Source organism: Meriones unguiculatus, chromosome 18 (assembly GCF_030254825.1).
Source record: "Meriones unguiculatus strain TT.TT164.6M chromosome 18, Bangor_MerUng_6.1, whole genome shotgun sequence".
Taxonomy (NCBI): Eukaryota; Metazoa; Chordata; class Mammalia; order Rodentia; family Muridae; genus Meriones; species Meriones unguiculatus.
Window position 1 is genome coordinate 12,428,075 of NC_083365.1, and position 72,089 is coordinate 12,500,163.

General features: G+C 44.2%; 1 protein-coding gene across 3 annotated transcripts; it reads right to left on the reverse strand.

The window, feature by feature from the left end:
* Nucleotides 1–19,848: 19,848 nt before the first annotated feature.
* Stk35 (serine/threonine kinase 35) lies at nucleotides 19,849–51,801 on the reverse strand. Of its 3 annotated transcripts, none has more exons than XM_021656112.2 (3): nucleotides 51,039–51,801; nucleotides 49,974–50,574; nucleotides 19,849–25,173 (listed from the first exon to the last, which is right to left on the reverse strand). In XM_021656112.2, the coding sequence occupies exons 1-3, from the start codon at nucleotides 51,534–51,536 to the stop codon at nucleotides 25,100–25,102; spliced, it is 1,173 nt and encodes a 390-aa protein (XP_021511787.1). In that variant the 5' UTR covers nucleotides 51,537–51,801; the 3' UTR covers nucleotides 19,849–25,099. The 3 variants fall into 3 exon arrangements, with proteins under 3 accessions (XP_021511787.1, XP_060227910.1, XP_021511786.1); XM_060371927.1 differs by lacking the exon at nucleotides 19,849–25,173 and adding an exon at nucleotides 25,181–26,730; XM_021656111.2 differs by lacking the exon at nucleotides 19,849–25,173 and adding an exon at nucleotides 40,872–41,621.
* Between the last annotated feature and the right edge of the window lie 20,288 nt (nucleotides 51,802–72,089).

Below are 72,089 nucleotides of genomic sequence, written 5' to 3' on the forward strand. Positions count from 1 at the left end.
TTGATACCTTGCTTGAATTAATTATTGCTTTGGTGGCTGCAAAATGAAAAATGTCCTACTTCCGCCATTTTTCTCTATCTACGTGTATGAAGCGTCTCCCATTTTTCTCCCTTCCCCTCAGTTTCTGTAAGAACACCACACTCTTGTGTTGTTTTTAAATCATTATTCAATGTGTTAAAATATATCACTACTGTCCTTTTTTATGTTCACATTATCACAGATTTTGCTGGGGGGATAGCCCTTCAAGCAAAAATAAATTTAATACTCTTTTTTTTTTTTCTGAAGCGATTTTATTGAGGCATAGTTGACATGCACTAAATTGCACATCTTTGAAGTGTGTATCTTAATATGATTTGACATGCTTGTGTTTATGAAGCCATCATGAGACGAGAAACATTCACCACCCTGTGTGGTCCACCTTCTAGCCCTTCATTCCCCTCAAGCTACCACTGATCGGCCTTCAGTTATTGTACATCCGTTTGCATTTTCTGGGGTTGTATAGAATAAGGTAGCTTCAATTATTTTGAGTTCAGTTCCTTTTGCTCAGCATATTTGCTTCAAGGCTTCAAGGTGTTATTGTACTCCCCAAATAGCTTTCTTTCCCCTCCTTTTTGTCATGAATAAACTTCCACTGTGGCTATACCACAATAAGACTATCCTGGTGTTGTTATTCTGACAACAAATTCTGACATTTGGCCCTGTTTGGGGCTAGTACAAAAGAGGGCTGCTATGAACATTTGTGTAGACTTTTGTATGGCTACAGACTACCTTTTATTTTGGACAAAAAAAAAAAAAAAAAAAAAAAACAACTGTGGAATGAACGACTGCATTGATGAGAAAGCACCAGTATCATTTCCATCCAGACCAGCAGGAATAAGGTTTCCAGCCCTTCCACACAGTTCCCAGCATTCTTATGGTCGACTCTAATGGTAGCCAGTCTGTTAGATGTATAGTACTATCTTCTTGAGGCTTGTGTTTGCTGTGGGCTTTCTTTGGGCACAAACCAAGGCCACAATCTGTCACAGGGGAAAGCAAGGTGTCAGGAACTTGAAGCAATGGGTCACATTGCAATGACTTTCTTCTTCATATGCAGTCTAGGACCCAACCCCAGGGAATGGTGCTGCCCTTCTTTTGGGTGATTCTTCCCATCTAGATCAACTTAATCAAGATAAACCCAGACAGGGGCCTGGACTTCTTTCTCCTAGATGATTCCCGTTTCTGTGAAGCTGACAATCAACTCGATCCACTACAGTTGTGCACTACAGCTGTGTAACAATTCTCCTGAGACTGAAACAGTCCATCTTGCAGGGAAGCTCCTGAAGCACGAAGGTAAACAATTCAAAAGAGCTTCAGGAAGTCCCTGAAACTGACCAGGTCCACTAGGCTCCTTCCTACCAAAGAAAGCAATAATCGTTTACAGTCATTTTCAGAAGAGCAGAGCCAAACTGAAAATAAGACTCGGAGACCACACCAGCTTTGCCAAGAGGAAGCAGAAGCCTACCAAGCTGCCTGAAGAAGGTTAGACCAACAGAGGTTCCTGGAAAGGTACCACCACCTTGGAGTTGAGCTATCAGCCACCTGTTGAGTTGCCTGCAGGTTGTGCGGTGTGCTTCAGGTTCCTAGCTTTGTGGGCTGTCACCCATGCTGGGGTGGCCTTTGGAGATGCAGCTGTCAATGAGTCATTTCTGCGCCTTTAATCCCTCACCTACATTCCTGTAAGTAACCCTAAAAAAACCCTCATTGGTTCACCAGTCTGGACTTCAGCTGTGTCTGTACTTTGGTCAGTGTGAGTGTCCTGTCGTCCCAGGGGAAGTTCTGTCACAACACAGGGCGCCAGAGAACCTCTGTGGTCACAAGAGAGAACTGAGCTAGATAAACTAAAGTTTAATAAGTTTTTAGGAAACCTTATACTTCAGCACAAAGTCTATATTCTGCTTTTCCGCCCTTTCCCTCCCAATTTCATAATCTCTTCTTTAGTTATAGTCTTCATTACATACACATATATATTTGTAATACACACCTATATATTCTCTACTGAGTCAGTTTAGCTTTGCTCGTGTGTAAATGTGTCAAGGGCTGACCACTCAGGATTGCACAGTGTATGTGGGGGCCTCTCCCTGGAGTAGACAGATTACCCCTTTCTCATCAGGCAATAAGCCACCTGTCCTGAAGGTGAGACCGCACGGAAATTTCACTATCCATGTTGACATGTCAGCTGGTGTCAGGATCACCATAATGATGGTCACACAAACACTTTGTTGAGGGTTCATGGATGCAACTACCCTATCAGAGTAGAAGATACTATTTCACAAATGGTGTTTGTCCCTCCGGCTCTTACAGTCTTTCCAACCTCTCTTCCATTAATTTCCTCGAGCTGTAGGCATAGGTATTGCATTAAAGATGTTTCAGTTTGGCCAGGGCATCACACAGTCATCTATCAGCTGTACTTGATCAGTTGTGGGTTTTTGTAATAGTCCCCTTCTGTTGTCTGTTTGTGTTGTGTGTTGGGGGGGAGGGATTCTTCTTTGATAAGGAGAGAGGGTAAGTGTTTAGAATGCAGTCAGAAGTTATCCCAGTTTAGAAAAATGATTGGTTCTCCTCTCAGGTCTCTGACCTCTGCTACCATAAGAAGCTGGTTACTGTTGTGGTTTGAATGAGAATGGCCCCCATTGGCTCATATGTTTGAATACTTGGTTCCTGATCATTAGATCCCTCCAAGCCCTTTGACTTCAGACAAGTATTACAGACATAGTTGGTAAAACCTTTTGGGAAGGATTATGAGGTGTGGCCATACTGGAGAAGATGCAGCACAGGCGTGGACTCTGAGGGTGCCAGGGTTCATCCCAAGTTGGGAGCCAAACTTGGCAGGGACACCCACGTGGTTCCGGCTTTTCTGAAGGCTACTCAAGTGCAAGGGTTGTGGGATCTTCCTCAATGGTTAAGCAGCACTGCCGAGGTCAGGAATCTAGCAAGGGAGTCCCTGCATGGAGGCCCTAAGCGGCATTGCATGGAACTGTAAAAATGATGTCTGGATTATGCTTGATTCCCCCAAGATGCTAGAAGTGCCAGAGCCATGGGATATCAGCATAGCAGAGCCAGCCCAAGAGAGAGAAGTATATCAGAGGCTACAAAATTGAAAGGCCCTTTAACATCAGACATGAAGGTGCAGTGTAGGAGTTTGTCATGCTGGGTTTTAGTCTTATTTTGGTTCAGTATGTCCTTACAATGCCACTATGCATCCACTTTAAAACAGTAATGTATATTCTGTGTCCTTTTATATTGTAAGTATATAATTTGCTTTTTGATTTTACAATTAAGAGAATGCCTTGAGCCTCAGTATTCTTTGGATTTTTAAACTGTGACATGACTGAAGGACCACGAGGACTTTTACAAGTCCCCACATGTGCACAGTCCTGTGGGGAGGAGGTAATAGAATGTGGTGATTTGAGTGAGAATGGCTCCCAGAGGCTGATAATGTTGGAATAATTAGTCCCCAGTTAGTGATCTGTGAAGAATTAGGTATAGCATTGTTGAAAGATGTGTCATTGAGGCTGGGCTTTGAGGTTTCAAAAGCCTTGTGTGTTTATCAATGCTCTCTCTGTCTGATGGTTGTGGTCAAGATGTGAGCTCCCATCTGTCACTTCCTTTGCCATAGTGGACTCTAGGTAAACATTCTTTTTTAATAAATAGGTGCTTTGGTTATAGTATTTTATCACAGCAATAGAAAGCTTACTAAGGCAGCTAGGTTTACAATACCAGGCATGAGTTCCATTCCTATTGGGAGGACTTTAATTCTAAAGAAACAGCTATTGGTTACTCGAAAGATAAGACTGCCACTGTTGCACAACTGTGCTGTCTTGCCAATCCAGCCTGTTGTGGTCCACAGGCTTTGCAGCCAGAGAGGAGAAACTACATGTTTCTCCTCTTCCTCGCCAGCTTGCATCACATCTTCTGAAACTGAGAGCCAGTCTTCAGGGAGGAGGTGCCCAGGTCAGTTGATGCCTTGAAGTCTTGTATCGCAAGTGTGGTGTTCCAGGAGGCAAGCAAGGGCAGTGGCAACGGTCTATACGGTCTATGTTTTGAGAGTCTCATGGACTCTCCTGACAAACAAGGGAGGCTTCCACTGCCCAACAATGGGATTTTTTTTTTTTACATCTATGCTTTTTGGAGGGAGAATTACTGTCCCAGGAGGCATAAGTTGATTTAAATTATTTATAGATGTGTACACATTACATACATATGTAAGTAGTTTAAGTAAATAGAAAATAGTAGATTTCCCTGCGACCTCTTTAATCATTCTTGGGGTTCTTTATTCTTCCTCTACCCCTCACCTTCAGGTTTTCCCTTACTCTCCTCTTCCCAGATAACCCCCCCTTCTTCCCATCTACCCCCTTACAGCACCTTGCATCCTCCTATCCCCTGTCTACAGTTTCTTCTCCACTCCACCCAATCCCTTTTTATTTTCCTGGTTTCTGCCGTTCCTCCGTGTTATATATAAATTATATATATTTACATCTAAAGATGTAGGATCCAAAAGGAAGACAGAACATGTAGCATTTGTCTCTCTAGAGCTGGGTCACTTCCCTCAGTACAGTACATTCTAGTTCTATCCATTTACTTGTAAATTTCATGATTTCAATTTTTTTGTACAGATGAATAGTACTGTGTGTGTTTACATACCACATTTTCATTATACATGTATCAGCTGAAGGATATTTAGGTTCTTTTCATTTCCTAGGATTGTGACTAGAACAGCCGTGGACATGCCTGAGCAAGTATCTAGGAGGATGTCAAGTCCTTTGGGCTTGTAGCAAGAAATGGCATAGCTGGGTCACATGCTAGATTTATTTTTAGCTTTTTGAGAATTCCCCACACTTCTTCCTTCCAGAGTGGCTGCACCAGTCTGCAATCCCACCGTCAGGGAACGAGCTTTTCCCTTTCGCAGTATCCTTGCCAACTTTGGTTCTTGGTTGTTTTTAAATTTTTATTTATCTTAAAGTGATTCCGAGTTGCATTTCTCTAATAGCTAAGAATGATGGAAATTTTTGGAAGTACCTCTTAGCTGCTTCAGCGATTAATCCTGAGTTACTACCAACACAGTTGTCACATTAAAGAAAGAAATCAAAGCACTTCCCCTGGGAGCCATTTAACCAAGAGTGAGTCTAGAATTGGACACACACACACACACACACACACACACACACACACATTTTATACTCCCTATATCTTCCATCCTTTGTCTGCTGCAGGAGTCTGAGTCTGCTACTGCCTGAAAACTGTCTTGTGAATCTGTGTCTGTCCCTGTGTGTCTCTGTGTGTCCATCTGTCCCTAACAAAGGGCTTTGGTCTGTATTTATTAAACATCCTACAAAGCATCACACGAGGAGGGGATGGTATATTTTACAGAAATCTTTACCAGAGTTGCACTGGCTCCTTCTGATTCTTTGTGACCCAGATAACAAACACCACTGTTTATCAACTGACATCCATAAATGGTTGCTTTCGGCCTTTACGGTAGATTTTAGAAGTTGCTCTCAACTTCAGCAAATGATTCCCATGCATTGTCTGGGTCAAGGGCATGAAAGAGTACATAATTTAAGATTACAGCTAGGCGTTAGCTTAGTTTGTAAAGTTGATGGGAAATCCCAGGCAAGCAAGGTTGTTGTTCCATTGTTCTCTTAGAGGAAGGAGAAACAAACAGTTTGAGAACACAGTAGGATTGCAGTCTTAAGGAACCTTAAGAACTCAAGAATGTTACTAACTTTGGCTGTGAGAGGCAGTAAAAGTTCTTAAAATGTAAGAGCGATTTTCATAATATTACATCACCACACATAGTCATTTTTATTTCTTCTTTTAAAAGCTCTCTGTTCAAATACATGGCTCATTTCTTCATTGGGCCATTTATTCTCTTGACTCATTGTTTCTTGAGTTCTTCATATGTTCTGGATATTAATCTTCTGTCAGAAATACAACTGGCAAACTTCCCCACTCTGTGGTCCTCCTTTTCACTCAGTTAACTGTTTCCTTAGATGTACAGAAGCTTTCTAATCTTATGAGGTGCCATTTGTCAACTGTTAGCCTTAATTCCTGGGCAAACAGAGCTTTATTCATGTATTCTTTCCAATACACATATATTACGCAGGGTACTGCCTGTGTTTTCTGTGTCATGCTGAGGTCTTGATCCACTTGGAGTTGATTTTGTGCAAGGTGATAGATATGGGTCTAATTTCATTCAAGTATAGGTAGACTGATCTTCTCCCCAGCACTATTTGTGGGAGATGCTGCCTGTTCTCCAGTATGTGTTTTTGCCATCCTTGTTAAGGATCAGATGGCTGTACTCACGTTGGGTCTTCTGTTTTGTCCCACTGGTCTACAGATCTCTGTTTCTGCCAGCATCATGCTGTTTTTATTACCATAGCTCTATAATATGTCTAGAATGGCACAAGCCAGCCCCCTCACCCCCCCCCCCCAGTATTTGGTCTGGTGAATTCAGCAAACTGGGGCCAAGTCTGGAGTTTGGGAATGGTACAGGCAGGACTCACTAGATGGGCTGATGTAGACGAGATGTGAGAACTGCTGGGTCTGGGGAGTCGCAGGATGCAGATGGACTAGGGGCAGACAGATTCACCAGGCTGGACGAGAGCTCAAGATGTGTGATGTGGGCTAGGCTTGGATATGGGATATGGTGCTTAGGATAAATCTTGAGTGGATTCAGTGGACTGAGGAAGGCACAGGAGTTCAGGTAGATTCACCAGGCTAGACCAGAACATAGACTGCGCAAACAGGAATAAGCCTAGAAATTGAATATGGTCTAACTATTTCTTTTTTCTTCTTCATTCCTATCCTTAATATTTTTGTGGCTCGTTAATTCTTGTTTTGCTTTGTTTTTGAAGCTAAATCTGCATTCTTGTGGTAGGATTTTTCTATGTAGACTAGGATGGTTTTGAACCCACTATGTAGCCCACGCTGACCTTGAACTTAGAGCAGTCCTTACCTTTTACCTTTCCCGGTGCTGGAATTAGTGGCATGTACCATGACAGCTATTATTAGTAGCCTTTATTCTAGTAAACCAGTGGAATATCTGATATCATAGATCAGCTAGCTGCCCCTCCCCCAACATCCCATTCCTTCAACCTTAACCACAAGGTTATTATGAACTCTGCTTCCCAGTATCTTGACAACAGATGTGACATGACTAATTTTTAGCCAAGCCATGTAGACAGAATCTGTCTTCTTTCACACACAAAACAAGGTGCAGCCATTGAGATGAGGATGAGATGTGTGATGCTCCAACATCCATTCTGCACTGGGAGGCGACCGTAGAGACCGGAAGCCATGGACTGAAGACAGGAAGATAAAACTTGGCTGACTTGATACATTCAAAGTAAGCCTTGTGCGGTACCTTGTTTTGTGTGTGAAAGAAGCCATACTCTGTTTCAGCAAGCACTGTTGGGGAAGCTCCCGTTTGTGCAGCAGTGACCAGCCCTCACGGCATACGTAGCTGTTATCCTCATTTATATATGAGGAAACTGGGTTCTTGAAGAGTAGAGCAACTTGATTGGAACCCGGGCTCTTTTATAGTAGAGTCAGTGTGCAAAACCACGAAGCTACAGGTGCCTCCTAGCAAAAGCTGATGGGATGTGCTGGTATCAGGTTAAATACTGGGTGACAGGGCCAGGCCCTGCCAATATGGGGGAGACTAGGAATGTGTGGATTTGGTGCTGCTCTGGGTGTGTTCACCTTGTGTTCTCACCACATTCAAATTGTCTGGCCAGTGCTCCCAAAGCATCTGGGGAAGAGACCTAGATTGTGGTTATTAAATTCCCAATATTTTTTATCTGCCCTCAGGGAATCAGAAGAACAAGCAGAGGAAATTACTGAGGGTTTTGCAAGAGGGATGTGATAAACAGCCTCATGGGAAACAGGATGGGACAGTTAAAGTCCCCTGGAAGGAAATTAGGACCTTAGGGGTGCAAAATGATACTGTTCAGTATCTCCCAACATGGACTTTAAAGCATTTCTCTCACAAAGTTAGTGCAAGGAGATGTTAGCAGGTGGTGTTCAATGTGCGATCCGTGACCCGAGAAGCCTGGGGAACAGCGCACACTTCTCAGAGCCTCAAAGCTGCACAGGAGAAGCTCTGAGAGGGAAATAAGGCAAGCAGCCTTCTTTTAGCATTATTTGAACTTAGAACCCCTTTATTTGAAGAGCATCTTACAGGATGCCTCTTGGCCTAAAAAACAAACTAGGACACAGAAGAGGTCCCCAGACCATGAGCACTTAGCCCAAACATCGACTTTCTCCCAAGCTCCAGGAGCTGACAAGTGGGGAATCTCCAAACCTAGAGAAACTGACCTAAATGTCAGCCTTCCACCCTGCTCCCAACACCGACAGGTAAGGTGTTCCCAGGTCCTGAGACTGCCAACTTCTACTCAAACCCAGTACCAACAGGTAAGTAGCCACAGACTCAGGCTCCGAGCCCACCTTCCACTCAACCAAGTTGCAGTGCAGAAACAAAACAACACAAAAATCCAAGACATCTCTTCTGAAAAATCCTAATCCATAACAGGAGAGCCCAATGAGAATGACTTGGAAGAACATCCAGACAAAGAATTCAAACTAGTGATTTCAACTCTATCCAGACAGCTCAAAGAAGACATGAATATACTCTGAGGGAGGAAAAAAAAGAGAGAGAGATAAATGAAATAAGGAAGCTAATACAAGAAACAAAGAGAACAACCAGAGAAAAGCCAAACTGAAATGATGCTGGGAGTGAAAATTCGATAAGCCAAATGAAAAGCTCCGTGGAAAGCCTCACCGACAGAGTGGATCATGCAAAAAACAGACTCAGAGCTGGAAGACAAGGTAAATGAAACTATGAAACAAAGAGGTATGGCTATTTCAGTATCTGACAAAATCACCCTCAAACCAAAACTAGTCAGAAGAGAAAAGACGACACACCCCATCCTCATGTAAGGAGCAAGACACTACACATGAACACAGCAAACACATGTGCCCCCAGCGCCATATATGAAAGACTGCAAGGTGGAAAAGGTTAATCCGCTGTGTTAGCATTAACCCAACACAGCGGGAGTCAGAGAATTTAATACCACATTATCACCAATAGACAGGTCATCTGAGGAAAACTAAACAGAGAATCATTGGCAGAAACAAAACCACAAGTCAAGGGACCCAGTGGACATCTACAGAACATTCCTCCCCCAACCCTAAAGAAGACGTATTCTTCTCAGCAGCATATGCACTTTCTTCAAAATTGATCACATATTATGACACAAATTAAGCCTGAACAAAAAAAACTGAAATAATGTTCTGCATTCCCACAGTGGAATAAAGCTAGGTGTCAACAGCAATAAAAACTACAGAAAGTAAATAAGCGCTTGGAAATTAAACAACACACTAGTGAATGGTAATTTTGTCACTAAAGAAACCAGGAAAGAAATAACAATATTCCTATAATTGAATGAAAATGAAAACACAAATACTAAAATATATGGGACATGAAGGTCATGGTAAAAAGAAAGCATATAGCACCTACATAGAAACATTTGAGAGACTTCAAATTAATAATCTAATGATGCACCTAAAGATCCCAGAAAAACAAGAACAAATCAAATCCCGAAAGAGTAAACAGGAAGAGTTAGTCAAATTAAGGCTGAAATTGATGAAATGAGATCAAACAAACAATAAAGAAACATTACAAAGAATCAAATTTAGAGCTGGTTCCTTCAGAAGACAAATTAATCAAAACGAAGAGGAGAACTAAATCAACACCATTAGAAACTAAAAGGGAGATATTCAGAAAACCGCAAGGACATACTTTAAAAACTTCTTGTATTTGTTACTTCTCTGCTTCAGCATTTGTGAATATGCTGTCTCCCCCTCACTGTGTCTTTCTACACCTTTATTAAAGATCAGGTGGGCATAGTTAATGTGTAGTCACGTTGTTAGGCTCCTCTACTCTATTGCTTTGACTTATGTGTGTCTGCCAGTATATGCTGCTTTGATTTCTATAGCTCTGTATATATGAAATCAGGTATTGCACTTCTACAACGGTGCTCTTTTTGCTTAGGTTTGCTTTCACTATCCTTAGTCTTTTAGGCCTCCATGTAAATTTTGGGAATATTTTCTCCATGTCTGTGAAGAAAGGTCTTGGTAATTTAACTGGGATTGCATTGAACATGTATTTGCCTTCGATGTGGTGATTATTTTTACAATATTGACTTTCTTTCCAATCCAGAAGCATCGAAGATATTTCCATCTTGTGTTAACTTCCTCAGCTTCTTCCTTCAGTATCTTAAACTGGAAAAGTCCTTCATTTTCTTAGGTTTATTCCCGGGTTTATTTGATTTTTGTGGCTATTATCCTGCTACTTACGTGTTTATTAACTCTTAAAGTGTTTTGGTGGAGTCTCTAGGATCTCGTGTACAGAATCATATCATCTACAAATAGCAGCATTTTGAATTCTTATTTTCTATTTGTATCCTTTCCATTTCCTTCTAAGACTTCAAGCCATATACTGAAAAGGAATAGAGAGAATGGGAGCCCTGATCTTAGTGAGAAAGCTTGGGTTTTTCTGTGTCTGGCATGATGCCTTTTCATGTTTAGTTAATAATCCCTCCAGCCCCAGCCTCTTGTCTTTATCATGATGGAAAACTGGATTTTGTCAAAGACCAATGTCAAAGACTTTTTCTGTATCTCGTGAGATGATCATTTTTTCTGTCTTTTAATCCAGTAATGTGATGGCTAGCATTTACAGCTTTATGTATGTTGACCCTTTCCTGAATCTCTGTGAAGCTGGATCATGATAGATAAACTTTTTTTGTATGAGCTATACTCCTATTTTACTGAGTTTTTGCTATGCTAATCAAGAGATTTGTCTGTTAATTTTTCTTTCTTTTTTTCCTTTGTCAGGTTTTGGTATCAGAGTATATACTGGCTTCATAAAAAGAGTCTGGAAGCCTGCCTTCTTTTTTTTATTTCATGCAATAATTAGAATAGTGTTGGTGTTATTTATTTGAAGTCCTAGTAGAATTCTGCAGCGACTCCATCTGGGCCTACTGTTTTGTTTGTTTGGCTTCAGTCTCATTGCTGGATGTGGATCTGTTTATCTCATCTTAGTTTAATTGTGGTATGTTGTATCCTTCTAGTAATTCGTCCATTTATTTTAGATTTTCCAATTTCATAAAATAAAGGTGTGGTTTGAGTGAGAAGTGCCACTGACAGGTCCATGTCTTTGAACACTTGACCCTCGGCTGGCGGTGCTGTCTGGGAAGGTTACGGAAGGAAGTGCAGCCTTTGAGAGTTGATAACACTGCCCCGCCCAGCTCACAAGTCTATGCTATTGAGATGCGGGCTCTTAGCTTCTTCCTCAGCTACCTGCCACCATGCCTTCAGGACCACTATGGACTCTAACCCTCAACATGAGGGAGAATGAACCTAAATACTTACCTCTCACCCTACACAAAACTCAACTCCAAATGAGTGAGGGACCTCAACATAAGACCTAATACCCTGAACCTGCTAAAGATAAAGTAGCAGCAACTTCAAAGTCTAGGCGCAGGTAAGGAGTTCCTAAATAGAACTCTGATATCTGAGGAAATAAAATCAGCAACTGACAAATGAAGTTTCATGCAGCTAAGAGCTCTGTACAGCAAAGGAGATAGCCAATCAAGTGAAGAGGCAGCCCATAGGAAAGGAGAAAAGCTTGTCAGATAGGCATGTAACAGAGGATTATCATCCAGAATATACAAAGCACTCACAAAACTAAACACTAAAAAACAAACTACTTAATTTTAAAACTGGGCTACGAAACTTAACAGAACATTATCAAAAGAAGAATTGCAATGGCTAGTCAATTCCTTAATAAATGCTCAACATTTGTGGCCATCATGAAAACACAGATTGCCACTATGTTAAGACTGTCTCATTTACCTCAGTCAGATGGCCATCATCAGGAATACAAATGCCAACACAACCATGGATGTGAAAGAAAGGAAACCTTTCTACACTCTGTAGGAGTTTAAACTAGTAAAGGCACTCTGGAAATCAGTCTGGAGGTTTCTTAAACCTAGAAAACCATTATATGACCCAGCTATACAACTCCTGGGTATATACCCCCAAACATTACATTTTACTGTAGAAATACTTGCACAATCATGTTCATTGCCATTCTATTCATAACAGTAAACTGAATCAACTTAGATGTTCATCAATGACAAATGGAAAATGACAGTGTGATACATATACCACATTTGATGAAAATGATGAAATACTGAAATTTGCAGATAAATGGATGGAACAGGGGGAAATGTTTACTTGGTAATGTCATCTGGGTAAGTGTTGGGTGTTCTCTTTCGTGTACTGGTGGTAGCTTCAAATCTAGTTAGTTTTGTGTTTTAGTGTGGAGTAAATGTAGAAGTCAGAAAACCAGCAATGGCGGGAGGGGTGTATTTTAAAAGGTGGGCAGAGTGGTAAGATGAAGGTAGAATGAGGCAGAAACGTTCAAGGAGGTAATGAAGTGATGGCGATATGAGGGGACAGAGGAAGGATTAACTAAATGGAAGTGAGCATGAAGAACCGAACAAATAACCTTACAAGCCACTTTAAAAAAATAAAGTAAGAGATAGCAGAGCACACGTGATCTGGAAGAACAGTGGGTAGGAGGACACAAGCAATACAGGTTTAAGTAGAGACATGGGAGGGAAAACTGAGGGGTAAGGGCTGATTTAACCCAAACTTAAGAATGTATGAAGAAACTTTATGAAACTCCACTAGTTTGTAAGCTAATTTTTCATAATTTTTTTTTTAAAGAGTTTGAAAAATTCTGCTCCCAGAAGACATAGGTTATTAGGTGACACTCTCAACATCAGGCACAGGTTGCCTCTATATGAATTGTCAGGGAGGACTCCGAGTCATCCAAAACAAGACTGGTTATTTCCATTACTCTTGGTTGCCCCGCATAACTAGATGCTAAAATCCTGTTGCTGAAGACATACTCGCTTCTGATGCCAGACATAGAGAAATCATGAACTGAGCAGCACGCTCTTTCCCTAGCTTTCACAGTCAAGGAAAATGTTATGCAGGCTGCTAGGGTAGAAATACATCAATGCTAGGGTAGAAATACATCAATGGTTTGACTCAGTGCTGGATCCTGATGCAACAGTAATGACCTGCTAGGCAAAATGTGTCCGCTGGTACTAACACTGGCAAGACCAAATACTCTCTACATCCCTTCTCCAGCCCAATCCCTTCCGACACCAGGTAGGAGAGAAAGAAGCTTAGTGGAGAAGGGGTGTGGGTCTCTTTAGCTACTTCCTGCTGGTTAAGGGTCATCATGTTTCTTGGGGCAAGTCCAATTTTTGCTTCAGGATATCTCCATCTTCTCATCCAACAGCAACCAGGAGCAGTAGAGGGAAGCAGCCGTCTTCTTTTGAGTATCCTTCTCCTCACCTGTCCCTCTCTGGGCTCTGGCATTTATTCCCTATCTGAGTCCCCAGAACTAAACTATCTGCAGCTGGCAAGGATCACACCCCAATCCGAGCCCTCAGGAGGCAAACAGTCTACTGCTGTGGACAATCTGAAGATGCCTCATATCCCACATCTGGGATTAAAACAAAAAATGCTTATATAACATAACTGAGTTTTTAAAGGCACCAAAATTTCCACTACATTTCCAGGAGGAAATTCATGGTTGGTACCATAAACATGGCCAAAATACATGGCTTGGGAAGCCGTGTGCCCTAAAGAACTTACTGAGGTCCTGCTAAATGGTAATGTTGTCAAACTCTCCTCTAAATATGTTTCTATCCATTGAGTTCTGTGGCTCTCAACCTTAGTCAGAAATGTATTGCAGAGAATCGTGGTTAATTTAGAGATTCACAACTGTTAAATAAGCTCGGACTAAGTGTGAGTGCTCAGCCATGAATGGACTGCCTATACCATACCACACCTCCCAAGGCTCAGGGAATATTTCAGAAGTGGGGATGGAAAGAATGTGAGAGCCAGTGGACAGGGGAAGAGAACTGTGAACAAATCATATTTATCAAGACCAAAAATACTTTAAAATTCCATCATGGAGAAGAGAGAGACTCCTGATGCCCCTTGCCTAGCCAAGGTAATGGGGCAGGGGTTGGTGGCCGCAGCTGATGGTATGGAGGACAGGAGAGTCATTTTTCTGTTAAGGTGTATGAAGTGGCCATTGGTTGGTTGCCCATGGCCTAGTTGGATGACCCCACATCCGCACACACAGGGACAGCACTAACTGGACACAGTGGGTTCTAAAAATAAAAAGACATGAAATTGGGAGGGAGATGAGAGATAGGCTGAGGAAGCTGGGACAGGTGAAGGGAGAGCATGGATATGGATATATATGTATGTATGTGTCTGTGTATGAAATTTAAAAACTATAACTGGATACATTGTATAAATATATATGTGAAATTTAAAAACCTATAACTAGATGCCCTATATGGGTAACTAATTACCACATGCCCAGTCCTATAACACGAATTATATGTTTACTGCTTCATTAATCCTCAGAAAAAAAGTCAACAAAGTGGAGTTGCTGCTATTTTCTGGAAGAATCATGCCACAGAGTAAAATATCCAAGAGAGCAACAACATGAAGCAAAGAGTGGTAACCTAAACCTGTCTCCCGTGGCTTCTGAATCTACCACACTGTCAGACCCAAAGAAGTCTGTTACACCCTGCACAGTTGCCAGGAGGGCTTGATGGATTTAGGTCCAGGAATCTTGACTTCTCCTCCATTTTTTTTTAAACTTTACTGTTTCTAGACATGTCTGGGTGAGATGGCAAATACACTCTCTTTGTCAACTTGACATAGAGTCATCTGAGAGGAGATGAAGGGATTGCCCAAATCAGATTATCCTCTGGGCATGTCTTGATTATTGTTATTGAATAATAATACTGAGGAATGATAATTATTGAATCTCTCAGGTGGGGACTGTCTTGATAGTCAACTGATGTAAGAGAGCCTAGCCCACCGTAGGCAATGCCATTCCCTTGGCAGATGTTCCCGGGCTGTAAAAAGAAGCTAGCTAAACAAGAGACAGTGAGCAAGCCAGCAGTCAGGGTTCCCCCAAGGGCTCTGTTTTCACTTTTTGCCCTGACTTCTCTCGATGATGAACCTAGAAGTGTAATAAGACAAACCCTTTCCTCCCTGACGTCGTCGTTGTTTCTTTGTCACGTAGTTGCCACGGCAACAGAATGAAAACAGTACAGTGGGTGGCATCTGCTTCCCTTATCCCCACTCAGAGTTGTAGCCAAGGAACCAGGTAGGCATGAAGCAGATCTCAGGGCTTGGCTCGTCCTCCCCACTTCTGACGGGCGCAGGCACCGTCATCACTCCTGTGAACCTGACACAAGGATGAGCCACCGAGCTGACCCCATTTGCTGACAAGCCACTATGTAGTTCACGGTCTCTGCTCACAAAAGCAATGCCTGGGCCACTCTGGTGTGTTGTTTTATGTATGTATGTATCATATTTATTTATGTAGACCAGTTCTCACTTATGTAGTGCTGGCTGTGGCCTCAGAGACTTGCACAGATCCACCTGGCTCAGCCTCCTGAGTGTTGCGATTAAGGGTATGAACCATCATGATTGGCAGGTGTGTGGTTCCAAGCAGTTGAGGCAGAAGTACTGACACTCTGGAGAACATTTGAAATTCAAAGTTCAGAATCCATGAAAAGTTATACTGGAACTCAGGCACACTCATTCGTCTACATATTCTCAATGGCAGTAGAGCTGAAAAACTTCAGTGGACGCTATGACCAACGAAGCCTAAAATATTTACTGTTTGGCCTCTGACAAGTCGGCCAATCCTTGATCCAGATGGATGAAATTAAACTTCAGTCTCACTGTCCACATCTGGCAATATCCTGAAGAAGTTCCATTCCTGAGTCTCTGGGAATGGCTGGGATGAAGCCAGGTAGAGTGGGCCAAAGCTCACAGGCTCTGGGTTCTTGTCCCACTGCCACAATCTACCCTGCTGGCTCCCAAGCAATTTCTTTGCTTGAGATTGTGGAATAAAGAAATTGACTATGACTACACAGTTACTCTCTCATTCATCTACTTAACACTTACAGGCTGCTGTGTACTATTTATTTGCCTTATCGGGCACTCTTTAAGAACACACACATATTAAAAAATATTTTAGAGAGTATAATCACATAATTTCTTCCTTTCATTTCCTCCCTCCAAACCTTCCAGTAAACCTCTTTGATTTCTTTCAAATTCATGGCCTCTTTTTTCATAGTTATTATTACTACATTGTTTTTCATACATGTATGTGTACAGGTAAATTCTTAAACCCATAAACACTACATGTTCAGTCTGTATGTTACTCATATGTATATTTTCAGGGCTGACCATTAGATGATCAACTGGTATGTTCTTCCCCGAGGAAGATTATTCTGTTCTTGTGTAGGGCTGAGGTCTCATGAACCTTCTTGCATGTCTATTGTTGTCCTTGTTCAGCTCATGTTTAGGCAGTTGTGTTAGTGAGGCTTTATGGGTGACATTCCTTCAAGACACAACACTATAGCAAACTCCCTGTTCTCTGGCTGTGACAATCTCTCTGGGCCTGTACAGAAATGTTCCCTGAGTCTTGGGCTCAAAAAGCTGTTGTAGCTGTGTGAGGTGGAACCTGGCCCCACATATACAGATTAATAGCTATATCTGATTACTTATATACATGTGCAAATTGTAGATATGTAGATTATATAGTAAACTGTGATAGTGATGTGATTTAAGAAGGAAGCATGTTAAGGAGTCAGTGATGGTGGGGTCTTGTTTCTTTAAATAAGTCAGGAAGGGCCTTAGGTGTCAAGAGGGAACAGAGGTGCAAAGGTTCAGGGTAGAAACGACCTGTGTGCTTAGAAACAGCGGGAAAGCCAAGATGACTTGGCAGAAACAAGGATGTTGGGTGGCAAGGCTCCAGAAGCAAGCAGGAGAAATTTAAGTGTGGTGAAGTCCATAGTGTTCCCGGCCACTGGCCTGCTCTTAGAAGGAAATTGTGTGGACACTGACCAAGTTGGGCCCCAGTGCCACAGGAACTCCTTTGGAACCTCAGGCCTGGCTATAGAGTTAGAAGACATCAGGAAAGGCTCCACACTGGATGACCGGAGGCTGAGGGGAAACCCTGGGCTGTTGAGACTGCAGGCTGAGCAGGGTTTGGAGTGGGATTTTGGCTAGGCAGCCAGGTGGACAGAACAGTCACCAGGCCTCCTCCAAACCCTCCAGATTGTTTTCCAGGGCCTCATTTCTGTCTCCCTCTCGCCCACCCTGGCAGACCATTCACCCAATTTCTTCCTCCGGAACAAAAGCTCTGGACAGCAGTGAGTAGGTGGGAAGCAAATGTTTATTAAGCCACCTAATGGGGCTGAAGCTGAACAACAAACAAGCTGGGGGAGGGGCAGGATTCGTGATATTCTGGATGACTCCTTCCACCGACATGAGCACTGACATAGTGGTTAGTGGTGTCAGCTTGAATCTAGTCACCTGGAAGATGAGCCTCTGGGAATACCTGTTATCTTCTGTTGGTAGATGTAGGGAGAGCCATATTGGATGGGGCCTCTTCAAAGGAGATCCTAGACTGTGTAGAGAACCAGAGCTGGGTACAAGCATGCATGCATTCCCTGTCCTCTGCTGCGATGTGTAGTTAGTCATGCTTCAAGCTCCTGCCGTCCTGGCTGTCTAGCTAGGACTGTGAACTTCCTCCTTCAACTTGCTTTTCTCAAGGTATTTTACCACAGCAACAAGAGACTACAACAGAGCCTGGCACCAGGTGGGGACGATGCTGTGGCAAACTCGGCCTGGTGGTTCTTAGGCCTTTGAAACTGGTTTTTGGGACACACATGGAAGAATTTGGGCCTTTGGACTAGAAAGCCCTCCTTCACGTACTAAAAGCAGAATGGGCCATTGTGATGGGAGCTTGGAACACAAAAATGCTGAGAAACACAGAGTGGGAGGCCACTTCATGAGGTTCTGAGGGGAGCAAAGAATTCTACCTGGAACTGGGTTAGGGGTCTTTCATGTGATATTTGGCCAAGTCTGGCTTCACTTTGTCCATGTCCTGAGAAGTTGAAGCCCAGTGTAAAGACTTATGTGCTCATTTGTCTGGCAGAGGAAAGGCATGAGTTTCAACTTTTGAGCAGAGAAGGTGCTGACAGCAATAATGCTGTAGTTGTTAGAAAGAAGAGACATTTATTGGAGTAAAGGTGTCCCCGGCAGAGCTGTTGGAAGTATTTTCCAAGAGGTACTGGTTTTGAAAGCATGAAAAACACAGGACTGAAGGAGTCATTGAGAGCGGCTGAGGCCAAGTAATCTGCGACGGGGTCAGGATCCCTGTGAAGAGGTCCCAAGAGGCCATTTGTATGCAAACATGAAGCTGAAGCAATGGAGATACCCGGGACATTGGCGATGTCAGGACTGTGGATGTCAGCCAAAGCAAGTTACTAGAACAACTGAAGAGGCCATAGAGCTGAAGGCTGTTTTGTTTTGAAGATCAGTCAATTTCACCACAGTCTCAAACACCAGTAGAGAGCGGTAGAATTTTGTATTTGCTGTGCTGGCTTTAAGTCTTGCTTTGGCATGACCATTCTTTGTTATGGCTGGATTCCGAGGAAAGTTTATTCTATGCTATTCTAAGTTGAAAGTCAGGTAAGACTGTAGACTTTTAAAGCACTGAAATTGTTAAAAGACTATGGAAAGGAGGCTTCTGAGGTGGCTTAGCAGATCTTCATCTGCTCCGTGTGTCCTGACATGTATATCCATCTGTGCGACCCACATGTATGCAATCACACACACACACACACACACACACACACACACACACACACCCCTTTCAAGACTATGTAGACGTTTCAAGTTGGACTGAGTGCCTTCTACAGTGAGATGTGTCATTGACAAGGGGTAGAGTGGGGGTCAGTGTAGACTTGCCAGACTCTACGACGGGGTTCTGGGCATCCCTGTGAGAGATTGTCTTTTTTTACTTACATGAAGAGGTGTGGGGAGATCCCGCACAGTGATCCTGTACTTTAAATGGAGAAAGCAAACTTTTGCATTAGTCCATCCACTGTTTTGTTCCTTTGGTAGATGTCATCAGCTGTTTGAAGCACTTGCACCTTACTTTCAACCTTTAGATGAAAATCAGAATAGCCCTTTCCTGCTTCAGCTGAGCACACACAAACCCCACCCATCAAACTTCTCCCTATGCAGCCCTGGCTAACCTGGAACTTGTTATGCAGATCAGGCTGGCCTCAAACCCAGAGATTTGCCTGCCTGTCTTCCTGGTACTGTGATGAAAGGTAGTACCGACACACCCAGCTGTTGTTTCTGTTTGGCTGTTGTTTCTGTTTGGGTATTTAATCAAAGTGCCAAGTCCAACTAAGACAGTATTTTAGATCTTTCCCCGAAAGGTCTAAATAACACACTTCTAACCTTGGAGCATAGTGTTTTACTTTGTTACAAAGGTGTCTCAAGCTTCATGTCAGCCCTGCTGAAACACGTCACAACCTAACCCCAGTGTTGAAGATACAAGATTGGGAGAGAATGCTCATGGAAGGGTATGCTTTTCCTGTAAAAAGGCTTTTGTAGTCCTTTTAATCATTCCATCATACTTAAGTGCCCAAGATTAAAGGGCCAGTAAAGAGCAGAGCTGCTCTGTGTTCCTTTAATCCTGCCAGGTGTGGGCTGTGCACCTACTTACTGGATCAGTGATCAGAATCTAAAGAATCTGTTGGCTATTCTCCCTCCCTTTCACTGCACTGAAGTAGTCATTTCACACCCACTCAACTAACTCCAAGGGGATATGGCAAAAAAGCGTTTATTGGGAATGTACAAATGATACAGCCTCTTTCAAACTTTGACAAAAGCAAGGTCTGGGGGTGTATGCCTTGAAAAAAATCTTAGGACACACAGTAACAGACACGAAAACCCACTACACTTGTGGTTACAGTGGTTACCAGGGTCAAGGACAGAGAATCCTCTGAAGAAGGCTTTCGACCCTAAATCCAGGGTCTAGAACAGAGTTTACACAGTCCAAGTTTGTGTCAGAAGTCTTTTCCTCTAACACATACACCAGTGTCCTGATTCTTTCCTTTTCTGTTGTGTTTCTGTTGTTCATTCCAGGACTCACGGATGTCCATGGGTAAGACCCACAATGGTGGGCTCTATGTCAAACCTTAATCTTGACTACACAGGTGAGCTTCAGCAAGTGCTGCTGTGCCAAGCGTCAGAGCTCAGCTTTCCAGGCTCTACTAGATCCCAAAGGTGACCTTCAGGAAAAGAACTACGAAGTATTCAGAGGGCCCCCCCCACCCCCCACAGTGTTTGATTCTTGTTTTGGCTTTGCTTGCTCTGAAGGCAGCCGTCAGTATTTCCACAGCACATGGAAAGACAAGAGATGCATCAAGGCTGTTATTTGTCCCAGCTGGCAAGCTCTGCACTATTACTTTAATTGGCCTGTTTAGGGCAGGTCAGCAAGTCTAGCACGTCACAGATGCCAGGGCCCCGGCTCTAACCCTGACCCTGGTAACAATGCTATGGCCTTTCTAATCGTCCAAACCAAATAGCAATAAAAACAATCACAAAACACTCATTTTCAAATAGCATATGGCTTTTTTTTAACCCCATCAAATAACTTTATTCACACAAACGTCCCTTAATTTACAAAGCTTCAGTCATTCATACACATTAGGGGGAATCCACAGTGTTCAAAGAACTTAAATATAATGTATCATACCAACCCAAGTACAAAAAAATATTCATATAAAGTTGTTCACACATAGGTCCTAAATTACCAGCTTCTGTGCAAAAAAAAAAAAAAAAAAAAGATTAACTAGTATTTGAAACTAACCTTGTGCCTGGCTTTAAATCTCCCTTCAAAACCAAGTCTGAGCCACATGAGCATTAAGAATAACTGAAATATCCTCCAGTTTTGAAGTCAAGCAGCCCCTGGGGTGTTAAGTGTTTTGAAGAAGAAAAAAAAAAAAAAAGAAAATGTCCCCTAAGTAGGTTTCCTTCTTCCTATGGTCTCATGTGAATTTAAAAAAAAAAAAGGCCCACTCCTACTGGTACTCTCCTCCTTCCGAGGGGCCACTGTTGACTTGTCCACCGCAATGGCTGTGGATGCTGACAGCCAACGCTGTGGAGTACCTACTGGGTTCCCCTTCCAGAGCGCGCACCCCGACAAGGCTCCTTTCCCTCCACCTCCAGCTGGCCGTGCTGACCTGAAGGCTGTGACTAGCTCAGAATCGGGGAAGGCGGAGGCATCAACCTCCTGAGACCACTGACCTGGAGAGCTCAAGGACCACACTTAGCCAATTCTGAGGTAGATGCCCAGCAGCTGTCAGACACGGAGAGAGAACCCGGGGAGGGGTAGCCCAAAGACCCACCTAGAGTTGGGTGGCTAGTGCCCCCAGATGTGGAAGGAGATGCAGACGAGCAAGAGTGGTGCGAAGAGCTCACAGTGGGCAGGGCTGAAGGGGCAGGACAGAATAAGGCAAAGGTAGTAAAGTTCCCCTCCTTGGAGGATCCCAGTCAGACTCTTGCTCTTGCCATGTTTCCAAACGATACCTAATGGTTAAAACCCACATATAATCCATCCCTTTGGGCTGTCTTCTAAAATAGTAAACAGCTAATAGCAAAAACAGATTCCCACAGCGCTTTTCCTCTTCACGCAAAAATAATAAAACTTTATTGCTGCAAACACTGGTTTTCTAAAATAGTGATATGTTAAAGGGCTGAGAATCTTGGGAGGAAGGAAATGGAGGTGGGGATAGTGGGGCGAGAAGGCTGAGGAAGACAGGGAGTGGTCTTAGCACCACAGGGCTAGGAAGCAGAGTCAGTCGAGGGCCTCTGCTGGCTCCGGGCTTCCCTGCCTTCACTACCACTGGAGTTAACTACTGGCAGTGATACAAAGGAGGCCAGGCCTACCCAGAGTCAAATCTTCACCTAGTGTGGACGCACCTCTCCTCGAGCTGTAAACAGGGTATTTTCTTTAAGTAAACATTAAAACATCCCTCAGGCAGCCCAAAAGCAAACCCTCCAAGGAGAGAATAAGAGTTCCTACTCCCTACCTCAGTGACCCCAAGCTAGGTGAGGGTATGGCCTGAACCTTAGTCTCCTGTGACCAGAACAGGGTTAGCTGGTGCCAGTTTGGATGGTGCAGTCGGGTGCCGTCCTGGCCAGAGGTAAGAGCAGGGAGGGGCGAAGGCAGTGTGCATATGTGGGCAGCAGCATTTGGTCCTGGTCTGAAGCTGCTGTAAGGGCCATGGAGGCTAGAGGGAGGTGTGTCCAGCTATAGTCCACAGGAGGTGGGTAGGGGCTCAGAGTTTTCCTTCCCCTGTGGCTATATGAAGGTGGGAGAGTATGAGTACAAGTGACAAATGGACCCAGAAGACAGATGCCTGCTTCTGGCTGAGTCTGGATAGGGGAGGACAATGGAATAAGGCACTATGATCTGTCCTGCTGACCCCCTTCACTGAGAGGAAGCTGAGCTCTGAGCACAGAGAACTGAGGCCAGAACAGTCTCCCAACAGGCAATCCTCACAGCCCCCCAAAAAGGACAAATGTCAGAAGTTCCACAAACTTGCAGGATGTGGACAGATCTAACAAGCCTAGAGGCACCTGAGATGATGCCCCACAGAGCTACTGGCAGGCCTGAAACCCATATAGAGGCAGAAGAGGGAAGTGACAAAGGAAAAGGGTACTGATCCCAAGACCAAGAAGGACAGGGAGTTGGACTCTGAGAAGACTAACTACAGAGCCCACCAGGGGCTGACTCACCGACCAGAGCACAGCAAGCATGTTACAGCGCTAGTTTCCATCTAGCTGGCAAGTGTTAGCATAGATTGCATGGGAGGGAAGAAAAAAAGCAGGGACAGGCACTTGGGGCTCAAGACCTGGCTCTCATTTGAGCCAGAAAAAGAGGTGCAATCTCCAGGCCAGAACCAGCTGGGAGTCGTAGAAGATAAGGTGCAGGGAAGCAGGCTACTCACGGGATACCCACCTGCAGCCCACAGGGGCTACTTTGACACCAAAAATACCGTGCAGTTGGAAAGCACTATAGCCCACGTCTTAGTGAGACCAAGAGCTAAGGGGCAGGGAACAGGAAAGAAAAGGGTAGGTAGAATGATGATTTGCTAGGCCTGAGTCTTTAGCTAGGAACCTAGAGCAGGACTGCAGCAGGGAAGAGCTGGGGTCCTGAGCTCAGAGACTGCTTTTCCCATTTGCTCAGGCACAAAGAGCCAGCAGCACCCAAAGGAAGGGAGGGCAGAAGAAGAGAAATGGAATGTATTTTGCAATTAGAGGGTGCTGCTGTTCCCACCCTCCCAGGTGCCACTCTGATTAGGCTCAGGAGGCTGCTTAAAAAGCCACTTGAGGAGATGCTATCACAGCACAGCACAAGTACGGGCCTAGGTTACCACCCACAGAACAGCAGCAGACCTCTGGCCAAGAGGAGAAAAACTTTGGTGCTGAGCTGCCTGAGAGGAGATTGAAAAATGCTTGTGGACAGAGCTAAGCAGGGTTCAACGTTGTGCTGGCCTTGTCTTCCCCATACTACAGGGCCAAGGGATCCCCTGCATGAGGGAAAAGCTCCCCTTGGCCTCTTATTTCCCTATCCATCCTATGCTAGTTTAGGAATAAACAAGAATGAACAGACACCTTCTTTCCTTGTCCAGAGACCCCATCCCGTGTGGACAGAACAAGGTGGCAAGTCTAGAAGAGTTCTAGAGCAACCAAAGGTGCAGTGAAGGAGAGGGCAACACCAGAGAATGGTGGGGCCCATGACACAGCTGGAGAGAGGATGCCTTCCCTCAGGAGGCTGTAAGAACACTGCAAGGGAGCTCAGAGTGAAAGGCTTTGCAGACAGAGGCAGTTGTCACAGGGATCTAGGCTGGGGTGCTTTAGATGGCTAGCTGCTATATGGGCCCTCTAAGTAGCCACATGGGCATCCCTACCTCCCCCATACCTCCCTATTCAAGGCGGGTCCTTTCTCTTCTCATCAGACAACAGTGACATAAAGGTTGATCACCTAACATGAAGTCCCTGGGGGTAAGAGAGATGGCGCTTGACAGTGCCACCCAGTGGTGAGTGACACCATGGATCCTGGTACATAGGGCACACCTCCCACACCGTGAGAAAATGCTGGCAGCAGCCAGTTGAGGATACTCTGCAAGGACCAAAGAAGGATCTTGGGGCCTAGGTAGTCTCTGTGACAGGCTGGACTTGTAGCACACTGGGAAGACAATTCAGGAGGCAGAGGATGAAAGGTGTTGGCCTCATAGTACTGACAAGAGGCCAAGGAAGACTAGGTCTGACTGAGGATTGGCACAACAGTCCTAACAGAAGATAGGCTGTGCAAGTAGGGTGGGGTTGGGTTTCTATTTCCAAGTGATGGGATCATCACTCTTGATCTCCCTCCTCAGGGACCCCAGTTGGAAAGGGCAGAAGAGGGAAGCAATTCCTAAGACAGTGAATCCTAGTATGGCCTGAGGCTCCCAAGAACTTAAAGAGAACCAAAACCTATGGTTTAGGTCTTCTTTCTCAGGTCCTTCTGGCCAAACCCAGGGGTTCCTCTTCTGCGAGGTTCTTCACCTCTGACCCTGCCTGAGGCCTGAGGGCTTGATAGGACCAGCCCATCCAATGAGTCCAACAGCTCCCACATCTGGCAGGGAGGCAACTCAGAGGCTGCTTCCTGGAGAAACACGAAACTCTGGGTAGACAGAATGTCTTTGGGAAGTGGGATTCTAAAGCACAACTTAGAGATGTGTAAGAAAGAAAACAGAACATGAAATATAAACCCAAAATTGCTTCCTAACTTAAGATTAACGGATTAACGGTTAATATATGCATAAGCTTTGTCCACATTCAATGTTCTTAGAAACAAAACAAAATAACTCAAAACAATAGAAAGGTGCCTGTCCAGAGTGTAGCCTTCTGCTCTTCAGAAGTCTTGATGGTTTAATGTTTTAAAAAAATTATTATTATAAGGGAAAAATAAAAAGGTAGAATGGGAAACCCAAGCAAAAGCTTCACATTGTGGGAGGTCCAGCTGTCAGGAGATCGCCGCCACCTGTACCCTCTGCCATCTGTCCGAGACATGATGAGACTGGGTCCCGAAGGATCGACCTGGAAGACAGTAGACATTGTCAGCAGGTGAGGGTGCAGGGCCAGCACATAAACCAACCTGACCCTGAAGCCCCGTGGAGTAAGCTAAGGAGCCTCTACCTTGCCATCTGTAAAGACATGCTGTCATTTCTCAGGAAAGGAAACTGATGTGTCCAAGGTCATATGACTAAGGGCAGACTCTGGAAGAGGAAACTTAAAACTTCAGCTGCCAATCTGATCACAAATCAGATACCTTATTCCTACTCCAGCTTCCAGGTACCACAGAGGACCCAACCCAGATAGGTTGCCCCCAATGGAGCCTGGTGGTCTTAGTTCTACATAGCCTTTTTTTCTCCACCCTCATCAATAACTGCTGTCAGAGCCTCACAGCAACCCTTGCAGGAGTTCACTACCCTTCTTTACAGATGGGAAAATGGTGTTCAGCATCTGAAAACCTACACTAAGTTAGCCAACAGATTTTAAAGAGACCACATTCCCTCCAAAGTCAGGTGGACTCAGAGGAAGATTTCCCAGAACCATTTGATAGGTCCCATTCTGGAGACACAACTGTGTCACAGTAATGAATAGGTGACTGCATATTCAAGCCCTTTGTTCTCTGGTCTCATAATCTATACCATGTCACAGGCTGTTTTGAGAATTACATAAATTCAGTTGTGCATGGCTTAATGGTATATGAAATTAGAGCTGCCTGAACAGAGTATACTTATGGGACCACCACTGTATACTGTCTGCTATTGTTTGAAACATCATTATGTGTAATTGTACAACCAATACCTAGAAGAATATGAGCTATGAGCATTGGCTGCTACTTGAGCTTGTTTTGGTGCCAGGCCTTAGGACTAAGACAAGAGGCTGCCCTTCACGGAAACCTAGAACACAAAAGCCTATAGAGATTAGCCTTGGGACATCCCCATATTCTGAGCCACCTAATCACATAGCTAAGTATAGCTTTGTCTTAGGCAGAGCAGGTCATCTGGGCAGCAATGTTTTCAGGTTTTCAAAGTGCCTAGTTCACCCTAGATGACTGACCCAAACAAGTCCTTCCCTGTATGCTTGTAACCCTTCAGTAGCTTCCTTGCTCCATACACACACCAAGACTGTCGTCCTTGGCTTGAGAAGTGCACCCTGGTTCCAGCTCAGTGTACACCCTCTCCACTGAGCTGTGGTCAGTACAGTCAGATAACACTGGGTCCATAGTGTAGGGTTTTGAGCAGGAGCCCTAGCTCACTCACAGAGACACCAGAGTGGGCCTGTCATGTCTCTTCCTCTAGAAGCCTTCTTTCCCTTTTGGACTTTGAGTGGAATGAATATCAAGTATAGGACTGAAATAGTCAATGCGCCCATTTTTCCTTTGCCAGTAACTCCAGCTAGACTCTGAATATACCTTCAGCCATTCAGCCATCAGAAGCAGTTGTAGGTGCCGTGGAAAGGGCATCCTCCACTGATGGAGGAATGTAAGCAGCCTCAGAGAAGCAGCTGGTAAAAAAGCTGCCAGAACTTCAGGTGTGTTGAGGGCTAGAGCCTGGGAGTTCCACTCCTGAAGACCTATCTTCACTGCTATGGAAAAGAGTTCAAGAATAAAGATGTTCAATTATGAGGCAATAGCTCCAAAGTCCAAAAATAAGGGACTAAATGAGTTATCAGCTCACTGCTATACTGAGGAATGAGAGATGGGTGACATCTGTGCATCAGCAGGAAGCCTATTAATGCATCAAGTGGAATACGGAGGTTACAAAGCTGCATGGTAGGAAACAGGAACACAGTTTGTCTCCACAGCTCACAATGGCGGCTAAAGTCCTTGCAAAGGTAATAAGGTGATGAAAACTTGTGGTCTTAGGATGGATGAGGCCTTTGGGACGTTATTAGGATTACCTAAGTCAAGACAGCCAGCAAGCAGCAAGGAGTGCCATCCTCGGGTGTGGACCTCTGACTTGGGACTAAAACCAAGAAACCCCCTTGTCCTTATTTTTAATAAACTATTACTAAAATAAACAACCACCAAAAAAAGACTTGTACATAAAGGCCAGAATGCACTGAAATTAACCAGACCCAACATCCATACATAAAAAAGCATGCTCTCTGAAAAGAGGTTGGCTATAGAGTAAGGGAAGGATCTCCCCCCCACCCCAAAAAAGAGGAAATAGGATATATAGTTAATAGACAGATGGGGTGTGTGTAAGACTGGAATGGGAGGATTAACCTGAAAGGCAAAGAAAAGGTGGAAGAAGTAAATACAGGGAGGGACAACTAACGCTAACGGACCATTGGAGGGGTCATATGAAAACCTACTACCCATGCCCAGCAGCAGGTGGCAAACACAAAACAAACTCAACAGTGTTTCTGGATTTTTTTTTTAAATCTTACTGGTCTTTTGCTTTCAAATTATCATTTCTGACTTTATATTTTTATGGGTTTTGGGTTTGAGTGTCTCTGTATGTATTTCTCCTTTTTTGGGTTTTGATTTGTTTTGTTTAATTAAATACTGGGTTGTTTGTTTGGCTTTGTGGGGTGTTTGTTTGTTTGGTTTTTCCCCCTGAGACAGGATTTCTCTGTGTAGTCCTGGAGTGACTTTATAGACCAGGCTGGGGTTGAATTCAGATCTGCTTGCCTCTGTGTCCCTTTGTGCTGGGATTACAGGTATGCGCCTGACTTTGTTTTTTGTTTTGTGCTTGTTTTGTTTTTTTATTTGCCTGTTTGCTTTCTAAAGAAGGAAAGAAAGGAGTTTGGTGGTGGGGGAAGTGGAGAGACTCTGAGAAAAAGGAAAACCATGTTCAAAATGTACTACATGAAAAAAAATATTTTCAACTAAAAAATAAAAAACAAAATCAGCATGTACCAAAATTAACTAGACCCAAGAGCATGCAGTCTAGAAGTAACTCAGATCTGAGGCCTACTTTTCACAGGAAGCTTCTGCTCCCCTACTAAGAAGAATAATTAAGATGATTTCCCCAAAATCCACTTGGAGAATTCTCCCAAGTTTTCAACTTGGGAAAAAACTCGTATACTCCCTGGTGACTTGGCTGCTACCCCAGCCAAGCTTTTGCCTGTTGCTTTCTGCCTGTGTTTTCAGAAGATTAGTAGGTGAAACAGAAGACAGACAGATAAACCTTCCCCAGGGAGCCCACAACACAGTACACCCACAGGAAGATAGAGAGGCACCCCAACAAGAACAATAAGGACCATCTGGTTTGGAGCTGAAGCAGCCAGCCCTTAATGCCTGTTAGACAACAAACAGTGCCGGTCTCAGCCTTGGTAGGCCCTTGCTTATCACCTTCCATCCTAGCAGGTGCCGATCCTTGGCTCCCCTGGTGACCAGGGTATATAGCATGAGGTGGTTCCTAGCATCAACCAGGGTCTTCCTTGTTGCTGTCAGTGGGACCTCTAACCCTGGAGCCCACCCGAAAAATCAAAACCACATCTGCTAAGCGCAATGTAGAATGGTAACCATGTATAGTGGATTTCATAGTTTGTAATTGCATCCCACAAATAGTGTCAGATAAGCTTGACCACTTTTTCCAAAGGAAAGGCCCAGAGAAGGAGCAATTGGCTCACATCTCCAAGTGAGAACAGAGGTCTAGCAATGAACTAGAACCTGCCCAGCTTTCCCACTAGGACCTTTACTGTGTGCTTCAAAGCTGGTAGAGCCACTGGTCCTGACAGCTTACATTAGATAGGGCCTTGGGAAAGAAGGGGATGTGTCAGGCTTTTTATTAATCCTTACCTTTGTTATTTCAGATCTTGGACTAAGTTTCCTCAGTACAACCTAATTTCTCTGTAACATCTTTTGAGCAACTTTATAGGTAATGCAGTGAGGTAACATTCAACTCTCCTCCAAAGCTTTTCAATCACAATTTACATTTTTCAGCAACTCTCTGAGGTGGGAGATAGTGTCACCCTGGCCCTAAAGAGGAGGAAGCTGAAGCTCAGAGGAGAGCAGAGTCCACAATCGATGATACCAAGGCCAGTCTCTTTCCAAAGCCTCTGCTTTTATCATGTAACTTTGTAGTGTATACTTCATTCTTTGAGACACACAGCTAAGTGCTATGGCTTAAAACACAGTTAATCCTTTTATGTATATAGAGAGCTCAGCAAGGAACTCGTGGAAGGCCTAGCTTAGGCACCTGCTATATGCCCAGAGTACAAGAGGTGGAAATATGTGTCAGCCACCGGGAACTCAAGCATTCCTCCATAGCCCACCGGGCGTTTGTTCTATTCAATGAGTTGGGAAGAAACAAACTCCTCCCACTAAAGCCATTAGCATCTTAGAGCACAGACACCAGAAGGAGCAGAGGTGAGCAAGTGATGGGAAAATATGGCTAGAGACCTAACAGTGTCTCAGCCTCCTGCCCCTGCCCCTGCCCCCATTCTTAACCTACAGGCACAGAAGAAAGGATGTCCTTTATTCTAAAAGTACAGCTTCTCTCCCCCTATGTCTACACGCCATTTCTTTAAACAACTGTTGATAGTAAGTAGGAACAATTTGAGAAACTGGTCCCCTTCACTGGCCCCTACACTTTATTAATAAATTGCATTATCTTCTGAAACATATTTAAAAGCATGGCACATGAAATACAGCTTTCTCTTTCCCGAACTCCATGAAGGAAAGGTGTGCTCTTACAGGAGATGTCTGAAGGTTTGCAGCCAGGCTCCTTACTTTACTCCTACCTAATATTCACACACAGTCTGGGACTCCAGCAAGCTGCCAGCAGCAGTCCATCTTCTTGTCCACTTCTTCACGACTTAGCTGACATGGTGCAATGCCATGTATTAATGGTCATTTTGGACTCTTAAGGTAATAGAGCGGACTGCCTAGAACTTTTTTTGTTTTTTTTTTAACACGATTTCTTTCTGCAGCCCAGACTGGCCTAGAACTCAGACTGGTCTTCAAGTCAAGGCACTCCCTGAGTATTAGGAATACAGGTATGAGTTTGACATGCTTGGAATTCATGAGTCAAAGATTAATTCAGGAACTATCTTGTACCTTCCACATGAGGTGAGACAATAAATGATGGTGAGCTCCACTCAGAGGATATGAATCTTTGCCATAATGGTTCCAGAGACAATTCTCCTGCCTCAGCCTCTTAAATGTTAGGATTACAGGTATATACTACCATGTCCAGCTTCAATCAAAACTTACAACACCGTCTCTAATCAGCCTTCTCTCTAAGGAAGAGCCTCCTTTCTGCTTTAGGCTTTAGCTACTTACCACTGTTCTGCGTCCTTCCCAATCTTTGTTATCTAACCCTCCAGATCCCCTTTCTATACCTTCTCCCAGAAAGCAGGTCCAAAGAACAGTCTTTCCAAGGACTCTGCCCTGCAGGGAGCCAGCAGGCCTGACAGTCAGCCTCTACTACCCACACTGTGCCCCTCAATCTCATTCCTCAGACCACAGTCTGCTGATTCTCTTACGGCTATCAGATTATCAAGTAGTGCTAGGTGCTACAATGAGCTCACATGCTGAGCGACTGAAAGAAACTGCCAAATCAGTATACATGGCAACATACACTAATTTACAAACTTCTCAGATAGATTCAACAAGACAACATTTTAAGGAAAAAAAAATTATAAAAACTCTCACCTTTGACTAAGTTCCTACCTCATTGCCAAGCACCTACACACTCACACCGAGCATCTGAGCAGCCAGTGGATCCAGGGACGTTCATGCACACATGTGAAGATTGGGACACTTTTCCACATTATGACATCTGGCAAGGGTCAGAGCTGAGACTGCGCCCAACCCTGCCACTGCACAGTTTGGGCACCAAGCTATATACATTCCTTGTCTCTGTTAGCATCGGAGGTGGACAGGAGAAATGAAGCATATGGAGACCGTGGATTTTTCTGACATTCAGATAGTCTACTAGTTGTATAAACAGGCTCCTGGCTCCACCTTTTCTTCCCTAGTTCGAAGTGAAAACCTCCCTCAAAGGGAAAGCAGATTCCATACTCTGTCCATGTGGAGAGAGCTCCTGAAACCCAGGTGTGGCAAACCTGAGAGGGGGCTGGCTTCAGACTATGTCCCTAGAGTCTAAGTCAGGCAGAACACATGGCTCATGTCAAGAGCAGAATTAGAATCTGGCAATCTGTAAGATGGAAAATAAATAAAGAGTATTTTTTTTTTTTAATGGCTTTGCTGAGCTGACAAGCAGCTCAGGGGTAGTAATGGGAATTCTGGTAGAGAAGGACTCTACATCCCACACACTTTGTTCAGACGGACCTGGCCTCACAGCTTCTGGGAAAGGCAAAATTACCACCTGGGCACAGACTCCTAGGTGGAGTCCTAGTCACAAGCAACAGAAAAAAATCTACATCTCTACATTGTGACAAGAGTAGAGATGAGAGGCCTGGCTTCTACTGCCATAGCTTTTTCCTCTAGAGACTTCATTTTTTTTCACCAAGTGCTCAATGACAACAAAGGAGTTTTAACCCATGGCTCTTCTAATCTCAGAAATGTATCTTGAGTTCTAGAATTCCTGAAAGGCCTTAAACTCTCACAGTGTAAGTCATATGCAGTTTTCCTGTAGACTATCTCTCAGATTCTGAGAAGCATCCATGACACAATGAATAATGAAAGGTGGGGAGCCTGATTTATGCAGGCAAAAACAAATCAGAGACATAAAAGCCAAAGTGGAATTCTGGCCATGGCTTTGCAGGTAGGCATAGGTAAGCAATACAATCTGTGTGGCTGAGATGCTGAAGAATCAGGTCAGTGAGAAAGGGTGCGGCCAAGCTCACCTCAGTATACCAGACTTTTCCTTTTCCCTGAAGTCATCAAGCAGAACTTGTGGCCCACTGTCTAAAGCTCTACCCACAGCCACCTTATTCCCTCAGAGACATTTTTTAAGCACAGCTGCCAGGCCCAGTGGACATCAGGCAAGACTTGGTGAGAGAAAGGACATGAGCAGAATTTAAAGCCAGGATAGCATGCTGCTGAAAACACACCAGCTTTTCAGGTTCAACTCTATCAGAAAGCTCCATAGGAACAGTGTGTGAGGCAATGGCAACAGCATGAGCAGGACGTTCTTATGCGTGGACACTTGGTCATTATATGGCAGTGATCACACTGACTCTATTACTGACTTAATAGTCATCCTGACTGAGAACTGGGGCCCCTTGAAAACTCTGTTCTGGCCTTTAAGAAGTAAATAGGTCTTGGGGCTGGGGCTGCTGTTTTTTGCTTAGCACTTTAGCCAAAACAGATCCTAGATTCAAGAGAAAATTTTTCTTTCTAGAAACAGCTCTGATAAAATTGGCAGTTACATAGGTAAAAAGCATAACAAATACCCTTCCTCAAGCTTATTGTGGGGCTGAAATAAAAACCGGCTAAATGCCTCAGTTGGTCCCCACAGAACCAGGTTCAACTGTAGCTGCTATGATTAGCAGAGAAAGGGCTCCAGGGAAAAGGCAGGATCCTGGGATTTCCCCCAAAGGACACTTTCCCACCAGGAGGAAGCCACCTAAGTCCTTGTTACTAAAGGAGAGAGGTCACTCTTCCATATGGTGAAAGGACAATTTGTGGTTATAAAAGGAAAGACTGAAGGCCAGAATGGCCTGGGCAAAAAGACCATCTGGTCTTCTGGTTACAGCCTGAAGCCAAGAGACCAAGGGAAACTCTTGGGGGCCCTCGTTAAGGAGTCTGTGGCTTTCTTAGGGGAAAAGAGTGCTCCACACATCATTACGAAAGAGATAAAGTCAAACTCATGGTTAGCCTATAAAGGTATGGCAAAATACCACAATGGGGGTAAAGCGTGGCACTGCCACTACTGAATCCTTTGCTTGCTGAACTACAATGGAGACAGTACTGTGAGAGCTGCCATTTTCTCAGGTAAAACAGCCCAGGAGAGAGATGAGGTACTCAAAGCAGGTGGACTGTGGTTTAAGTGAAGATTCCACAAGTCTCTAAATGTCACTACTGTGGAAACACAGGGCTTCCAGGTGCCTGTCTGGTTGTCTTTCCCTCTGAAAGGGACCTGTGCCCTCTAGAGAGGTATCCTGCCAGGTGTGGTACTGCAGCTACTTCCCAGGTCTGACACACCCTCCTAAGATGCTAGAGGCATGGTCCCACCCACTCTTCGGCCCCACCTTATATGCAAGAGGAAGTTCCTCCTCCTTAGGCTGATATCAAAGCCCCTGGCAGCTCAGAGATATCTGACCTTTGTATGAGCCAACCCAGGGCTAAGCTCTTTGCATACATTCCTGGTACTCTGCCAGTGCTCATGGAGTTCTGTGCAGGATGCCACTTGCCTTTCCCCAAGTGCACCTAGACATGTGAGCCCCGAATGTTCCTGCCACTTCAACAAAAGACAGACTCTTTCTCTCTGAGCTGCTACTGGCCTTAAGACAGCTTAGGATCGCTCTGGGGTTGCTTGCATGGCCTCTCTTTGGGAGCTCAATGGTGGAGAGCTTGGGCTGGAGCTCTATCCCTTGAGTTAGCTAGCATTTGTCATTCACAGGGCAAATCATTTCCTCTCTGGAGTAGAAGTGAGAACAGGGACAAGGGCAGCCACACCAAAGACGTAAGTAAGGCTGTAACAAGATTAAACAGGAGAGTACTTAGTCTGGCAAGCTCAGCAAACTGAGGAAGCAGCAGGGGTTCCCTTTCACATCCCACTTATGGTTCCCCCATAATAAAGGAGCCAGCTTGTGGCAGGCCTCCTTCTCTGCAAAGGCAAACAAATGCAGGGCTGTGGTATGCATATATTCATTATGTGCAAAGAAAGAGGACCTAGGTGTTCTTGGGTTCCACTGCCAAGACCTGCCCCTCTGTAGGACTGAGTCTTTCAAACCAAGGTGTAAAAGCATACTGAAGTAAGCAAATAAGCCTCTCCTACACCTGCTGGAGGACAAGGTAAGGCTACTGAGGCACCCCTAAGCTTTTGATAACTGTACTTAAGAGCCCTAAAGACAGCTAAGGAGGACTGCAACAATGGCTTGAAGTTCTCCATCTGATCAGAATCACAATCTAGTTACAGGAAACTCCTTGCTTATGGCTGTCTTAAGGTATTTACACGGGAAGAACTGGAATCACCTTCCAAAGCAGCTTCTTTTCTCCCAAGGTCAATGGTCAACCAAAGATTCCCATTTAGTCTGCCTGCAGCATCAACGACAGCTCTATGAACAGGTGGGCAAATTGATTTATTTTCTGTAATAATGGGATGGAGTTGGCTGCTCTCCAAAGGCTTTTTATACAACTCTAGACACTGACATGGTCTGGGGAGGGAGGAGGACCTCTGGACTATGTCAGTGGTGACAGCTGTACTTCACTTTGGGTACTTGGCTTAAACCCCAGAACAAGTTTTATAAAAAGGTAAAAAGTCACACTGTTGTTTGTCTGGGGTGTGGTGTTTTTCATACCCATTTCTGCTGCCCCATGCAAAGGGAGAGTTCCTTCCAAACATTCAACAGATCCAAACAGACAATCTGGTTACTAACAACAAATGAGCCTTCGCTTGTGGCTTCTAGTTTTCTTTATGTCTGGTACAAGGGGCTGGTCCTGCTGGCAGTGTCTGTGCAATCTGCCAAAATCTCAGAACAGCACACTCCTACTCCACGTCTGAAATTTATACTAGACTTCAGCTTTCTAGAAGGGCATGTCTTAGGCATGTTCAATAAAAAGTAGGAAAGAAAAAGCAGAGGGGTGCTAAGGCTACCCCTTTCCTGGAGGACGAATGTAGATACAGAATCAACCAGCTGCCTCACATCTTGGTAATTTTATTCACTGGGCAAAATGATAAATACTAAAACCCAAAATGATACAGCCAATCTGTTTCCTCCATCACTGCTCTCGTACCATGCCTCTAACATCAGGGGAAAAAAAATCCAGCCATCACTCACAAGATGCCTTCCCCAGCTTCAAATCAAGATTAGTTTTGTAGGTGGAAAGCAAGCATTTCTATCTTCCTTACTATGCCTTACGGGGTGCCTGGTGGCTCTAATACAGCCTTCCAAGTCCCCAGACATCATTTTCTTTAACAAAGAAACAAAATACAGAATTCTTTTTGACCTGTTTATGTTGCAGGCTGAGTTACAGCTTTCCCCTGGTAGCTCTTACTGAAAGTGAAATTCCTTTAAAGTTGGGAAATTCACTGCAGTGTTTTATAGTATTGATTTATTTTAAACTTGGTTGGCATTTTTAAGACTTGCCATGCCTCTGAGCCCTAGAAATGCTGAAAGAAATCTCCATTTCTTCTGATCTTGTAATATTATGAGGTATTAGTTGAAATGAAGAAGGGTTGGCAACATGTCTGTTCTTCACTACTTTGTCAAGATAAAATCTTGGAACTCTCCCCAGGCCCGAAACCCTGCAGCAGCTCTTAGGAACTTCACCCTTCCCTTCTCAGCAGCCTTAGTCCTGAGTCCTCTGTTGAACAAAGCCTCAAGTGATCTCACATCTCATATGATAAGATATTCTCAAATTCCCTCAAGAACCAGTACTAAATACCCCTTTACATAGGCTTCCCTACTATTCACTGAGCCATCACCTATAACTAAACTGCAAGTTCTCAGGAGACAACAATGAATTCTAAACAATCAATGTCACCAATGAGCTACTGCTTGCCTGACTTGGCCCTGGAATTTTTCAACACAGGGTTGCAGGCGGCCAAACCCATCAAAGTAAGACAAGAATGATGGCAACCTCAGCTGTAGTCAGGATTTGAAAGAGTTGGGAGATCTTTCCTTGAGAATTATAGCAACCCTGCTGTTCTGCTTTGGGTCCTCATCTACCTGAAAGTTCTGGCTGATTCTTGGGAATGGATTTCTGCCAGGATGTCACAGCAGTTTCTCTTCTTTCGAGGCGGTGCTGCACTGCTTGAATGAGAACACTCCTTGGTTATATGGGTGTCTCTATCCTAGCCTGCCTCCCTGCTAATGTCACAGTAACTCAAAAGGAATCTATCTGTACATAGGCTGCTGTTACCAAAAGAAATGGCTGAACTGGCGGTCCTGCTATGGTGTGCACAGCTAAGAGCAGATGCAGCTGTGGAGGACACCCACAGGAACTGTGCCTGCAGGGCCATAAGTGTAGTGCTTTCTGGAAGAGAACCCACTCACTACCTGCTTCAAAGCAGGAACTCACCCAAATGTGACTTTCAAGAAGCTACCGAAGACAGAATGGAAGGATGAAACTGTCAACCACATATCTTGTGTCAAATTCTGATTCTTGGTGAACCACTGCTCTCTCATGTACATAATGAGGGCAAATAGCATGACTGGATAGATGATGTAGAACAGTAAGTACATAACAACTTATTCCCTGAATTAGTTAATTCAGGCCCCTCACAGGAGGCTTCTTTGATATCATAAAGCTATTACTTTGGTCAGTAGAAGTGTCTTCATGTCCCTGGGGCCCCAAGAGACGCAGGATGGAAGAAAGCCAAATCTTCAGGCAGCTAGATGATTATAAGAGTCCCTCAGATTTGCCCAAGGGATGAGATCTCTGCTGGGTGGAGTCAAGGATGCTAACAGTCTATGAGCAGTGTCTGAGCCTTGATACCAACAGGCCCTGGGCAGGCCTGTTACTTCCATATACTTGCATATCTATCTAAACTGCAGGAACAGAGGGGTCCTATGGGTGGGTGCACAAACCAAATTGGACAGCTCAGCTTTCCTCCTGTCTGAGAGCAGGACACATCAAGAGGTGGCAACAGGATGCCCCAGGAAGCTGCCTGAACCTGACATCAGCCCTCCTCAGCTATGGAGGAAAATCCAAACTAACTAGAAAAACTTGGCCCCAAGGGACATTATTTGTGCACTGGAACCTAAGCCAAAGTCACAGTCAAAAGCAAAGCTTTTATTTCCTGGGACAAGAGAGACAAATATGGCGCCTCCCCCAAAGTTCTCACTTGGCACAGCTCTATGAAGAGCTGGTGAGACAAAAGACACAGCCCTGATTCTAGATAGTCCCTGTATAGATAGGGACTCAAAAGAGATTAAGACAGAAAAAGACTCACAAGTTCTAAGTCTGCCTGAACCTAAAAAAACAAAAATACAAACAAACAAAAAAAAACAAGAACAAAACCCTGTTAATCAATGGATCCCCCATAGCCAAGTGATCATTCTACTTAAAAAAAAAAAAAAAAAAAAGTCATTCTTATTTCTTGTGGGTTTAACAATCTACTTCAGGCCACAGAATGGCAAGTCCCTCCCCCTGTCCCCACACCGAGGGGGTGTGTACTGTGGCCAAGTCAATGCTCCATACACTAAGGCTAAAATCAACTTCTGGGACAGAGACCAAAGGCCCTGGCCCTTTAGCCACCACATCTTTTCTTGAGGCTTTCCTACACCAGGACACTAAATCTCATAGAAGAAACTATAGGTCTCCCACGGGAAACCTACTAAGTTCTCTAGCTCCTGCCTGCACTTAGGAATACTTGACAGCTAAAGTTAGGCTGTCCACACTAATTATTAACTGAATTCAGTTATAAAGATATCTGAAGACAAGTTAAAATCTAAACTCTACACCTTAATATCTTTATAACCTTCAACAATAACAAAAATCACACCTAGTTCTTTGATGGTAGGCAACTGGCAAGAGCTCCCATTTTCTATGACCCCACTTCTCCACAGACAATGTCTTATTTCCTTCAAGAAGGCTTTAGCTGCCCATTCCAAATACGTCACCCAAGAGCTTGGCTTCAAATGGCCCTAGTAACAGAAATGTGTGTACTGGACCACAGGCTTGATTATTAATACAGAGGCCTCCATATCACTGCCTCCCTGGTAAAGTGTGGGCTGCGGCACAGAAACCTCGGTTTGGCTGGTTTCCTGCTTGGGATAAAGCTTATGAGTGATTCATTAGAAATGGCTCTTTTCTAAAAGTGACAAAGGAGAAAGACAGGCCACATTGAGCAATTGTTAAAAACAGATACGCCGTTCTAGAACAATCAACAGGTCAAGACGGCCTTATTTTAAAGGCAAACCACCAATGTTCTTACAGAAGCAAAGCTACTAAGCATAGCATGCTTTCATCTCAGCCTAAGTACACACTTAAAATCTACTGCTTCATCGAAACCATCTGTTTGGGGCACTTTCACAACACTTATAAAATATATAGTTAGGTCCATTTTGTGGGTAATAAAACCAAAGCTCATAGTGGTGAAATAACCAGCCTGGTTATCACATAGCCAATAAACCACAGACAGAAGACTCAGTCCCTACACTGTATTGATTACCTCTCCATGGGAATTCTACCTTTCCAGCCCAAAGTGTATTTTTTACCCCTTTTCATTGTTGCAACAGCAACAACCACCACTCACCTAAGTGTCATTCACTGAGCTTCTCATGCTGCTGTTGGGCCAGGCACGTTTACCATTCCCAGACACAAGTCTAACAACGTTACCTAGAGACCAGGGTATTCAAGTTCTAGCCCTTCATTTGGGACCATTCTCAAACAAATCCATTTCTGTGCAAAATTCTAACTACCACATACTTTTCATATTCTCTTCACAGCCAAACTCCTCAGAAAGAGCCATCTGCATTACTGCTTCTATCCGCTTATGCAGTTTGGGAATTTATGAGGCTATAGTTTTCACAGTGATAACAGGACATTATTTGCTTTTTCCACTTTCATTCTCCCTTAGTATACACAATGGAGTTTTCCAGAAGTTACATGATACATTGTCTGTACCATATTATAATGCAGAAGCCAATGAGACTATTTAAGAAGTGAGAGTTAAAAAGATTTGCAAAAAGATTGCTAGTCATCTTTAATTTAAAAGTTATTTTTCTTAATATAATTACTTATGACAATAACTGGTATATTGTTACTAATTCATTCATTCATCCAAAGAGAACATTAAAAAAAAAGTTTCTTGGGGGCTGCAAAGAGAACTCAATAGTTAAGGGGCTTGTTGCTCTTTGCAACCAAGAGTTTGGGTTCTGGCACCCACATCAGGCGGCTCACAACCACCTGTAATTCCAGCCTCAAGGGACCATCACCCTCTTCTGTCATACACACTTGTTTTCTGTTCGTGCACACATCCTCCTCTCCTAGGTCACTTTCATTCTCCAGATCAGTATACTACTCATTATCATGAGACAGTTCTTCCAAAAAAAAAACTTAGGATGCATTTTCTCAACTATTCGCATGTGCTCAAGAGGTGGGCACTGTCAGGGGACCCACCCTGATCTTGTCCCTGTAAAAGACCCTATCTACATACAACACTTAGCCTTTCCAAACAGAAGGTCTGCATTCACAGTCAGCTTTCACAATGAAATATAAACTCTAACAGTGAAAAGTTTTGGTTTTGCCTACTAATGTACTGTTTATGCCTAAAACAGTATCTAACAAAATGTTTCCCAATAAAAATACTGAATAAATGTAATTAGTTTGGCACTGAGGGGGAAACTAGGTCAAAGGCCCTTTCCAACTTGAGCTTCTGACCCTCTAGCTAAGCACACACAGCTCATCTGACAACAGAAGCCTGGGGCTCCAGTCACACAGCTGGGGCCCGTCCTGCGATTCAAAGTGCTCAGCTAGGACAGCACAAAACAAGCCAGTCAAGTTGGCACCACAAGCACAGCACTGATTAGTTGTTGGAACTGCAAAATGAAATGACCCAAGAGCTTAGGACATGTACCCCAAATCAAGTCCCTAACTATTCCCACTGCTCTCAAGGGAACTTAATTCTTTTAGGTAAAGTTACACTTCTCTTTAGCTACAATTTTGCCCTGTAAACCACCACAAAATTCATGTGCCGATCCACAGATGCTTGGCTCCCAACTGGGACAATCCCATAATCCTAACCTAAATTCAGGCCCTTTTCCTGATGACAACCTTTCTCTTATGTCTTTCAAACATGCAAAGGCTAGAATGGAAATTGAAAGCTTTCGTCAGAAATACAGTTAGAGCACTGGCAGCCAACTCTACAGAGAACAAGACAGATGCATGCTGCTCAGTACAACTCATTTTCTGCAGAGGTTTGGAGGAAGAGAAGCCAGGCCCTGTGCTGGATGGTCCTATGAAACCAGCACTTTCCCCACAACCACTTCGCCTTAAGACAGAAGCAAAATAAATACAGCTTATTTCTACCATGCCATCCTGATAATCTAGGAAATAGGGGACAGGTGAATTCAAGTAAGATATACCTGCCCTTGATATAAGTGGATGAGATAAATCACAGTATGTTTTGTAAAAATACCTAGCATATATGGTGGTCGATTTCTAGTTTCCTTTGTCCACATCTCAGACTCTAGTCTAGTCTGTTTTGGACAGAAAAAAAACAAATCTCTTGATACCCTCCGTTCTTTATCTTAGCTGGTCCCTGTCTTCTTCCATCTCGGTATTACCTATATTCCACACTAAGCCAAACTGGTCTATTCTCTCCAAGTCCCAATTTTCTCCAGCACAAGGTCCTATGTGGATAGAACTGGACTCATGAACAGCAAAAACACAGTTGGAATAAGGTTCCTTCTCTAAAAACTGTGCTCCTTTCAGCACCATTTTACAGGGAGAATGTATTACTTGATAATAAGAAAAGGGGTTTCTAAAGAACTTGGGAAGACTTCTCTCCACTTCTCATTTTGTACTCAAATAATTTGAGTACTATCTCCATTACCAAGATTTGGGGGCCAATCTGTGTCAACAAGATTTACTTCTTCCTGGCCCTGCATTTTCTCTACAACTCCAGAGTTCAGCCCAGCACAGACACAGAGCCAGCCCAGGGAGTGTGTATGCACAAAAACAGAAAAGCACTCACCTAGTTTAAAAACACCCAAGACGTTCAGCCCTGGAGTTTAAGCAGCACATGTGACCTGGTCCATTCGGGTTTCAAGTTCAAAAGCATCAGGTCGGTCCTGTGGGTTAGCAGCTAACATGTCTTTCAAGAGCTGCTTGACCCCCTCAGACATGGAAGTCCTACGTTTCTGGGGGATATGCAACTCCATCTTTGGGTTTTCTAGCAGCGCCTCACCAACAGGGACGATCTCAGTCCCCTGTTTAATGTAGGTCCCCAGGAGCTCCTTCTTGGTTTCAGAGTCAATAAAAGTAATTCTTTCTATCATTGCCCAGATGATAATGCCCAGGGCAAAGATGTCCGCCTTGGCTGTATAGTGTCCCTCCCAGACTTCGGGCGCCATGTAGAAGTCTGAACCACAAGCTGAGGACAGCCAGAATTTATTCACATTCACGTTTTTGTTATCTTGACTGCCCTCTTTGCCTCGAGGTGCCAGCCCTGCGCAGACCTTGCTCAGTCCAAAGTCTGCCACCTTGAGGATGGGGGTGCCAGACCGCTCTGTGATGAGGATGTTGTCTGGCTTTAGGTCCCTGTGCACGATGTGGTTTTTGTGCAGGAAGGCAATGGCGCTTGTAAGCTGTAGCATGAAGCTTTTGTTGGTGGCTGGGTCTGGTCTCCGGGACAGGACATACTGATTGAGGTCTCCACCTTCACAGTACTCCATGACAAACCAGAGATAGCAGGGCTCCTCAGCATAGCCCAGGATCCTTTCTCCTAAACCAAAGGACAGGAAAGAGCTTGAGTGGACATTCAGATCACTACAGTAAAGAAAGAAGACGGTAACAAATAACTGTGCCAAGAGGATCTACACAAATGGCACCAAGCAAGTTTTATGCCCACAGTCCACTTCTACCCATACAGAACAAGTCAAGGTATGGCAGCGGCATTAGGGCCTAGTGTCAAGAACCTGGGATATGAATTTAAGAGTCTATGTTTACTGCCACCTATTTGGCTTTGAGGCCATTTTGTTTATATTTTTTTTCAAACCAGTGTTTGAAAAAATATCAATTCTTTGTAGGGCTGATGGAAATATGAGAATAAAAAGCAAACAAAAAGCTTGTGTAAAGTGTGTGCTGTTTCTGCTATTACCATTTAGATATCAGCCCAGCTTCTATGACTGCTAGCCCATACCAGGCATTCTTGCTCTTTCCTGATGAGCGTAAGCAATTAACACAAACAAAATGGCATTACAATTTTATTTCAGAAGTACACTCCAATCCATCCATCCTTGTCTTCTCCTAGTTCACCATATGCCTAGTCCAAGCTAGGTCTGTATCATGCCCCTGGCTCTACGAAGGTAGTGATCATAAGTGGAATACTGGCAGTAAGGTCAACTTCCATTGAAGATCGGCACACACATGCAAGAACTACGGGCAGAGATGAAAAAGATAATGGCACACAGGGACAGGTGATCAGGAAGGTATAAATAAATGGGAGATGTGATTAAGAAAATGTAGCCTGATGGGACAGTGAAATCTGAAGCAGATGAGTAAGGCAATCTCAGGTTATGTGGATTCAAAACCAGGAAAGCTGGTGACTGGCACTGCCATGCCAATCCCAATATTCTTCATAAAGCAACTGATGGAACAGAGCCCTTAGGTGGAAGTCATTGGACAACAATTGTCCTATAAGCTAAGTCCAAGTAGGCAGATGTCTTACTTTGACAATAGACTGAAACTGTGTGTGCCGGCACATGCCTTTAATCCTAGTACTTTGGAAGCAGAGGGAAGTGGCTCTCTAGGAGTTCGCGGCCAGCCTGGTCTACATAGCAAGTTCCAGGACGGCCAAGGACTACATAGTTGAGACCCTATCTCAAAAACAAATGGAAGGAAGGAAGGAAGGGAGGGAGGGAGGGAGGGAAGAACACAGACAGACCATACATTGACTGATCATCTGTTAAATGAGTCAAGGCCTGAAAACAGGTCCCTTGGCTCAGAGTGTACACCATCCCAACAGACAAAGCTAACACTTCCTCAGCTTCTGGAGGGGGGCTCTTTTTGCTGGAGATTTGCTACAGTATCATACTACAGTGATTTATAAGCCAGATGAGTCTCTGCTTCCCCAGTGGCCCTTAAATCACTAAGATATAGTCTACTAAAGCCAGAGAGGTAAGAAGGGACATGACAAAAGTTTTTGGTTTTAACCACAATCTGACAGACCTCACTTCCCTTGTAATGGTCCAATTTATTTGCTTATATTACTCCCAATCAAAGTAAAATGAATAGAACCAGTTCAGGGCATGTGGTCTTTTTAAAACTCAAGTGTTACTGTTCCCCCACTTCCTGCTCTATAATCCTTTTTGGTCACTAGCAAGCAAGCAGAGGCTATCTAAATAACTGAAAAATGAAGCCACAATCAGAAGCCCAAACCCATCTAAATGGTAAAAGAAGCAGAAAAGGGACAGCAAGAAATGTTCCCTGACAGTACAGCCAGAGAGGAAAGCCATCAAATTCCTCTCTGCAAAGACCATATCAAAGAGCAATGAAACTTCTAATAGATATGGACAGGAAAATTATTATTTTATACACAAAGCTGGTAACTATGGTAACTAAGGGAAATAAAGGAACACAAGTTGGCCAAAGAAACTGTAACACAGATCTAAGTTTTAAGAATCCAGGGAAAGAAAAAAGTTAGGTTAAAAGTGCCCTAAGCTAGTCTGTTTGTGGGATAGAGCCTGAAGACCCTAGAGGAGCCCTGTGACAGAAATGCTTGACAGAAGCAGCATTCTCATAACTCATGCAACATCACTGAGCATGAGCAAACAGGTGGAAAAACGTAGAACTCCTTGGCAGGGCAGTCAAGGTCTGGGTTTCCTTCAGAGCATGCATGCTTTCATGTAGGAGTCCCAGCTGCCCACCCAGGACACAGAGGAGACACTAAGACTAAGACTCCAGCCTTTCCCTCCTACCTACCTGGGCTTCTGCCAACTCATGACCAAGACCAAGAGAGGAGACACAGACAATGTCTGGTACCGTGTGATGTCTATGGAGAAGCAAGCCAAAGTCAAGAAACCAGGACAAACAGACCAGGAAATAGTCTGAGTGAGCAACCCCCAGCCCCACCCTCTTGTCTAATGGATTATTTAGCTCTTTGGCACAAATGGAAGGAGACCAGAACCTTGGAAAAACTCCTGACCTCCGAGTTTCAGAAGTCTTACCCATCAAATCTGAGGATTTAACAGTACCTGACACTAGTCAGAGAACTACGTCACAGGAATAGAACATACTTTGCAGAGCAGAAGATACTGTTGGAGAATTATCTACTGACCATCACTAACATCCTTATCACCACTCAAACCCAGGTCCTTCAAAATCAACTGGGCAGCAAGGCGCAGCTGCGGAACCCCAAAGAGGGCATCAGATTCCCGTCCCCAGGAGCAGGAGTTACAGGCAGCAGTAAGCCACAGAACACAAATGTTGGGAAGCAAACTAAGGTCCTCTGGAAGAGCAAGAAATCCTCTTAACCATTGTACTCTATTTCAATTTTTTGGTTTTTGAGACAGTCTTGATGTGTCTCCAGCCTAGAATTACAGGTGTGCCACCACACTCTTCGGAAGTCACTGATTTCAATAATCCCAGTGCAATACAGGCCAAAGAATATTTAACTTGTTAGGCAAAAGATAACATTTAGAACATCAACAACAACAAAAGGGTACATTGTTCCATCTACATCACATTCCTTGAGCTATGACAGCTGAAGCCTACATTTTTCACCGGACCAGGAGAAGTTAACTTGTGCAAGGGCATGTCTGGGAGACATTAGATGAACAAATCCCACTGCAGGCCGAGGGGCGGGAAGACAGATGAGCAGCTATGAGCAGCTAAGAAGTTGTTAGGAGGGTCTGAAACTGAGAATGAGGATGGTCAAGAGAGGAAGCCAGAAAGAGGCAGGGTAAAAGATTTGATGGTTTACATCGGAATTTAGTAACTAATCTCCTGTGATAATCAAAGAATCCAAAGCATTCTCCGTCCCTGCTCCAAACTGTAATCCTGTTAATCCTGATAATTCTGCCCCATTTTCAGGTGAGAAGACTGAGGCTCAAAAGATTAACTATTTGTCTTTCATCTTTCATGGTGCTGGCAGCAATCACACTTGGATATTCTTATTTTGTTACACAAACTCCTTATATGCAGGCTTTTGTATACACCAAATAATTTAACCTTCATTAAGTCCATTGTGCTAGATTATCCAAGGCAGAAAACACAAGTTCCTTTCTATGGTACAGAATTTGATTGACCTAAATGTGCTTTGTGAGACCTACTGATCAGGTCAACTAAGTAAGCATCCAGAATTTGAGTCACTAGGGAGGATTCCTACCTAGCCCTAAGGATAGGGCTGAAGGGTAACTTCAAGGTGAACTGATACTCTACTAGGGAAGCTAAGGTCTCCCTGAGAGTATACACTATAAAAAGCCTCACCCAATGCAATCCCAATTAACCAATGTTCTCAATTAAGACAGGGTGGCTTCTATCTCCTGGGGCTAGTTCCTAAAATCCCTACATATAGAAGGAAAATACTGAGTAGCAAGAAAAAGGTCTGTACAATTGCCACCAAGGCATCTAAGAACAGGTCAGAAAGCAGGTACGGTGGCTCTGGCTGCGGAAATCCATAGACGGTACCAACAGAAAGAGCAGTGCCGTAAGCACTGATAAAACAATGTAACACAGACAGCAGCAACTAGTATGGATGATTAATACATTAGTATTAAATGCCACTAGTAAAATACAACTGCACAATTTTACAAGCAAAACAAACCACAATTCTAGACCTGAAGCCACATTCTCAAGCACACCCAAAAGACAAATCACAATCAAGGTCTCTACTTGAATCCTAACTAGATTACCTGTTTAGCTATTTCACACTTCAAGTTTTGGATACCTCACCTGAAAAAGACACTCATAGTATCCATTTCAAAAGATGGTCATGAAGGCTGAATGGGCTATGATATAAAGCTTTTACACACCTGAAACATATCAGCAAGGTTTTATTCGTTTCACTTACTTGGGTCTCACACTGGCTTAGGACTTACTCTGTAGTCCTGGCTGACCTTGAATTCAAAGCAATCTTCCTGTCTCACCCTTAAAGTGCTAGGATTACAGATGTGAGCCACCACAATTGGCTTCATCCAGTAAATTTTAGTAAAATTGGGGCTAAAGCCTTTGGACCCTAACTCCGTTGTTCTATTGTACCCCAGTAATTTTGAAGGCCCCAATGCCCCTTTGCCTATGTCAAGACAGCCAAATATCATCCAACTCTGCCTAGCTAGCTAATCTCTAAATTCCAAGGCCTAAGCCATATTAGGGAATTCAGTTGCTTTATGGAAGCCTGGGCAAAGGATGACCACTCTGCCCAGAGCCCCTTCCGTTTCCTTAGGCATGAGTAGCCAGAAGAGCTGACAGTAGTTAACTCACTTCCAGGCTCAGATTCCCCTACACAAGGTCTTGTGTCAGCCACTACTGAGACTCCCAACAAGAACCTGTTCCTAAGGTGCCACCACCTGTGAGCATAATCACTTTGGTGCACACATCTTGTGAAGCAAAGCCTGCAAAGCCTCTTGCTCATCAACCTGGCTCACAGAAGCACTGGCAGGGAGGAAGGACTGCTGCCCAAATGTCCAGGTCAAACCCATCTTGAGCTACCAAAAGCATGCTTATCAAATAACAAGTAAGCTAAATTTCTAAATTCTAAATTTCTAGTTTCATGAGAGTCCAGAATTCCTATGTTTGGGGTACTCTGGGGTCAGTCTTTACTTGTCAGACGATTTTGACCAGGGCAACAAATTTCTGAGTGTGAAAAGGAGTGAGGCTTGCTTGCTTTTTTCTAAGTGACAGTGACCTTAAACTTTGTTTTAGGTACATTTAGCACAGGTGTATTTTTTTTTTAAGAAAAAAAAAAAAAAACAAGATGATAAAAGCAACTGTTTTTAATTCCCCTTTTCCTTAAAGGACTTCAAAGTTGAAGACACCTGTCCTGAATCAATCAGATTTATAGGACTGGTAATGTTTTTTTAAAACCCTAGAGCTAGTCAGTCAGTGTTGTGCCAAGAGTTGTCCATTATTTCAATTTGGGCAATTCCTGTCCTTTCAGAGCTCCTATTTCTTTAGGAAACAAGGCTAAGGGCTAGGGACAGAACCCTGTTGGAAGAGTTTGCCTAGCATACTCTGAGCCCTAAGCTTAATCCTCAACAGCACATGAACTGAGTATGATAGTGCTTTCCGTTAGCCCCAGGAACTCAAGGCAGAGGATCCTTAGTTCAAAGCCATCTTTGGCAACCTAGTAAGCTCAAGGCCAGCCTGAGGCTCATGAGACCCTATCCCTGATAGTATGCCTCCCACAGAAGGTCTGACCACACTGTATGTCTGAGTAGGGCTTGTTTGGTCCATGCTCAGAAAAGAATTTAAACCACAGAAACCAATGGAGTGGGATATAACTAAGAACATAGTTTTTCTTTCTTTTTTGAAATTTACTTTGGATACTTATTTACACATCACGTTATTTCTGTAAACTATAAAATTTCTTTTTGTGTATTCACTAGAAGCTGAGGAATGGGAGAGACTAACTATTCTCTTGCCCTAATACTCTGCCACTTAAGGCCTGGGCACTGTTTGAGATCACCCTTTTTTGCTAACTCCTCATTCTCCTCTTAACTCTCTCTACAATCCTCTGGTTAATGAACCAACCTGTCAGACTGTGACAGTGACCCTGATCACTATTTAAGCCTTCAATTTTTCCAAATAACCATAAAGGCTAAAGAAGTGTTTTGTTTTCACACCCCCCCCCAATACTACCAAAGGCATGCAGTAAAATCACCCTAAATTACAAGAAACATGGCAGAGAGCTTTCGGGTTTAAGAAAAGCTATCCCTGGCTATCTCTCGAATTCCTTTCAGCTCTGATATCACCGGACAACAAGAGCATGCTAAAAACCCAGGGCCACAGGACAGATCAAGAACAATGTATCTTGGATATTAGAGTCAAGAAAACTTAACCTGGAAAAGTCTGAGTCTTTGTTTTCCACTTTAATGTTAGCAAGCAGACATTGGCTATGAACTATTTTACTTGCTAAGTTGGCATATGGCATTATAAGTTTAGCTGTCATTTTCATAAGTAGAGGCAATACATATTAAGACTCCAAATTAAAACAGCCAATATTAAATATGTGGCCAAAATGAAAAAAAAAAATATTTTTCTCTAGTTTTAGCTTACAATGGGAGGATGAAAAAAAACTAGTGTTGCTTTCAACCTACTATTCCTACCACACAGGAAATGTGTTCCATAGTCAAAGTTTGGGAAACTTCAATAAGAACACAAATCTCTAAGAGGATGAAGATGAAATTCAGAAAGTAGTCTGACCTTAATGAGGCAGTGGATTCCTTATTGACATTGTCAGCATGCACCACAACCTCGTGACAGAGATGGCCAATCTTAGAGAAAGGCTCATTCCCCATGGGTTCTCAACTTGTCCCGTGTCATCCATCAATTCAGAACAAGCCAGGACTGCATGGAAGCCTCAAACTCCAGGGTGATAAACACTTGCCACGTTGCCACTGTTTACTGTAAAATTCTTTTAAAATGCTACGTGAAGAAAGTTTTAAAGCATTTGTATACCAAGAGAATTAGCAAGGTCTGTTAAATGAAGTTCAAGCTTCAAGCTGGAAGAACCAACAACCTGAGCTTAGAAGGTACTGTTTGGCAATGCAAATTCATTCAGCCCAATGCGGTATTAAAACATGGGCATATCAAACATTCGTTAAGGATGTTTCATCCGAATGCATGCCATCAAGAAATTAGTGTATTAAAAAACTTAAGAAAATGATGAGAATTAAGGCAAAGTAGAGGACTCTACCTAAGAAGTCTTTAAAAAAAAAAAGAAAACACATCCACCGTCCTGGAAATGATGGCCTTTTCCGAATTGCCCCACCACACCATCCAAACCATCCTTAAATCGCTTCAAGACTCTGCCAGGAATTCTAGCATCTTACAGTAAAATCTGACAGATGAGATGCTCCAACAAGATTTTAGAAAATCGAGCCCTAAGTCCCACCCTTTCTTCTAAGCTCACCCTCAGGTAGGAAAAGCAGCGTTACACCTGTGAAGATCTTTGCCTACAAAAATGTCTGGGCTCAAGGACACAGGAACTTGAAGCCAGGAGTCCATCTCTTTCAAGCTGATTAACCTTAATCAAGTTGTACTTGTTCCCTCTAAGGCTTAGTTTCTCTATTTATAGAATGGAGACAGAATTTACTTTTGGATCTATTATCCAAAATTGTTTTGGTGCTCAGATTATAGTTGGGATTAGATTAGCTGTTCTTCCCCAGGACTCCCCTGCCCCAGCAAGCCTCCTCCACCCTACTACCTCTCTCCTCCAGTAGTTCACCCAGTAATGCCATCATTTTGGCCTCGAGGAGTTTTGGTTTTTTTTTTTCTGTAAAACTTCTCAGCCAGCCCTAGAGGTTATGAAAACGACTGAGATTGTAAAATAACAGGAAAAGATGTAACATGTTTTGTTATGTGACATCTCTTGGCCCACCAGTGGGGGTTATTACTGTGTGTGAGTTATTAACCTGCATGCCTCTGGGACCAAGCTGAAAACCAACTGAATGATTGTCTGCCCTCGGGTAAAGGGGTGGGGTTCACAGAGGAAACCTCACTCTCGGAGGCAAGGCTGGGGAAAGGACTGGAAAGACATCAGGAAACTAGAAAGCAGGAAAGGAGACCACATGGGGTGGGTCTGCTAATTTTTTCCTCAATGTCATGAAGAGAAAAAGAGGCCTAAGGGGGCTCTGCAGCTCTGCCAACAACTTTGAATCCCACCAGGCCTGCTCATCCATCTTTGAAATGCTGGGTAATCACGGCTCACACCTACTGAGTACTTACAAGCTTAGCACTTAGCTTGTTATGGAATGCCAGCTAGCTGTTTAGGGAACAGACTGATTTTGCAGCATTCAGAAAAGAGAGGTGGTGTCAAGGCTAGGACAAGGGCCTTAGGGAGCCAGAGTTATTAGGGCTGAGTAGTTCTGAGAACAAGAGGGTCCAAGAGAGGGCAGGACTGCCTGCTGTATTCTACCTTTGAGCGAGGTCTCCACCAGGCGCAGGTACAGTTGTGAGTTCTTGTTGCCGTGACTCATGCGCTGGGCTAGCCCGTTGCGCTGCAGGACGCACTCCTCAAACTGCACGATATTCTGGTGCCGCCGCTTGAGGCTGGTCAGGGCCCAGAATTCTGCTAGGGCCAACTCCACGTTTTCGGGAGCGTCGCAGCGGATCTTCTTGACGGCCACCCTGGCCCCACTGCGCCCAGCTACAGCCTCATAAACCACGCCGTAGCTGCCGCGCCCGATCTCCGCCAACAGGCTGTAGCGCGGGCGCGCAAAGCCAACAACGCCACCGCCATCCGGCCGCCGCCGGGCCAAGAAGGCCTCGCCCGGGGCCTCGGCTACAGCCGGATCCATGGCCTGGGCCGACGGCCTCAGCTTCTCGCAGAACACCCGCGGCACTGGGCTTCGCCTTTTCCGCTCCGGGCTTTTTGTCCCTCTGAGGGCTCCGTTCTCTTTCCCCGTTTCCATGGCTGCGGGGGGCGGGGGGAGCAGCAACGGCGCCGCCCGGGGCCCCCCGGCCTCATCCCTCCGTCTAGCCCGGAGATGCGGAGGAGCAGTACCTTGGATTACGATCTGAGGGCGAAAGAATCGGTTAAAAACCACTAGGCCGAGAGGGGCAGACACGGGGCTCCGAGGGTCCCAGCGCCCCGCCTCCGCCGCCCGTCGCGGCCCCTTTAAGAAGGAGCCGCCGCCTCGCACTGAACGGGGGAAGGGCAGGGAAAGCGGGAAAGACGGAACCACCGGGAAGTGCCGAGGGAGGACCGGAAACCGAAGCCCAAACCGTCCCCTTTCTCCGCCGGTTTCCCCGTCAGGAGCGGGGAGAAGGAACCGGCGGGGGCCTCGCCATCTCCGGCGGGCGTGTGCCCCGAGCCGCCCGGGCGGCTCAAACTTTGCCGGGCTCGGCCTCCTCCCAACGGCCTCCCCGCGTCGGGCCCGGCCCTCTCCGGGGTAAACAGCGCTTCAGTCAGCGCCGGCGGGTCGGCCCGAGCCCCGGGGCCGAGTTGGGCCCCGGCCCTCCCCGTCCGCCCGCTCCTCACCTGGTCGGCGCTGTTCCTCTTCCGGGCGGACCGGTTCCCCCCCGGAGCCCGCGCCGGGCGGCGGTCGGTTCCCAGGCGGGGCGGTCTGCGCGGCCGAGCGGGGCGCGAGGCGGCGGCGGCGAGCCGGGCCGGACGCGCGGCGGGCGCTCCCGGGCTGACAGCGGCGGCCCCGGGGGACGCCTGGGCTCCCGCGCTCCCGCGGCCGTCCTCGAGTTCGCGCCAGCTGAGCACTTTACGTAACCTCTTTATGTAAGCGGCACCTCCCGCCGCTGCCCTGGTCAACGGGGACTCCTGGTGGCCCATCCCCCAGGAGGCCAGCCGAGGGCCGCGCCGCCTCCGAGCCGCCGAGGTCGGCCCGGCAGCCGCCACAGCCCGGAGCCAATCACCGGCGAGGACTCCCAACCAACAAAAAGAGCGCGCCAAAATGCCGCGGCTGGCACCGAGGGCCCTGCCGAGCCGTCTGCGCTCCGCAAGCGCCTCTCCGGACCTGTCCTTCATCGCGGCTCCACGCCCGCAGCCGTCACTTTATGCTGATTGGGTGAAAGGCGTAGGTTTAATTGATTCGCAGCTCGGGGTCTGGGTTAAAACGCCGATCCTCAACGCCCACTAACGACCCCGGGGATCTCAGCCGCGCGTAATCCTCCCTCTCCTCCTCTGCCAAACCGGGTGGTCCTCACTCCCCAGATTGCAAAGGAGCAGATGAAATATGATGGCTGGCTAATTGAGTGCCCGGATATAAGCCGCTTCGGGCTTGGGTTTTGGATACCCTCCACCACCGCCCATTGTAGGGGGCGGGCGCACAATGGCCGTGCAGTTAAGAATGATCTTGAACTCTTCTCCTTGCCTTACATCCTGAGTAATGAGATTAAAGGCGTGCGCCACCACACCCGGTTTATACATCGGATTTGTACAGGGAGGGCTAGGAATCAAACCCCGGGCTTTGTGCCTGCTAGGCAAGCACTTTGCCAACTGAGCTACAGTCCGCAGCCCTCAGCCATGAATTTTTAAATGGTTTGTGCCCTGCTTTGTACCCCATTGCCTAAAAGATGTTCGGTATTTTGTAAGCTGAGTCTCCAGAGATTGAAGTACATAACTAGAGTTTCCGCTACACTCTATTTTCAGTCTGGGGAAAGAGCAGTGGACATCTTAATTGCAGTTTTTTTCCCCCCCACTGGCAGAGACAGCCAACCTTGTGTCTTCAGAGAGGTTTCAGAGTTCAAGTACTTAGAACAGAGTTTCACAAACAAAATGTTAGACATTGTAGTTAAACAAGCACACAAAATAGATTAAATGTAAAAGAATGAACTGGAGTTTCTGGAATTTATGACTACTGTATATGTAAAGTCAAGAGTATAAGAATACTAGAGATGTCTCACCCCTTTTTCCCAGAATTACATTATTTTACTATATTTTCATGTTCTGTGTACATAAATATATGTATATTTTGTATATGTGTATATCCTTTTATAAATCCTTTGAATTTAGATGTCATACTCCACATATATATTTATATTTTTAAATTTAATTTCCTGAGGGCAAAGATATTTTCTGCAGATTCAATACCGTGATCAAAATCAGGAACTTTAACAATACTATGCTTTTGTTTAATATGCCATATCAAGTTTTACTGATTGTCCTTTCCTTTTTCTTTTAGTCCAGTATGATACCAGTCATCAGTGCCCATCCTACTGGATAAGGGTTGGAATAGCCTCATTTAACTTAAACTTTTTCTTGTTGCTTTTTTTTTTTTTTTTTTGAGACATGGTTTTCTCTGTGTAGCCTTGCCTGTTTTGGAATTTAATCTGTAGTTCTGGCCTTGAACTCAGGGATGTGCAGGTCTCTGCTATCAAGGTGCTGGGATTAAAAGTGTGTACCAGCACACCCAACAACTTCAGTTTTTAAACTTTAAAGGAGTTCTCTCCAAATCTGGTTATTAACCTATTGGGAGTTACCACTTTAACACATGATTTTGAGGTAGTCACATAATTCAGTTGGTAGCAATCTCTTTGGAAAATGACATTGGTCAGAGTAAAGATGGGCAAGAAGCTAGTCATGTCAAAATAGTGGTGGGAGCATTGCAGGGAAAAGAAACATCAAGTAAAAAATAGGAACAAGACCAGTGCTAAGCTTTAGTCAATTAAAGCCACTATTAGAATGTAAAATGGCCTGGGTGAGGGGTCAGTGGTAGAACCACTTGCCAAGTGAAACTGTTGACTTGATTTTAAATCCCCTGAGCTGACAAAAAGGGAAAAGAACCAATTCTGAAAAACTTCTATATCCTCTACCCTGGTACTCACAATCATACAGAGATTGGTGATTAAACCCAGAGGTGCAAAGCTGTGAGTCCTCTGCAGCTGTTGGATTACCTGATAAATCCTGCATTCAAATTTTATTTTGGACTTGCTTAAATTACTAAAGTAACCTTCACTTTTCTGGTTGATATTTATGAGCATTTTCTAAATTATGAGCATAGAGATTGACAAAGTTGAAAAGCACACAGTAAGAATCTAGGCACAAAAGAACACATGCTGGGTGACACTTACACGGTTGTAGGAAAAAATAAGCCCTAATTTCTACTAGAGAGTGAGTGAGGGAAAGCCTTTTTGGGGTGAAAATGTGTTCATTACTTTATGTGGTGATAGTTTTCACAGAAAATGCTAGCATACCTCAAACTGGAACTGGAGAGTTGCCTAAGTGGTTAAGAACACTGGCTGCTCTTCAAGAGGACCCAGGTTCTTTTTTTTTTTTCAGCACTCAGCAACTCACTGTAACTCCAGTTCCAGAGGATCTGACACTCTGACACTCTCACACAAACATACAAGCAGGCAGAACACCAGTGAAATAGAAAATAAATCATAAAAATTTGTAAAAACAAAATCTCAAATTGTGTCCTTTCATGATTTTGGTTTATATACATCCACCCTTCAGCCTCTAAAAAGCTCTAAACATGGGGGGATGCTGCAGGCTGTATGATTCCATTAATATAAAGTGTAGCCACTAGCCTTTGGTGGCAGAAATGTCAGTGGCTGGCTTTCAGATAGGAATGGACTCCTGAGTGGCAGAAGGGTGATGGAATTTGTGAATTGCACTACAATAAGATTTAATTAAAAGTTGAGAAATGGAAACTCAGTAGGGTGATGGTGACACATGCCTTTAATCCCAGTGCTCAGGAGGCAGAGGCAGGTGGATCTCTGTGAGTTTGAGGCCAGCCTGATCTACAAAGTGAGTCCAGGACTACACAGAGAAGCCCTGTCTTGAAAAACAAAACATAAAGTAAAATGAGAGCCCAGGCCCCACAGTCAGGAAGATTTGTGGAGTTTGTTTGTTTTGTTTTGGGAGGAGTATGTTTGTTCATTTTGTTGGGTTTTGTTTTTGTTTTTTGAAACAGGGTTTCTCTGGGTAACAGCCCTGGCTGTCCTTGAACTCTCTTTGCAGTCCAGGTTGGCCTTGAATTTACAGAAATCTACCTGCCTCTGCCTCGAAAGTGCTGGGATTGAAGGCGTGTACCACCACACCTGGCTAAGATCTGAGTTTTTGAGGTGAGGACAGAGCACTTCATGGTGTAGCACGGCTCCACTCCTACCGTCCTTGTGTCCATAGTCTGAGAAAAGTCAAGAACTTCTCTCCTCCCTCAATTTGGAGAGACGTTCTATGGGTGTGAGTCTTCTGTGGCTGACAGATTACTTAATAATCGTTTTAACTGGCTTAAGTTACAAACATAACCTTATTTTTACTATTATGCCTGATGGCTAACATTTATGAGGATTTATGAAATTGACAAAGAACGTTTATGACATTGCTGGGAGGTGGTTACTATCATTAGCCCCATTTTACAAACAATGAAAATGAAGGTGAAAACTTCATCTAGTTTTGGAACAGAGGCCCCAGGCTCTTCATACCCTCCCTGGGGTTAGGATGGTGGTGCTAGGGGTAGGGGCAAACTATCACTTCAGAATGGATGATTTGGAAAATCTCTGTGGAAGAGGATCATTGAGCAAAGACTTGATTTCTGTAAGAGTAACCAAATGTACCTCTACAAAGAATATTCCACATTAAATGGAAGAGTAAGCACAAAGTCCTTGCTTGGGATGAGAGAGCCCAGGAAGCCAGCAGGGCAAGAACTTGCCCAGGAAGCCAGCAGGGCAAGAACTTGCCCAGGAAGCCAGCAGGGCAAGAACTCAGTGGGGACAGATAAGAGCAGAGAGAAATGGCAGGTGTTGTGGGACCCACAATGAGGCAGGGCCAGGGGCCATGGTAAGGTCTTGGGGCTTATTGAAATGATAGGAGCAGCTCCACTACTTATAGCCACTCCTTTCCAATAAGGGAGCTGAAGCTCAGTTATGCTAAGAGCTGTCCTACCTCTACTTCCCCCCCTCCCATCCCCTGCAAGTGAGCAGGGTGAAGGTTGGAGCTGGACCTGGGAATCTAGCCGCCATCCCCATGCTTGAGACCACCCCCCCCCAAAAAAAACAAAACAAAAAACATCAGCTCTGGGTCATGAGAAGGTGTGTGTGTGGGGGGGTTCTGGCTTGTAGAGCAAGATTATGGGGAAGAGAGAAGGAATAAGAGAAGAGCTGATAGCGTTAGGGGCTGGGGTAAAGTTAGGGGGAGGGATAAAGAGGGTTGTTCTGGGCTGCAGCCATGTGGAACAGTGATTATAGTAGGGTGAACTGAGGGTGAGCGGGGGCTAAGGATGGTAAAGACACTAGAACCAGGATATGGGGGAGGGGAGCTTCTGAGACAAAAGAATGTTGATGACATGCCTGAGGTGAATACCTCAGTGGAGTGATGTTGGAGCAAGGGACACTGGGAAGGACGGGGCAGACAAAGCAGCTAGTAGTGGAGCACCTCTGAGTGACAGAAGTGCAACTCCAAGGACTCTTCATTATCTATTTTTATCATCTCTGAGACCAAAATCTGACAAAAAGGAATTTAGGGGGGAAAAATGTATTATTCTGGCTCACAGTTGAGAGGGACGCAGTCCCTGGTGGTGAGGTGGACATGGCCATGGAAGTGGCGGAGACAGCGTGCACTTCCCAGTGGCTTCCTTCTTTTCTCTGCCTGGGGACTCATGGGATGGTGCCACCCACACACACAATGGATCTTCCCTTCTCAGGTTTCTTTGAAAGACATGGCCAAGCATGTGCCTCATTAATATCCTACGAAATTCTTTTTTTCCTCCTGTCTTGTTTTGTTTTGGTTTTGAGACAGTTCCTCTGTGTGGCCCGAACTGTCCTGGAACTCACTCTGTAGAACAGGCTGGCCTCAGAGGGCTAGCAGTAAAGGCGTGCCCACCACCACCAGCTGGTGCCCTGGATATTTCTTAATCCAGTCCAAGACTGATGAGTATAGTCTCCATGAGAAAGGAACTTCCTGTACTGCCTAACATGCCATTCACAATTAAGCTGTATGAGAGACTATGTCTCCATTTTATGGAGAAGAGGGGTTTGCAAGCTGAGTGCCTGTAAGAATTCCTCAGAGCTGTTTAAGCCCAGATTGCTCGCCTCCTCTGCAGAGCCACTCATTCATTAAGTCTGGGAAAGGATGTGCACTGTTGGTTTTTGTCAACTTCACACAAACCTGGAAAAGAGAGACACATATTTGGGAAGAGGGCTCCTCAGGTGAGGAATTGCCTCCATCAGATTAGCCTGTAGGCAAGTGTGTGTGGCATTTTCTTGATTAATGACTGACATGGGAGTTGCTAGCTAACTTGGGCCTGCTTGATGTAAGTACACAGGCTGAGGAAACCACGGGAAGCAGTGACCCTCCGTGGCTTCTACTTCAATTCGGGCCTTCAGCTCCCTTGGCTTTCCCTGCTGATGGACCATAACCAGTAAGCCCGCTGTTAAAATTCGTTCCCAGTGGGAAGTGTAAGCACTGTCTACTCCTTCTCCCGAGGTCAAGACACTATTCCACCAAAGTTCACTCTCGGAAACCAATGAGTCTATAGGTTTCCTTACAGAGCATAGGCGAGGGGCTACCTACAGGGGTGTGGGTGCTTCTTTCCCTCAACAGGCCCTCCCTGGAAAGTCTGCCCAGCAGGGATGGAGCCTAAGCATGCCACAGACAACTAAGGCAGAGTTGCCTATAACAGGTGATAGAGTGGATTGATACGCAGGCAAAGGTCTTATACCATCCCAGCCCTCTGTGAGGTTCGGTAAACAATCCCAGGTGGGGTAACCATTTTGAACTCTCCAAGATGGTGGTGGCTTAGCCAAACAGCTTTTTCCCCCCAAGTTGCTTTTGGTCAATGAGTTTGTCACAGCAACAGAAACAACTAGGGATATGATGATTTCCATTTCCAATCACGTTCATTTTCCAATCATGTTCAGGTTGATCTGCTAGTCTCTTGGGATCACACTTTGAGAATGAAAGCCTTATATTTCCCTAATCCTAGACAGCGCACAAATTAAAGTTGGCTGCAGAGGGTCTGACTCTTATGTAAGCCCCTGAGGTGATTATTCAAATCAAGAGAAAAACAGCCTGCAGCCTGGCGGTGGTGCATGCCTTTGGTTTCAGCACTCAGGAGGCAGAGGCAGGAGGATCTCTGAGTTCTAGGCCAGCCTGGTCTACACAAATCTAGTTCCAGGACAGCTAGGGCTACACAGAGAAGCCCTGTCTTAAAAAAACCAAAAATAGAAGAAGAAGAAAAAGAAAAAAAAGAAAAACAGTACTCAGCATTAACTAAATGCTCATTTAAAGATAATAAGACATTGATGGTGTAATGTAAAACACATTGATTTAACCAAAAGCTACAATGAAACTACTTTTGGAAAATTAGGGAGGGAAAATTGTGTGTGTGTGTGTGTGTGTGTGTGTGTGTGTAAGGAGGAAGAGAATCCTTATCTTTCTTAGTGTAGAAAAGATTTAAAATTAAGCATAAAGAAGTGACACTTGTTGCCAGACATTGTAGTGGGCACCTATAAATTCAGAGCTCAGTAGGCTACCACAGGAAGACTGTAAGCTGAAAAACGACCTATCTGAAAAGAAAATTTTTATGTCGGTGGGCAAGGAAAGGTAGAGAAGAGAAAAAAGAAGGAAGAGAGATGTCAGACTTGGTAATCAGGTGAGGTCCAGCAACTCTAGAGTTACAGTTACTGCCTCTGGGTTGGGATTGGCAGCAAGCTTTGGAGTAAGGAAGCCATCAAGGTTAAGGTATTTATGGTTGCAGGATTGCTCTTCTTTAATGAGTGAAAAGGAAGGGAAAGCAAGGTCTCAGGACTTCCCAAGTTTTATGAAAGCAGAAGCACACACTGCTGGGGAGATCACCCAGTAGGGAAGAGCAGTTGGTGCTCTTGGGGAGGACCAGGGTTCCATTCGCTACACCAACATTACGGCTCACAACTACCTGTAACTCCAGTTCCAACGGATCCAATGCTCTCTTCTGGCCTCCATGGACACCAAATATTCACATGGCGCACATACATACATGGTGCAAGATACTCATACGCATAAAATACAGTACATGAGCATGCACATGCCCGCGCACACGCGCAAACATTTTTAGAAAGCAGGTACAGGCCTTAACTACCAGTGAAGTGGGCTTCCCGCTTGGTGGTGCTGATCAGGTTCTGTTTCTCCTGCCTTCATCTGGGGGCTACCTGGCTTAAAGACAGTTCCTAGTAAGACTCCACAGAGAAGAAGGCTTCTTGTGCATTAAATGAGCATGCCTGTCACCAAAAAAAAAAAAAGAAAAAAAAATCCGAAAGATGTAAGTGCAGCCACGGGTCTCCCAAACTCTGATTGTAATTCCAAACATTCTTCCATATCACTCATTAGAAAGGTCATGAAACATGCATTTCTGTAAAATGCAAGTTTTTTGCTATTCCCGTCCCCTTTCCTCTGAATAATGACACAAAGCTCAAGGCACTGTAGCCGGGCAGATGCTCCGCTGTTCTAACCTGACAATATTGGCCTGGCCTACTTCCCAGCCATGGCCTGATGGCGACTCTCTCCCTCTGGTCCCCACCTGAGACCCTCTCTCTAGCCTCTGAAATCCTGCTTTATCCTCTTCTGCCCAGCTATTGGCTGTTCAGCTCTCTATTTAACCAATCAGAAGGTGGTAGAGAACAGTTGTTTACAACATACCAAGACAGGAGATGTTTCAAAAGGAGGACAATGCCAGAGTCGAACTGCAACAAGATCTCTGGGTTCAGAAATCAGCATTTGAATACACAATGCACAAAAACATCCTCCCACACATTTCATCCTTTCCCATCTGGGGTAGCATAAACATTATCTGCAGGCTGTGTGTCTCACTATTTGTTGCAAAATATTGATTGCTGCGTCCTTGGCTGTTTATAAATAGGAAGATAAAGAACTAAAATGTAGAACTACGGAGATGAAGTTTTTAGCTTCGGAACTACTCGGGGGCATTTGAGGATTTGGGGTAAGTAAATTGAAATAAACTATAGTCTGGTCAAAATGTATACAATCGAAAGACAACAAAATATATTATCCCATGGAAGTCAAAAGTCAAAGACTAATTAAGAAGGATGATTAGGGGATAGAGAAATGGTCCAGTGGGTAAAGCTGGCTGCTCTTTCAGAGGACACAGGTTCATCTCCCAGCACCCACGTGGTGGCTCACAACCATCTGTAACTCCAGTTCCAGAGAATGTCATACCCTCTCCTGATCTCCTCAGACGCCAGGCAGGCACACACGTAGTGCACAGATATGCATGCAGGTAAACACTCATGAACATAAAAGAAATCCTTTTAAAAATGTTTGAAAAGACAATTTGACAATTTTTAAATATCTTAATTCCATTATTTCATGCATCTTGAGCCACGGATTACATTTCTGGGAAGGTATACCAAATACTCAAATGCCCCACACTCACCACTCCCAAACACATACAAAATTAAAAGGAAAAAGAAAAACTTAAGTTGGGGGCGGTGATAGCTACAGGTAAAACACATGCCCCTCGAGCCTGACCATCTGGCTTTGATGCCCAGCACCCATGGTGGGAGGAAGGAATTAGTTCTAAGAAGTTATCCAATGACCTTCAAACAGCGCCTGCACTCACACACAATTTTATAGGAATCTTTCTATGTGGCAGGGTTTATAGTAATAAGGTAGTAGAAACACTTCTGCAGGGGTTGTTATGTAGAACTGTCTGTTAGCACACAATGTAGCCACCAGAAAGAAGGAATTGCTTCTCATATATGAATATGTGTTCCTACAGTAGAAATATATACATTATATAGGCATAGTAGGTATATATTAGTGATATATATATATATATATATATTTTTTTTTTTTTTTTACCTAGAAAAAGAAATACAATGTGTGATGAGTCACTTGGGAGGCAGAGAAAGGCAGATCTTTGTGAGTTTGAGGCCAGCTTGGTCTACATAGGGAGTTCCAGGCAAGCCAGAATTATATCATGAGACCTTGTCTCAGAACAAAACAAAACCCCAACCCCCAAAAAAAACAAAGTAAAAAACCCAGAAAGAAAAAAAAAAAAAAAGAAATCATGAGAGATATATACAGCATGAGCTCGTATTTTATTTATTTTATTTAAACACACACACACACACAAACACACACACACAGAACCCACATAAAGGTTCATAACCAGGTGTAGGCACAGCCCCAAAGGATCCCATGCCCTCTTCTGGCCTCTGTGGGCACTGTGCCTATGTGTTGCACAGACATACATACATGCATGCAAAACACCCATACACATAAAATAAAAATAAATAAACGTGTAAAAAATATGTACGGATGCAATTGCTAACCTTCATTGACCAATATCTGTATTTAGGACCATCCTAAGTGTTTGTACGTGTTAACTAATTTGTTTTTTTCAATAAATCTTGGGGTGTATTTTACCGTTATCTTAATTTCCCAAACAAATTTGAGGCAAAAGAGGTTGAGTGACTTTCTCAAGGCCACAGTACTAAATGATGGGTGGATTCAACTGAAACATAATCTAATTCCAAAGCTCCAGACCCTGAGCGATTGATTACATGACAGGTGTACTTTTGTAATTACAATTAGTTTTGCATATATAAAGGAAATATTTTGGTAAATAGTATTCTAAAAGCCAAGGAAATTTTCTTTTCAGTTGAATCCTTCACATTCAACGTAATGTTATAGGATTTGAATATTTTCTGTATTTATTGGAGTTTTAGCTTTTAGTAATTTTTCAGGTATGAAAGCCAGGAAGTTTCAGTTAAAAACAAATAGTGGCTACTAATATAGAGTGTTCTTTATTTATTCAACAAGCACTCATTAAGTCCCTGTTTTTTGTTGACCTGGGGAATGAGATGAGAGGAAGCAGTTCTTGTCCTGCAGGAACTCAGGGTCTCCATGAAGGACACAAAGAGGAATGTCTGCTCAGTGGTTTGTTCTAGACTGATAGATGGATTTTCTTTTACATTCTGGTTTGCCGATGAGAAAAGTGTATGAGCTACAGTGCAGAGTATATTTCTTCCAACTCATAGAATTAGGGTCTATGCTGTTCCCAAACCATGTAAACTTTTTCTTTAGAAATGTATACTTTTTATTTAAAAGTATATATATTTTTTCTTTAAAATGTATACTTTTTCTTTAAAAATTATTTAGTAGCTCAACAAATTTACAGTTCTAGGTGTTAGGTCTTACATGTAGGTTCTGGAAGGAATTTGGAGTCTGTGCTGGTAAAAGCTTACAGAGTAAGTAGTTAGGAAACTCCTAAGGTGTAATTTCTGCATTTTAGAGCACATGTCAGAATAACTAGCAGGCAATGGTGAGTGTTTCAAATTATCAAGGGAAGGATATTTTTAATATTTATTTTTATTCCTTGGTTTTTTTGAAACAGGGTTTCTCTGTGTAGCCTTGTCTATTATGGACTTGCTGTGTAGACCAGGTTGGCTTTGAACTCACGGAGATCTTCCTGCCTTTGCCCCCCTGAGTGCTGGTATTACAGGCATGCTCCACTGCACCTTGCTATTTTTAACATTTTTAAAAAGATTATGTATTTATTTATTTTATACACGAGTGCTCTATCTGCATGTACACCTGCATGCCAAAAGAGGGCAGTAGAGGGTATAGATGGTTGTGAGCCACAAGGTGGTTGCTGGGAATTGACCTCAGGACTTCTGGAAGAGCAGACAGTGCTCTTAGCCACTGAGCCATCTCTCCAGCCCTATTTTTAACATTTCTAATTCGAAGACATAATAAACATCAAAGGTGATACATGTCACTTGCTCTGATCCAATCACTGCACATTACATAGTATATGGAATTTGATAGTGTATCCCAGGCACATGTAATTATTAGGTTTCAATTAAAAATTCATTCATTCATTCATTCATTCATTCATTCATTCGTGCCAGGCATTGGACCTAGAGCCTCATAATGTGCTACATAATGTTCTACCATTGATCCGCAGAATAAATAAAAATATAGTATTCAAAAACATTTTCCAATAGAAATGAAAACAGTATTCTTTGTGAATATCATTTTCGAAACCATTTTTTGAGACAGTTTACACAATTTGAGACAGTTACACAGTGTGAGACAGTTACACAGTTTGAGACAGTTACACAGTTTCTCTGTGTAACTCTGGCTATCCTGAGGATCTCTGTAGACCAGGCTGGCCTCCCACTCAGAGATCTGCCTGCCTCCACTTTCTGAGTGCCGGGATTAAAGGCAGGCACCACCACCGCCCAGCTATCACAACCACCTTTTAAGAAGCACTTTCCAAGCAGTGTTAAAAAAAACACTTGTTGCATTATATTAATTTGGCAAGTGATTGGAGGGATGCTGTTACTATCAGTTTTACAGATGAAGGAGCTAAAACACAGACAAGTTTGGCACAGTCCTGTATTTCACAGTAAGAAGATTGCAAAAACACTTGGGATGTGTCCAGTATTTTCAAGACAAATCAACATCAAGCTCCGACTGTCATAAAGCTATAGATGAAATACTTAAACACTTATGTGTGATATCTAACATCTCAATTATCTTTACCACTGCATATTGCTAATTTCTTAATTTCAAGATTATTTAGAATTAGGGTTTTTCCACTCTATCATTTCACAAAACAATTTCCTTCCATCTCTACTTGAACATGTGGGCTCTCAGCATCTTAACTGTCCACAGGAATGATTTTGCATCATTCAGGTCGCTTCTAGATTGCATCTTTTTCATCCTGTTTACAGTGTGATATAGCACCTTTTTAGCATTTAGATACTACTGCTTTCAGATTACTTCATCCTAGTTTTCTTAGCCTAAAGAGTTTTTTTCCCATTTCCTCCATAGGTTTATATTCATGGCCACAGAATCCTGATATTAAATGTATATTTTTTTCCATAACCTATTTTTTAAGCCTTCTTTCCTAAAACTTGCAAAAGATTTGCATAAGATTTGGGCACAGGATGGGTGCAGTAGCTCAGTCAGCAACATGCTAGGTCCAGGACTGTTTGAGAATTTACTCCCTAAGAAGATGTAAACATTTATTCTCTTCTCCCACTGACAAAGCAAAGTGTGATTCCAGCGAAGTTCGCTCTGGAAAACGAATGAAATTATTAGGCTTGCTGATCAGAGTGTGGGTGAGGGGCTGCGGGCCAGAGTGTGGGTGATTCTAAAGCATCCCCAGCAGAAGGTCTGCTGTGGAGCACGGGGAGTGGCTCCCCAGTGGTCACATAGGTGGAGCCCATATCCACTGGCCTTTCCCAGCCTTCCCCCCCGCCAGACAATGAGGCCACATGCAGTTAAAGCTGAGTTGTGTATCCATGGCTGAGCGGAATAGCTGGACACTCAGTATGGGTCTAATGCTCTTCTCCAACCCTCATTTTTCAGTCAACAATTCCAGCTATGATGTTCTGTCACTTAGTCTGGTTTCCCAACAGCCACCTAAAAAAGCCAGGCAATGTGGCACGTGCTTGTAGCTCCAGGACTGAAGAGGCAGGCAGGCAGGTAGACTTCTGAGGCTACTGGCATCGTCTACTTTATAAACCACAAGCTAATGAGGGACCTGATTTCTAAAAGCAAGGTGGTCAGCACCTGAGGAAAACTAAACAAGGCTGTTCTCGGGCTTCTACTCGAATGGTTAAACACTATCACATGAAAGTGTGCACATACATGTAACTACACATGTATGAAGACAGGCGTGAAGAGTTGACAGTGAGGCCAGCTTCCAATAAAATGAATTACTTACAGCTATGGTGAAATTGTTTGTTTTTCTATCCACTTTCTCTGGGTGGCATCTAGGTGGGTCTTCCCCAAATTATGCTTCATTGTGTCTTTCCCAAATTATGCTTTATTGGCCACATAGATGGAGTCCTTATTCACTAGCTTCCCCAGCCTAGAATAAGATAATTAGAGTAAAGTAATTAGGGACTATAGTGTGGCATTTTCGGGGGAGATGTGAACAAACATCTATTTACTTCAAATGGGGCACCGGTAACAGAGCAAAGAAACAATTCTACCCAAAAGAACTGTAAGGAGATGTGCTACTATCTTTTTTAATCAAAAGGTTAAACAAGACAAAGGAAGCTCTGTCTTTAAAGAAATTTGTAATTTGTAAAGTTAGCAAAAATCCCTCCCTCGTTCATTGTTTTTCTTTTTCCTTCTCTTTAAAAACAGATTGATTTATTTTTATTCTTTGTATGCGGAGCGTTCTACTTGCATGTATTTGTATGCACTGTGAGCATGCCTAGTGCGCAAGAGGCTGGAGTCATTGTGAGTTTAAATCATTCATACACAATGTAAAAAGAAACATACACGAAAAGGTTGCAGTAAAAAGTGTTCTTCCTGGGGCTGGAGAGACAGATGGCTCAGAGGTCGAGAACACTCCCTGTTCTTCCAAAGGTCCTGAGTTCAATTTCCAGCAACCACGTGGTGGCTCGTAACCATTTATATCAAGATCTGGTGTGCAGGCAGAATGTTATATAAATAATAAAGAAATCTTTTTTAACAAGTGTTCTTCCTCAGCTATCCTAATTCCTATTCTGAAAGGCAGACTACTTTCCTACGTACTTCAAGAGATGTGTCTTGTGTGCATGTGCACAGAGTACAAATGATAGCATGTTACCACAGTAGTTAGCTGTGTATTTTTTGTATAATATGCTATTGCACAACGTATAAAATCTCAGGGGTTACTTATAATGGTATACGATAGATGTATTGTACACTCATATATACCTACACACATGCTTAAAACCTCGGAGTCTATTCTAAATAGGTCCAATTAGATCTGCTTGTTTATTTGCTTTCTTCTTCGAGACAAGGTCTTGCGGTGTAGCCTCGACTGGCCTTGAACTCACAGAGATCTGCCTCCTCCTGCCTCCTGAGTGTTCCTTAAAGGCACGTGCCCCCATACTCACCCTCTGATTAATTTTTAAGGACTGCCCATTACTCTATTTTTAGACTTACCATGGTTTATTTAACTGGACTACTATGGATGGCATCTGTGTTTTTCTCTATCTCTTGACAGAAGAGATGATAACATTGGCCATGATCTCAGTCTTAGGCCCAGACTTGTTTTCAGGGTGGTGGTGTTGGGAGATTGTGACATTTTAGAGAGGTAAGCCCTTGGGAGATCCTTAAGAGAGCAGTTTTCTGGGTCACGCACTGCTGCTGTGACGTGGGGTCTTCCTAAGAGCCCGTGTCAGACAAGAAGAAATTCTAGGGAGGAAGGCTTTGTTGTAGTTCACAGTTAAAAGGGATCATTCTGTCATGGGGGAAGCCAGGACCACAGGCAGGAAAGGCTAGTGGCAGGAGCCCGAGGACAGCTCTTTCTGTAGCTATCTTAATCAGGAAGCAGAAAGGGAACAGGAGGAGGAACTGCTCTTAAAACCTAAAGACCTGACCAGGTGTGGTGGCACACACCTTTAATTCCAGCATTTGGGAGGCAGAGGCAGGTGGATCTCTGTGAGTTTGAAACCAGCCTGGTCTGCAAATCGATTTCCAGGACAACGACAGCTGTTGCAGAGAAACCCTGTCTCAAAACAACAAACAGAGAAACAAAACATCCAAGGAAATTTTTTTAAGATCTACCCTGAGTGGCCCATTTTCACTATCAAATTCTTAAAAGTTCTATCATCTTCCCAAACTATGCTATATCTGGAACTAAGACATTTTACACTCAAGCCAGAAGGCCCCCAGTCTTGGACTAGAATCCAAAGTAACCTTTTTTTTTTCTCTTTATAAATAATTATTTCAGGTACTTAATTATAGTGATGGAAAGCTTGTTAACACGTTGAATATTCTTATCTTTGCACTTGAGCATGGCTATTTTGTTTTGAGACAGGTCTATGTATCTCAGGTTGGTTTTGATCCTTCTGTCCCTCCCCCAGGAGTCCTGGGATTACAGGGTCGGTGCCACCGTGCCCAGCAAACGTTAGTGTTCCTCTAGACTCCATTCCTGGATATGAAACTATGAAATCAAAGAATACAGGCGTTTTAAATTCTGATTTGGTTGTCAGATTCCCTTCCAGGGTTTGGTTCAGATTATGCTCCAACAGACAATTTAAGTGCCTGAGTTCCCCTGGCCATGAGACATAGCCACCCTATCGGGCCTGAGAGCAGTTGGCGCCTTGAACACCTATATTGATCTCCAGCAGTGTTCCTGGCGGGGAAGGAGCGTAGGGTCAAGGACTCGCTCAATGCCGCTGCTCTTCTCTAAGATTCTGCGCTCAGAGCTTAGTGATGGGTATAGTGGAGCCTAGCACCGTAACCCCGCCAGGGAGTGGGGAAGGACCTCAGGCCCCAGGCCCCTGCGCTGTTCTGTGCAGGCTCTTTATTAGCCCTGTTTGTCTTGAATGCAAGATCATAGGAACATGAGGATAAGAGGAAGCTATGGAAACTGCCGTACAGCACGCTGTCAGTTAAAGATTCCACTTTCTGAGTTATAGACATTATCTTCCTTTCTAGAACTTTCTGCAACCCCCTTCCCTTTATTCTTCAAAGTTTCTGTACCAGAGTACCTGAAGCACCTGGGAACTTGTTTAAAAATGTATATTTTCAGATCTACTGATTTACTCATTCAGAGACTTCGGGTTTTTAGCAGCCTTTTAGGGGATGCAGATGGCTTCTAGAATACAGTCGTCAGCCCGGATCTTTCCCACCAGTTCCTTACTCTGGGGCACATTGGCTGAGCATGCTCTGGTTTCCAGCTTCTGAAACACTTCCTTTTCTCACATCTGAGCTCAAGCAGAGGTCTCCTGTTGACCCCAGTTTCTCCTCAGCAATGAAACCCCATAGTTTAAAATACATGGGTACCTTTTCAGGTTCCATGTCCTCCATTACTAGGAGTCTTGGCTAGGGTCACCCTCATAGATTCCTGGGAGTTTCCATTTTCCTAGGATTCTAGTCAGTCCAGAGATGTCCCCCATTGATTCCAGTTCTCTCTCCCTCATACTCCCCACATTTGACCCTTCCTGTCCCCCTTTCAATCCCCTTCATCATCCAGTTCTTTTCTAGCCTCAGTAGAAGAAGATGCACTGAGTCCTACTGCAACTTGATATGCCGAGGTGGGTTGATATCCATGGGAGGCTTCTCCTTCTCTGAGGAGAAAGGGATGAGGGGTTGGGGAAAGAGAGGTGAGAGGGAGAGATTGGGAGGAGAGGAACTGAGAGGAGGGAAAGCTGTGACCCAGATGTAAAGTAAATATATAAATTAATTAATGAAAAAATGTCATGGATGCATTGATAGACAAGCAATTGATAGATGATATATACTAAATAGATGACAGATAGTAAGTAGATAATAGATGATAGATGAAAGATAATTGGCAGATAGATGTAGATAATAGATAGATGATAGATAATTGATAGATCAATAGGTAGATGATAGGTAATAGATAAATCATAGATACAGATAGATCATATATAATTGATAGATCAATAGGTAGATGATAGATGATAAGTAGATAGATGATAGCTAAATATGTAGATAATAGATAGACAGATGATAGATAATAAATAGGTAATAGATGATAATAGATAGATAGATAGATAGATAGATAGATAGATAGATAGATAGATAGATGGCAGATGACTGACCCAGGAGAATTTTAGATGCTGGGCAAGCATTATACCATAAAACTATACCCCCAGCCCACTTCTCACTTCTATGTTGTGACAGGGTCCCAAACTGACCTTAAAGTTGTGATTGTACTAACTCAGCTTCCCTGAGTACTGGGATTATAGGAGTGTACTCACACCCATATAACACTAAGTTACTTAAGGGTGTGTATATACGTATAGCATGGTGTTGGAAATTTATCTCAGGTCCCTTGTACACTATAAGCAAGGCATCTACCTCCAAGCTCTATACTCCAGACCCTTGTTTTTGAGATGATGTCTCCCTTTGTTACTCAGGCTGACCTGTGATTTTTTTGCTTCTACCTTCCAAGTCACAGGTAGCAGTACCACAACTAGTCAGGAAGTCCATATTTTTTAAAATTGTATTTTTCAGATTCCATTGAAGTTATAATCTGGTCCACGGGATGTGAATAGAATGGAAGTTTGCAACATTGAAATTGTTTTATTAAAAGAGCATGCTCACCCCCTCTTGCCCTCTGGCTAGAATACAGACAAGATGATTTTTTGGAACCTGCGAATAGACACGGGCCAGGCCACAGGTGTAAAGGACTGTTAGCAGGGGTCATAGTAGAAAGAAAGGAAGAAAGAAACAAGGAAAAAGAAAGAAAGAAAGAAAGAAAGAAAGAAAGAAAGAAAGAAACTTTTATTTTATCTGATTATTGCTTCTTTATTTTTTTAATTAATTATTTTTGTTGTTGTTGTTTTGAGACAGGGTTTCTCTGTGTAGCCTTAGCTGTCCTGCATTCACTTTGTAGACCAGGCTGGCCTCAAACTCAAAGAGATCCCCCTGCCTCTGTCTCCCAGAGTGCTGGGATTAAAGGTGTGCACTGCCACATCAGGCTACTACTGATACTTTCGATGTGTGTTCAAGCAAATGACTGTACACTTTCTCCCTACAACACCTTCATATAATATGGTAGTTTGAATAAGAATGGCCTCCACAGGCTCTTACTTGAATGCTTAGTCACTGTTGGGATCCATAAGCAGGCATCCCTACAGCTAGCCCCAAGGGACCTCTCCATAAGGCTGCCCTTAAACCAGTTAATTTTGAAAAGCTCCAGGAAGTCATTCAGGACAGGAATGAAAACCCATTTCAATTCCTAGAGCGCCTTACAAAGGCCCTCTTACTAATACTAATCTAGACCCCAAAAATATAGAGGGCAGGCAACTTCTGATGACCTTTTTTTTCTCCCAGAGTTACCCCAACATCAGGGCTAAGCTTAAATGCTTGGAGAGAGGACCTCTGACTCCACAGGCAGAAGTCTTAACATTGGCCTTTAAGGTGTACCATGGGAGAGATGAGAAAGCCTGAAAGCAAAAATATCAAATGCTGGCCAAGGCCATCGGACTCAGCCATTACCCAGGCTCCCTTGCCTCCTAAGGTACAAGAACCACAGTGCCCTGTTTCAAATGTGTTAAAAAAGGTCACTGGGCCCGGTTTTGTCCTAGCCCCTGCAAGGCACCTGGGCTATGTCCAAAATGCCACCAAGAGGGACACTGGGGTGTTGATTGCCACCATTTCTCCCATGATATGAGGGCATCACTCCCAGATCGCCCTCCAGCCAATATCCTAGGCCTGGCTACAGACAACTGAAGGTGCCGGGTTCCTTTGACCTGACCACGGCCATTACTCTCTGGGAGCCATGGGCAATTATCATGGTATCGGGGCCGCCCATCTCCTTCATTGTGGACACCGGAGCCACTTATTCAGTCCTGACAGAGTAATGGGGACCAACCCTCCTTGTAGTTCCTCTATTGTCGGGGTAGGGGTCAGCCTTGCCAGGCTTGCTGGACTCCACTACTTAATTGTATTTTCAGGGGTGATCCTTTGACTCATTCCTTTTTAGTGATGCCAACCTGTCCAGTTCCCTTACTGGGAAGGGACTTTATAGCCAAAGTGGGGGCCTCTACCTCCTTTACTCCACCCATTCGCCTGACCCCAAGCTCACCAGTGTCCTCTCTCCTCCTCCTAGCTACCCTACCTACCAGTTCTGACACATTGCTTCCTTTACCAGCCTCTCAGGTGGACCTTCAAGTCTGGGATGTCCAAAACCCCCGTGTCGCTAGGCACCATTTCCCTGTTGTCATTCAGCTATAGGATCCTGCCTGGTATATTACACAATCCCTGGGGATGGGATAAGTAGAGAAGGTAAACATTCCTCTCAGTTTGGAGAGCTGCTTGTTTATCAAGCTGCTTTGTTATTTATCGAAAAACATGATTTCACCCCAGCCTTTGTTATACCCAGTTCGCGAGCCCCCAAAAGATCTCCAGGAATCGACTCCGTTGCAAAACACATGAGGGTCTTTTTATTGAAAATTATAAGCTGCAGCTTGGGCTACACAGCCCCACCGCCGAAGCGGTCGATTCTTTGTGGCACTCAGGTCTACCATCATCTGCCTGCTGGTTGGTCAGGAGTTTGCACGCTTCTGCTCCTCTTCTCTGAGGTGGGGATGATAAATGAAAAGGAGCCTCTACCAATCCCAGTTGTAGGCTCAATAGCTGCCCAGCAGGATAAGAGGGCAATTCAAATCTTGCCCCTTTTGGCTGTTGCAGGAATCATGGCATCTGTCGGGACCAGGACAGCAGGTCTAGCCACCTCACTAACTTTGTATTATCAGCTTTCTTCCAAGTTCATCCTGAAAGGAACAAGTTAACTTTACAGGTTTCTTTATGAATTCTATACCCCATATTAAACTAAGTTCTCCCAGTACTTTTCCAGAAAGCAGAAGGATGAAAGGAGAAGCGGTGAATTGAGACAAGACCCACCCTGTTGCAAAGGAATGCCAAAGGTCTCCACCCCGCTGTGGAGGAATGTCCAGATGTGCAGTACGAGACAGAGTTGCCTGGCAGCTGGTCCAGACCGTCACAGCTCCCCCACCCAGATAGGGGCGGGACCAGATGGATTTGGCGCCTAAAATGAACCAATCATTTAAAAGTCAACCACCCTATAGCCCTTCACCCGATCCTAAGCTGCCAAGACTGCAACCCCCAAGCTTCCCCACACCTTTTCCTTAAAAACGTCAGGCTGTTCCTCTCTGGTTCGGAGAGAAGCCACAGCGCGCCATGGCTTGAATAAACCTCTTGCATTTGCATCTTTTCTGGTCTCCCTTCATCTGCCTTCTCGGATATTAGGCTCCTGCTGGGCCTAACAATCCAGGACCTCCAGCAAACGGCTCAGACAATGCTAACTCTCCAAGGACAGATTGACTCGCTGGCAGCAGTAGTACTTCAAAACCGACGTGGATTGGATCTCCTCACAGCTAAAGAAGGTGGCCTTTGCCTCCCTCCAGGAGGAATGCTGTTTTTGTGTCAACCAGTTGGGTCTAGTAAAAGACAAAGTCCAACTACTCCAGACAGATCTACAAAAGCGAAGGGAACAGTTCTGAGGACTCTAGCTCTGGGACCTTCAAGAACCCCATATGGAAATGGATTCTGCCCTTCCTCACACCTCTTCTGTTCGTCTTTCTGATTTTGCTTTCTGCACGCTGCTTAATTAGCTTCCTTTCTACATTCCTCCAACCAACAAATGCAAAAATTTTCTAACCAAACCATTAATCAGTTACTCTTACAGTATTATCAACCTCTGCCCACAGAACCAGATTAAAATGACCCTCCAATCGACCCTGATGGTGGGGACCAGCTACACCCTGAGAATGACAATGCCCCCAATCAGCAGGAAGTAGCTTGAAGAGCAAAGGTCGCCTCTATGCCCTTCCCACCATCACCCCTTCCTAGCTCTTCACTTTTTAATAAAACAAAAAGGGAGGAATGTTGGGATCCGTAAGCAGGCATCTCTACGGCCAGCCCCAAGGGACCTGACAAACCGGATATCAGGCATCTGTGAAGCCACCTATGGACCACCTGGAACCACCTGCGCATGCTCTGGGTCATCTTATAAGAGAACTTGAAGCTCCTCCTCCTCCTTCTTCTCTTTTTCTCTCCTCCTTTGCCCAGAGACGGTCTCTGTGGCCCCTTCCCTTTTCCCTTCCCTCAATAAACCTCCCACGTGGA

Excerpts from the sequence above, each read along its gene's own strand:
- Stk35 (XM_021656111.2), bottom strand. The coding sequence starts at position 51,536 with ATGAAGGACAGGTCCGGAGAGGCGCTTGCGGAGCGCAGACGGCTCGGC. Across the intron at positions 50,575-51,038 it reads AGAGGAACAGCGCCGACCAG|ATCGTAATCCAAGGTACTGC; the intron begins GTGAGGAGCGGG and ends TTTCGCCCTCAG. Across the intron at positions 41,622-49,973 it reads GGTGGAGACCTCGCTCAAAG|GAGAAAGGATCCTGGGCTAT; the intron begins GTAGAATACAGC and ends CCTTTGGTTTAG.